This window comes from Aethalodelphis obliquidens, unplaced genomic scaffold (genome assembly GCF_003676395.1).
Source record: "Aethalodelphis obliquidens isolate GAN/ISIS:26980383/991018 unplaced genomic scaffold, ASM367639v1 scaffold30, whole genome shotgun sequence".
In the NCBI taxonomy this organism is placed as follows: domain Eukaryota; kingdom Metazoa; phylum Chordata; class Mammalia; order Artiodactyla; family Delphinidae; genus Aethalodelphis; species Aethalodelphis obliquidens.
The window spans coordinates 37,149-105,952 of NW_020837974.1; the positions used below are offsets into that span (position 1 = coordinate 37,149).

Below are 68,804 nucleotides of genomic sequence, written 5' to 3' on the forward strand. Positions count from 1 at the left end.
AGTAAGTCTTATCAGTTTTGGCTTTTGCTGTTCAGGTTAGCAGTGGACATCTATTATCCCTCAATTACTGAAAGGAAAGAGACAACTAAATTAATAACGTCTCTAATTACTGTGTCCTCATCCTGCCCAGACCCTCCCATCCTGGGGGCCATGGCCCTGGATGATTCAGGCGGTCTCAAAGCAGCACCCCAAATACTCCTGCATGCCTTTCCGTTTGGATCTGAAGGCGCCTGCGTTGTGATATTTGTGTGTTCAGAGGACAGAGTGCACTATGGTGCCAGCTGGACACCACAGCTGGGCCAATACAGCAAACAGTGCCCAGCCAGCACCCAGACCCCCAAGACCTGCACCAGGACGCCCTCACGAGGTCCATTTCTGCCCCAGGCGCTCTGGACGCTCTGCCCAGTAACTGTCCCCTTCTTCTCAATCTGCCAGACCCCCCACCCTGCGGGGCCCTCGTGGAGCTCCCCCGCCCCACCCCACCATGCTCCCTGGGCAGGGAGATCCTACACCACCAGATTCTTACCACTCCGCCTTCTCCCCTGCTTTTCCTGAGGCCAGAGATTTGCAGGACCAGGACCCACTCCTCTAGCCACGCCGCCCCGTAGCTTAGAGGCCTCTTTCTCGCCTCTTCCCTCTCCCTCAGATTTCACAGCATCTGACTCTCCCGCTGGTCTCTTCAAGGAAATGCCTTCTTGTTTTGTTTGCCGTCCCCACGGTTGTTTGTTTTCTATGGAATTTGTTTTTGGTTTCTTCTGTAGGAATCCATTCCTTCTTTATTTGGGCTTATTTTACTGTTCTTTTCCTAGTCTCTCTAACTGAAAGCTCAGTTCGCTTACTTTTAGTCATTATCATTTTTTAACAAATGCGGTTATCACTCCAAGTTTCCTCTGAGTACCCCTTTGGCGGCATCCTACAGGTTTTAATAGGTGCCGTTCTCATTTGTGTTCTTTTTTTTTTCTTTTTTTGCGGTACACGGGCCTCTCACTGTTGTGGCCTGTCTCGTTGTAGAGCAGAGGCTCAGCGGCCATGGATCACGCTTCCCGGACCGGGGCACGAACCTGCGTCCCCTGCATTGGCAGGCGGACTCTCAACCACTGCGCCACCAGGGAAGCCCTGTGTTCATTTTTAAATGGTCTAATTTGCCTTTTGGTTTCCTTCATAACCCCCAAATTATATAGAGCAGTGCTTTTATTTGTGGTATTAATTTCCAGGTAGAAATATTTTTAAAGCTTAGCTCTTTTTTATTAAACTGCACTGTGCTCAGTGAACAGACTGTAGATGATGTATGCATAAGTATCTGTATATATGCATATGGTATATATACGTACATACTCCATGAACCCACTGTAGATTATATATGCTGATGTATCCGTATGTACATGTGTCTGTGCGCATACACACAAGACACACACACATACTCAGTGAACAGACTGTAGATTTTCTTCCTTTGGAATTTCTTGACAATTTTCCTTGTAGTCAGTGGATGGTCAGTTTTTGGTGGCTATTCCATATATGATAGAAAATAACATATTATGTATTTGAGTGATACAAAATGCAAAGTAAAGTCAAGCTTTTTTATCGTTTAATTTGCTCATTTTTTTGGCATCTTGATCTGTCATTTTTAATTAGAACAAAGGGGCTCTATTTTCCAAAGACCCCTCAGGCTGTGTCTGTGAGGAAGAGGACAGGAGAATGAATGGGCCACAGCCTCAGCAGGAGGCACTCAGTGGGCTGGCTGGCGGGGCCAGTGGGGCCGGGTTCGTCCACAGGATGCTAACCCCACTGCGCCGCCCCTCAGAGTCCCCCCCAAGCCCAGCACAGATAACACTGGTCTTATTGTCCCGCTCTCCTACGGAGGCGTCCCGCCTGCTAGTGGTCAGTGTAAATCCCTCTCTCCAGGCCCATTACCCCAACGGCCCCAAGTCCCAGGCAGGCGGGGGAGGGCAAGAATCTTTCCATGTTTTCTAGTTCCCCCTGACAAGGGTTAAAACCCCAAACCCCGTGACACCTGAGCACACGGGTGGATGCCCGCCCCACCCCCACCCCCGCCCACTGCCCAGAGACAAACCTCCTCCACCAGCCCAGCTAGCCCAACCCCCAGCTCCCAGAATAGCCTGCGGCCAGGGCTGGCCTGTGGTAAACAGCCCAGGAGCCTCCCTGGTGGGTCTGGGATGAGTCATCCTTAGGAAAACACAGGGGTGGGACTGGGACCTGAGCTGGTGGGCGGGTCCCTCCAGGTCTCCTTCCTCCACTCCAGGCTGGACACAGGCCGGCCCGGTACAGAGGGGCTGCAGTGGGGAAGGCAGGCTTGGTGTCCCAGAAGGAGGAGGTATGGCAGCTTGCAGGCTATGCTGCTCCCCTTTCTACCCCCCCAACTCAGGAAGGAGGGTCCTGGGCCCTCCTGGAATGTTGCCCAGCCCTGCAGGACAACTGTCACCCTGCAGCTGTCGGCCCACAGGTCCTGGGACGGTCGTCCCCCTCCCGCCCCAACGCACGCTCGAACTTCACGGCGGAAGTCTCTTCCCAGCCTGTCCCAGGTTTCCAGGTGCCACTTCACAGGTGACACTGGATTAGGCTCCAGTGTGGTCCCGCACCCCTCCCATGACACCCACAAGCGAGTGTGTGCACTTCTCCCCTTCTGCACAAAGGCAGCCACTGCCCTGTTCTCCTGTCTCCAGTTGCCACAGGCAGCCCTTTCTGCTTGAAAAGACTAACAGAGCCCCCTGAGCCAGGCCCACTGGCGGCTCCCCACACCCTGGGGAGATTGTGGGTGGAAGGAGCCCCTGGCACGTGGGAGAACCAGGGGCCCTAGACGGGGAAGAGGCAGGTGGCGTGTCCCCTGTGTCTGTCCCCAGGGACCTCACCTCTCTCTGCCTGGAACACTCCTCACTGGGAACCCCCATTTGTCCTCTGGCCCAGTCCCAGCACCTCCTGTGAGGTGCACCCACCCCTGCAGCCCCAGTATCCTCCTCCTGTCCTTGCAGGGCAGCTGCTGAGCCTCGAGCCGGGGCCTCACGTCGGATTTCCTTGGATAAGCCCAGGTGAGGTCACACAGTGGAGAAAGTGGCTCCTGTCCAGGACCCTCAACAAACACCAGGCTCGTCATCCAGGTGACCCCACTCAGGACCAGGGCCGGTCCTGCCGAGGACTCCAGCCCCGCAGGCCTCCAAGTTGCTTGTTCCCTCCCATGCAGCTTTCTCGTCAAATGTCCTTTTCGCAGGGGCCGTCCCGTGTAAGTAGCAGTCCCCTCACCCAGAACATGCATTATTCCCTCTCTGTGGTACCAACTTTTTCTACGTAATTCCTGGCAGCACCTGACATATTTAACACTGGTTTACTGGAGCGCCAGCCTTTGGGAGGAAAAAGCTCCCACTGCTGCTACTCCTCAGCCTCGGATAAGGCCGCATCTAACCTCCTGGTGCCCTTCCGGGAGTAACCCACCTGTCCTGGCCTCTGCCCAGGGACAGTACAGCAGAGGCCTAAGGGAGCCTCGGACCCTGTGCATTTACGGGCATGTGTGTGTACCTGTGTGTGTGTCTCTGAGTGTGTGTGTGTATTTGTCTGTGGCTGTGCCTCTGTGTGTGCATGTGCATGTGTGTGTCTGTGCACGTCTGTGTGTGTGTGTGTATTTCCTTGGATGAGTCCATTAGGCCAAATCAAATTACTTCTCAGAGCAAAATACAAGGAACCGTTAGGCAGAAAGACCTGGCCAAGAGTTTTCCATACTCTGACCTCCTGTGGGGAGTGCTCTGTTTTCAAAGGCTTTTTCACGTCACCTTCGCCTGTTGACACCTGACCCCAAGTTGGATGGTGGCTTGTGGTCCCTTCTTTGACACACGCCCCACATCTGAGCAGGGCACGGGTGTGAACAAGGCACTGATCTTTGTGGAGCATGTGCATTTTAGGGGATACGAACCATAAATGAGAACAGAAGACGGTACAGTATCTTCACACGGTGATGGCGTTGCTGGGAAAATAATTAGAGTGGCGGGATGAGAGGAAGTGGGGTGAGGCTAGTGAGACAATGATTTTCCAAGGTGATAGTTGAGATAAGGCAAGAACTGTGCACTGGAGCCATCTAGGGGTGGGGTCCAAATAATATATGTCCCAAGAGAATGATGGGGGTGGGGGGAGGGGTAACCTAAGTGCACAGGGGGCCCCAGTGAAGCCCCCACTCTTAATGTCCACGGTCCATGGGATCCGCCCACCCCACGGACACTGAACATGGGAGGCCTGGGTGGGTGGGTGGGGCGCTGGAGCCTATAGAACCCCCAGGCCGAGGCAGACGCCGTGGTGACCACAGACCTAAGCTCCTTCCTGCCGGGTTCCCCCTCCCCCAGATGGGGGTTGGTGCTTCTCAACCTCCATCTCAGTTTGCACAGCATCTCCTTGGCCTCTCTGAGTAAACCTTGTCCAAAGTTACCTCTTCTGCACACAAATGGTGCTGTCAGTGTGAGAGGGAGGGAGGGAGGAGCTCCATCTCCAGGGGATGAAAATGCCCCCAAATGCTCCATTTCCAGTCAAGTCCACCTTCACTCTCTCGTCCCCACCCACCCCCAGCCCTGGCCCCAACACATCCTCCAGATCCAGTTCCAGGAGGGCCCAGCCCTTCACTTACTTCAGATGGCCTCAGAAACATCTATTTCACTGACTTGCTGGGCTGGGACTCCCCTCCTTCACCCCAAGTATCTAATGGGCGCCTTCTGAATGTCAGGCACTGGGCCAGGCACTGAGATTCAATGGTGAGTCTCAGGGAAAATGGACCCTGAATCCATGCAAGAGAAAACTGCAGTCCTGAGAAGGCAGTACAGTGAGTCAATGGGAGACTAGGGGTCCCACCCCAGGGCTCCCACCAGAGACTGGCTCCCCTCAGTCCTGCCAGAGAGGCTTCGTCCTTGGAAACTTCAGCCCCTGAAGGGCAGGGGGCAGTGAGCCTGGTGGTAGGTGTGTTTGTGACGTCTCCTTTGGCCAGGTTCACTTACCTTCCCAACTATGACTTTAGGCCGAAATGCACATTAGTATTCCCTACTGGGGGGCTTCCCTGGTGGCACAGTGGTTAAGAATCCGCCTGCCAATGCAGGGGACACGGGTTCCAGCCCTGGTCCGCGAAGACTTCACATGCCACGGAGCAACTAAGCCCGTGAGCCACAACTCCTGAAGCACGTGCGCCTAGAGCCCGAACTCGGCAACAAAAGAAGCCACCGCAATGAGAAGCCCGCGCACCACAACAAAGAGTAGCCCCCGCTCTCCGTAACTGGAGAAAGCCCGCGCGCAGCAACAAAGACCTAACGCAGTCAAAAATAAATAAATAAAATTAATTAATTAAAAAAAAAATTCCCTATTGCGGGCTGGGGGTCCAGAAGCTGTGTGGGCACAGAAGTACCACGCCCCTGGCTGTAGGTGGCCAATTCTGCGCATCTGGCGAGGCCAATTGATACACACACACACACACACACACGTCCCGCCCAAAGCGAGGGAGGTGCCGCCTCCCGCACACACCGGGCACCTCTCTGTGCCAAGCGAATTCTAACTGGGGCACCGGCACCGCCATAGTTAAGGCGCAGGCGTGGTCCCCTCGAGGTGGGATGGGGCCCCAGCGTGCAGGAGCCTCGCCCCGGTGCGGGCCTCCCCTCCGGATTTGGGCCAACACTCCGCTCTTCTCATCGTCTCCCGCGGTGGCGACCCCAACGCCCCCTCCTCCTCCCCTTCGCCGGCAGCCTGGGGCGCGGCACCCGCCCAAGGCGGGGGCGTGGGGCATAAGGTCGCCGCCCAGAGGGAGCTCATCTGGCGGCGCAGACGCCCAGCGCCTCCGGGGAGGGACTTGGCCTGCGTTCTGGTCCTCGGCTTATCGGGGAGGAGCCGAGAGGCTGCAGCTGGCGGCGGCCTGCCCCGAGTGGGCCGAGGTCCTGGGCGCGGCAGCCAGGCCGGGGAGCCCTTCTCGGCAGAACCCGCAGCGCGGGATCAGCGCCGTCTGCTTTCCTGTCTTCTCTGGGCAAACCGCGGGAAGAAAGCGCCCTCTCTTTAGCGGGCCGGGAGCTGCAGAGCATCGCGGGGCGCGGCCGAGGGGAGGAGAAAACAGAGGGAGCAGCGTAGGCCCGGGCTCGCGGGGCTGCGGCTCCGCCAATCTGCGGGCGCTGACGCGGGGGGCGGCTCCGCGGCGCTCGGATATCTGACCGCCCGGGGAGAGGCTCGGCTGTGCGGGGGCTGCGCTCCGGAGACGGCCGGTGCACCTGCCCGGGGACTTCGCCGGACGCTCCGTGCGCCACCCCCCCGCTCCCGCCCCCTCCTCGGTCCCCGCGGCCCTGCGCCCTCATTCCCCTCCAGGTCCCCGCCTGCGGGCCGCAGCGTGAGAGAACCGAGCCCTGCCCGAAGGAGCCGCCCCTTCTCCGCCCGGCCGGCTCGGCGCCTAGCGCGGCCCACGGAGCAGCGCAAGAGACTTCGCCGAGCCTCGGATCGGATTGCGCCGCGCGGTCGCCTCCACCCCCGACCCCAGGCCGCCGCGCCTTGGCCGAGATGGGCCTAAGTGTCCGGCCCCTGCGCGCCTGATGAGCGCGGCCGCGGCCCCGGAGACCCAAGCGGGCCGCTACGTGCGCGGGGCCTCCCCGAGCTGTGCCCCCAGCTTCGCGGACGAGGGCCGCTGGGCCCGGCCGGCTGAGGGCGCGGCCGCTCCGGAGAGGCGAGAGGGAGCGGCCCCGAAATGGCCCGGCGAGCGGGCGCTTTGGCGGTGGGCGCCCTACGCGTGGGACAGCCCCGGGACGAGTAGCTGGCCGACGCCAGATGGACCTTGATCCGCGCCGCGGCACCGCGTTCGTGCCAAGCCAAGACTAGAAGGGCACGGGCGGAGCGCGCTCTGGGGGCGCCCGGAGTTCCAGGCCCCGCTCGCCCGCCGGGCCATGAAGATGATCCTGGTGCGCAGATTCCGCGTGCTCATCCTGATGGCGTTCCTGGTGGCCTGCGCGCTGCACATCGTGCTGGATCTGCTGCCCAAGCTGGAGCGGAGCGGAGCGCAGCCCTCGGGGGAACCCGGCTGCTCCTGCGCGCAGCCCGCGGCCGAGGCGGCGGCACCCGGCTGGGCCCAGGCGCGCGGACGCCCGGGGGAGCCCCCGGCAGCAGCCTCCGCCGCCGGCGACGCGGGCTGGCCCAACAAGCACACACTGCGCATCCTGCAGGACTTCAGCTCCGACCCTTCCTCCAACCTCACGTCCCACTCGCTTGAGAAACTGCCACCCGCAGCCGAACCGGTCGAGGGCGCCTTGCCGGGGCAGGATCCCGGCGCCCTGCGACCCTTAGACCCCGGTCACCGGCCGCTGCTCAGAGGCCACGGGACGCGTGGACCTGTGCCGCCCCCCGGCCCGAGCGGGGACGGCTCCCTCCTGGCCAGGCTGTTCCAGCACCCACTGTACCAGGCAGCCATTCCGCCGCTAACGGAGGACGATGTCCTCTTCAACGTGAACAGCGACATCAGGTTCAACCCCAAGGCGGCGGCGGCGGCGGAGAACCCAGACTGGTGAGTGGGGCTGCAGCTGCTGAGGTGGGTGCTGGCAGGCCCGACACCCAAGGCAGCCAAGCGCCCCTTGAGAATAAAGATCCTTGCACCTCCAAGGCGCTGTGTAAAGAGGCTCAGGGTCAGAGACTCGCAGAGGGCGTGGACCCCAAGGCAGAGGCCCCAGGAAGGGGAGCTTTGTGGGGCGGGCAGCGTGCAGGCTCTGGGCACTGCCTTTGTCTCCAGAATGACTGCCTCCCTGAGAAGGGCTGCTGGGTGCTTTGGGAGCTGTTTCCTGTGGCCACTGACCTGGAAGGCAGACATGGCAGGCAGGAGCCGGGAAGAGTGAGTTCTGCATTTACAGGAAAGCAGTGCTGGCCTGCAAGGCCCTGGTCACTGGCTCACAAAGGGACTCAGGCAGTGAGTGAAGGCGCTTCCTTGGGAAGCCGCTGCCTGCAGGTGCTTTTGGCAGCACCGCTCTGCTGGACGTGTCGGGGAGGTCTGGAGAGGCCTCAGGAGCCTGGTAAACCAGTCCCTGGGAAAACATTAGCAGAGGGGCATGCTGGCGCCCATGAGGCATAACCAAGGGGTTCTCCCCCTGCCCAGGCTGCAAGGGGGTGACAGCTTCCTAAAAGGCGAGTAGCATCCCCCAGTAGCATCTCTTTAAACTGTCCTGCTTTAACCCCTCCCCCCCAGGCCCTCCTCAGCCACACAGATCAAAATAAGCAGATGCTGCTGCCCTGGGTGGTGAAATATTAACCAACAGCAAGGTCGCGATAAATAAGTACCTGCAAAGGTTACACAGGCAACAGAGGGGAAAGGCCAGGTTTCCAAAACATCTCATAAAATCCTTTCTCCTTTGCAGTTGGACCAGACCCAGTGTTTTCTGTCTAAACACACCAAGGTGTTTAGTGGCCTCTGAGCTTTGTCTGCTGGCCAGGTTCACGGAAACGCTCAGAAATTTGAGAGGCAGAGCCGTGTGCTAGGCCTGGGCCTCTTTGTAGGAGAGACAGAGCCCAGGGCCAGTGGCCAGTGATGGGGCCCTTGGGCAGCTTCTCGTAACCCATCGTGTCCATTGTGGGGCAGAACTTGGGGCTGAAAAGGCCTCACTTGCAGGTGAATTAGCGCTTAGACAAGTTCCGCTTTTCCCTCCAGCGGCAAACAGGGCCTGGCCCTTTGGCTCAAGAGACAAGGATGGGCCACGTTGGCAGCAGGTCCTCAATTTGGGCCTCGGCTGGAGTGAGTGCCACTTTCCTCTCTCCCCACCCACGGCTGCTTCCTGAAAATCAAATTTAGCCTCTTGAATCATTGCTGTCCCAAGGCAGAGCACCCAGCGAAGGCTTCCGCCAGACTGGGCTCATCTGCCCCCAGGAAGCCGGCAGCCCCTCGCACCCCAGGCTGACATCATGCTTGTCAGGTGTTTCAGTGACCCTGGGCCAGACGCGGCGGGGCTTCGCGCTGACGGTCTGGGTTTGGTCTGCTTTAGTTAGAGCTGTCTGTGGCGTCTCCCAAGGGTAAGTGAGAATTACAGGCCTTCAAATATATTATTAGCTGGTGGAACAACGGCCACAGAGAAAGTGCGGACGTCGCAGGGCCCTGTTTGAGTAGAGGCACCTCTGAGTAAATCCATGTTTGCTTGGCTCCAAAGTGAAAACCTTGGCATCGATGCCAACTCCCCCATCCATCTCAAGACCTTGCTGTTCTGTTCTTTCCCTGTTGACCTGGGTCACCTTCATTTGTGCAGGCCACACGAAGGTCCTGAGGATGAATTCCTACCCACAGGGGACACGGCCGTGGACTCCTATCCCAACTGGCTCAAATTCCACATCGGCATCAACCGCTATGAGTTGTACTCTCGACACAACCCAGCTGTGGAGGCCCTGCTGCGTGACCTCGGCGCCCAGAAGATCACCAGTGTTGGTAGGTGACCTCCCTGCCCGGCCAGCTCTCCTTGCTGGAGCCTCACCTCGCGGGCGAGTTATACTGGCAGCCTTCCCAGAGGAGGCGCCTGCAGGCCTTCGATGCTCTCAGTATTTGGGGGCAGCAGGAGGCCGTCTTCTGCTGTTGCAAGATGAGCATGGCGGGGCAATACGCCGCCCCCAGTCCTGTTGTTCTGCTGCAGGGGGTGCCCCACGGGTCCCCCCCGCGGGTTAAGAAGAGGCCCCCCTGGCAGCTGCAGGGAGACGCCTTGGAGAGCTCGGCATCTTCTGGTTGTCTGGGGAGGCTCTGCCTCAGAGCCCACCTGGTGCTCCTGGGGTTCGTGTGGGCGGGGAGTGACTAGGGCTCAGCTCTACCCAGGGCAGAGCCCCATACACGGAGTAGTTTGGAGGAGACGCCTCTGAGTTCTTTGGGATCTGCTGAATCAGAAGTTTCAGGGCATCCAGTTACTGGTTCCAGGAAGGTGTGCCGGCAGTGGTTTCTGAGCGTGGAGGTTTGACGCCATTGTTCTCGGGCCTGTAGGCAACTGTTTGTGAAGGTCCCGATGAGTCACTAATAGCTCCAAGGGCAGAGTGGGTGGGCAGAGGCCCTGGGTGGGAGGGCCAGTCCCAGGAGGCGCGAAGGGTGGAGGGAGGCCCCAGGAGCACGCGTGCTGGGGGCAGAGGGTTCCAGGCACTGTCTTACTGGCGTCTGGGCCATCCTGAGGCTGAAGGGGCTCTGCCAACCTGGGCTGATGCCGGGGAGCCGGGAGTTGCCTGTGAGGCTGGCGCCCGGGTCTCCAGAGCGCTTTAGACGCTGTGCTGGGTGCTCCGCCCGGTGCTGAGCTGCTTGGCAGCACCCTTCTCCCTGGCATATGGTTGTTCACCCTGAGAGAGAACTCGCCGGGACACGACGGTGGTCTCCCCTCCTTCTTGCTGCCCAGGAGGAATCTGAGTGCCTCCCGGCCCCCAGCCCCACCCAGCCCTCCTCCTGTGCTGGAAGGCAATCCGTGCGGACGAAGAGGACTGCAAGGGAGAGGCCACAGCCGGGGTGTCCCCTTCTCTCCTGAGTAGACGAGGTTGTTCGAGAAACATCCAATGCGATGACCATTTGTCATCTGTTCAGTGGATTCTCTTGAGCACCTCCTGCATCCCAGGGCCCCTTTCTGGGCCGTGGGAGTTGGGGGTGAATCCAGCCTCAACAAGCTTCTGCTGCGTCCTGACCTGCACATGCCGATGGACAGATAAAGTCGAGAGTGATTACGAGGTGGTGACCTCCACCTGGGAGGACCAGGTCTTGAATGGGGCGAAGGCTTCCATGATGGAAGGCGGCAGGGAGCGTGGGCCTTTCGGAAAAATGACAACAGCATTTTAAAGTTGGGGTTTAGGGAAGTGCAGCATTCATGCTTGCAGGCTGCTGTCCGCCCCAGTCTCCCATCTGTCAAGTGGGCTCGGGCACGTTGCATCTTATTTCAAGAAGATGGACAGTGCACCCAGGCTTGTACAGTATTAACTCAGGCTTTGTGCAGGGTCTTGGTTAGAGGCAGGGCTGCAAGGATCCCACATGCCAGCCAGGCTCGCCATACCCCTCAGGGGACAGACAGCCTCCCAGCTCTCACTGGACGTTGCCCTGTGCAGAGAGCAGAGCCCAGGAGCCCAGGAGCCCAGGGAGCCGCCGGAGGCCAAGGACAGCCCTCGGGGGCTCACAGGCAGCTTTGCCCGCCCTGGGCACCCTCCTCCCCCATTCTCCCAGGGGCCTGGCCTTGGGGCACCCCCACCCCCTTTGGCTTGCTCTGCGCCTGGCAGGGTGACCTGGGGTGAGTGCCTGCCCATCTGTGTCCTGTGGGCTGTTTGAGCTGATCTCACCCACTGGACTACCCTGGCCTAGGTGGTCCTAACCCAGCATGTTCCTTGGGGCCGTGGGCCGGTCAGAGCCCAGGCTGGCATTCACAGGTGCCTGACGAGTATGGCAAGGTTGACTTGGTGGGACCCCGGGTATCATCACCCACAGCGAACAGCAGGCCTGGTGTGTCCCGGCTCCCCCAGTCACGAGTCAGCGTGACTCTGGGCAGATGGGTTAACTTCTGTGGGCCTCCCCACGTCTCCTGTGGATCACAGACGTGGTCATATCCTCGACCCTGTAATCTCCAGCTTGCAAATCTGAAATCATAACCCATTTGACAGCAAAACCCGACCCAACATGAACGGACATGGAGGCAAAGCCTAAAATGAGAGACTGTTAAACCCTTGTTTTTCTCACTTGGAGTGAATGTTCCCATGGAGTGCATTTAATTCCGGGGTTCTCCCCCGACCCGCTCAGGGCTACAGGATCTGTGGGATGGATACACCACCTGCAACTCTTGTCATCTGAAATTTTCAAAACCCCTGAACACTTCTGCCCCAGAGATTTTGAAGACGAGCGTGGACCCATGAAACCTGCCTCCCAGGGCTGTTGAGAGGTGTTGGTGAGGAAGAGATGGGAGCAGAGGCTAGGCAGCGTCCCCGCTCGTTACCTGTGCGTGGGGCAGCCAGCACTGGGCAAGCTGGAGCCTGCTGAAGGCCTCCGCCGGACGCTCAGCCCCACTGTGTGCGGCTTTGTGCCTGGAGGTGCTCCCAGCAAGTTCACACTTGAGAGGAGGCCCCTCTTCCTGAGGAAGCAGGACATCTTCTCACCTGGAGCCCAGTGGAGCCCCCGGGAGCATGGCTGCAAGTGTCCAGGCCCAGGCTCCTGCTGGGCGGGGAGCAGGGGAGGGCTGGCCCGGCCAGGCTGCAGGCGTCCCCGGGGGTGTCTGCCCCCACATCCAGCTGGTCGTTTTTGTTGGACACCCAGCTGCTGAGACAGCAGCCTCTGACTGGGCCCTTAGCTTAGCAGAGCCACTGGGTGGGTCTGCAGACCGGGGTCCCTGGACAAGAGCTGTCTGCTGCTGGAGGCCCTGCCCCTGGCACTGCTGTGGCCTGGGGGGGTGCAGCCCTCGGAGGCCCCATGGGAGCCGGGAACCTGCCTTGGGAGTCAGGGTTCAACAGCGCCGTCCGTCCTTTTGAGCTTAAAGTGGAAGAAGAGCTAGAAATCCAGCCCGTCTCCTGACCCCACCCTGCAAATCGGGGGGCAGGCCTCCGGGAGGGCAGCCTTGCCCATGGTCAGCACATCTCCGCCCCCAGCTCTGGGCTGTGTCTGGACCCAGATGGTCACTTCAGTCTTGGAACGTGAGCCCAGAAGTGGTGTGGCGATGAGAACAGGTCCTGCGAGGCCCCCGATGCTTTCCCTCAGAACAGCTCCGTCAAGGCGCCCCGTTCAGAACCCCTTGATCCACTCACAAAACTCATGTGGCCAGCGGAGATTTCTTTAGAGCTGGCCTCCCGGCTGCTTAGCAATGGCTATTAGCTGCCTTTAAAGAGGCTCAGGACCCTGAAGCCAGGCCTGCAGAGGCTTTGGCTGGGCCAGTGATAGTGTTGATAATTAAATCACTGTTGTGCACAATCATGGATGCAAAGAATAAATGACACAATTAACTACTCTGTACTTGGAGTTACTTAAAAAGAAGTCACTCAGCAGAAGAGGATTCGGGCAGCCTCTGGCCTGAAGCACAGACCCCACAGTTGCTCCACCAAAGCCCTGGGTGGTGCCGAGCAGTGGAGACGCGGCTCCACGGGACAGAAGTCCTGGGCGCTCACTCACCTGCTAGGACAGCAGCCCAGGGGGCCGGAGGGCCGCCCTGCCTAATAAGCGGGCTGCTCAGGAAGGTGGCTCTGGGCCCAGAAGGGCTACAGTCCCCCTCCTTCCCCGGGGAAACCACCGCATCGTGCTCCGCGTCAGTCCCCGGAGCCTGGCTCCACTGACCCGGAGGAAGGGAACTGAAAATGCCCAGTAAGCTGGACGCCCATGCCCAGGGCCGGAGGGGCCTTCAGTCATCCTGGAGGAGGGACAAAGGCCGCCCCAGGGGACCCGGAGAAGGCGGTGAATAGCTGAGGTCCTCCTTGTGTCTCTCCGCTGTCGGGTTGAAGGTCAAAAACAAAACCTGTGCGTTGCTGGCCCAGCTGCACCCCCGGCGCTTGCCTTCTCCATTTTGGACCGTTGGCAGCCACGGCCCCGGAATCCAGTAGGCGTGTGTTCCGACTGGGTTCCGTCTAAGTCCAGGGCGGGAGCTGGTTTCTACCTGGGGCAGTGCTGTGGTTTCCCTCGCAAGTAAGCAGAACTGCCCCATAAGGGTGAGCTGGAGGGTAGCAAATCACGGCGTCAGGCGTAGTCCAGGCCGGAAGCTGTTGCTTCTCGAACATCCTGGGGCCTGTGTCATGGCCTGAAGTCTGGGCTGCACCCCCAAGTTGGGCCGAGGACCCAGGCCAGGGCACAGGCTTACGTGGGGCAGGTGCCCATGGGGCTGGCCCCTCAGTGCCTGTAAATGGACGCGCTCTCGCCTTTCTCCGTGGCGATGGGGTGGGCGGGGAGAACAGAGAACCCAGCGGCTCCTGGTGTCACATTCTCCAAACTTGAGCCGTCCTTGGGCCAGGCCTCACTTCTTCTGACCCTTAAATCAAGGCAGGGGCTGTGAAAACAGCTGGACCAGCGTCCTGACCGTGACCCCTAAGGACAGACGTTGGTCCTACTTCACAGATGAACTGGCCGAGGCCGAGGGCACAACGTCAGTGGCCCTGCTGGCGTCCCCGTGCTCACCTGAGTCCCCTGAGGCACCGACGAGTGGGTCTCAGCCCTGCCCCCAGCCCCATGGGGGAGGCTGGGTGGGTGTGGTGAGCCCCCTTCAACAGAGGGGGCCGAGGTCGGAGCAAGCGGAGACACCGTCTAGGGCGCCAGCTGGGGCCACCGCACACCCAACCCTCCAGTGTGGCAACCTCCCGCCACCTCTGCCGTAGGCCCATTTTCCCAGGCCCCGTCCACCCTCCTCAGCACGGCTCCTCCAGCCCCTGGTTGGCGCTTCCTGACCCTGAAACATCTGCCTGCCCCGGGCCTTGGTCCCGGACCCTCCCCACTCCACCGCCACGACCCTCACATTTGCACCCATACCCTGACCTAACCCCACAGCCTCAGGCCACCGCTACCCGGGGGTCCCCCCAGAGCCTGGAGCAGTGCATCATCAAGCTCACGGGCCTGCCCCAAGGCAGCAGGTGACCCTGTATTCTTTCCCTCCTGTTGCAGCCATGAAGTCGGGGGGCACACAACTCAAGCTCATCATGACCTTCCAGAACTACGGGCAAGCACTGTTCAAACCCATGAAGTAAGTGCCGGGCCGGTGGGGGTCAGGCGCGAGGGGCTGTGGTCGGGAGTGCGCAGGTCGTGTGATCTGTGTCTCAGCCTCTCAGCTCTGCTCTCCTCGCCCGAGAGCAGCCAGACTCTATGTCTGTGAATGCGCACAGCCGTGCCCGTAAAACTCTGTTTCTAAAACTAGTGGGTCAGCTGATTTGACCCCGATCCCTATTCTAGATAAGACAGAAACTGCTACCAAAATCAAAACGAACCCCTCAGTGGCCCCTGAAAACTGTGGGGCTGGTGGAGAAGGGACTACCCCGGAAATGAGCAGCTGTGGTCTGTGATGTCCACTCTGATGGTCCTGGGGCTTGCTTGTCCCGCATGGGCCCAGTTGTTTGCCATCTTTGGTTAGTTTCAAACAGGGCCTTTTTTTTTTTTTTTAACATCTTTATTGGGGTATAATTGCTTTACAATGGTGTGTTAGTTTCTGCTTTATAACAAAGTGAATCAGTTATACATATACATATGTTCCCATATCTCTTCCCTCTTGCGTCTCCCTCCCTCCCACCCTCCCTGTCCCACCCCTCCAGGCGATCACAAAGCACCGAGCTGATCTCCCTGTGCTATGCGGCTGCTTCCCACTAGCTATCTACCTTACCAAACAGGGCCTTTTTTGCACTGTTGAGACGGTTCATTGTTTTTAAAGCATGGGTTGCACCCCCAAAAGCCCATGAGGCCATTCAGGTCATGTGGGGCTGCTGGGCTGGGTGGGGACTGCGGCAAAGCTCCAGGGCATGGGCCCCCCCAGAAGGAGCAGCTATCCGTGACCAGGGCGGACGGCCAGCCTGGTTCACACAGGACAGAACCCCAATGTTCATGAGGGGTGATGTGGGCGAGGTGAGGCCTAGGCTGCATGTGGGCTCCTTGGGGAAGGTTCTGGAGGGGAGGGGGCTCCTCCTAGAACTTTCTGGCCACCGTGGGCTCCTCTGTGCCCTCTCAGATTGGAGCTTGAGTAGAGGGGCCCCTTCCAGGCCTCTAGATGTCACAACAGTGAGTATGGAACTGTGTGGGGAGGAGGGTGTGCCAGGCGGGGTCGAGCTCAGATGTTGCATTGACGGCCAGGTGACAGGTGGGCCTGGACCCCTCCCTGGCAGGAAGCCAGGACGATAGCTGAAAACCACAATGTCTTTGTCGCCCCGTCGGCCACACAGGCCCCCCCGTCTCGGTGGTGTATTGTCCACAGTCCAGTAAGTCGTCTCCAGATGCGCCCAGAGCTATGTAAGTTGAAGATTCTGAATTAATTAGGTGGTAGTACTTTTCCTCTGAGATCTTGAAGGATGTATGCTGAGAGGGTCTAGAGAGGAACAGCCCTGAGGTGGAGGTAGAGCCTGGGGGGCCCGCAAAGTGTAATTTACGTGGTTTGTGCACGACCATTTAAAGTTGTTTTTTTTTAAATTTATTTATTTTACTTATTTTTATTTTTGGCTGCGTTGGGTCTTCGTTGCTGTGCGCGGGCTCTAGGCGCGTGCGGGCTTCAGTAGTTGTGGCTCACGGGCTCTAGGGTGCGGGCTTCGGTAGTTGTGGTGCGCGGGCCTAGTTGTTCCGCGGCATGTGGGATCTTCCCGGGCCAGGGTTCGAACCTGTGTCCCCTGCATTGGCAGGCGGATTCTTAACCAGGGAAGCCCCACCATTTAAAGTTTAATGGGTATATATTTTTAATAGACATTGAAAAATATTTAAATAGGGCCTTAGCCCATGGGTTGCTGAGTATTCTGGCTTTAGTGTTGAAGTAAGATTTTTTAGCACCTTTATCAAGACGTAATTTACATATTTCATAATTCAGCCACTTAAAGTCTACAGTTCAGTAGCTTTCAGTATATTCACGGAACCGTGCATCCATCGCCACAATTTTAGAGCCTTTTCGTTGCTCCAGAAAAAGCCTGTCCGATGCTGCCCTCCCTCCAGGCCTGGACAGCCGCTGGGCTACTCTCTGCCTCCGTGGACTTGGCCAGCTTGGAGTTTCATGTAAACAGAATCACACACTATCTGATTCTTTGTGTCTGCGTCTCTCACTGAGCATCATGTGTTCAGGGTTCATCCACGTTGTGGCCGGTGTCAGAGCTTCCTTCCTTTCTGTGGCCGAACAACACTCCCCAGTGTGGATGGGCCACATTTTACTTGTACTTTCATCCGTTAATGGGCGTTGGAGTTATTTCCACTTATTGGCTGTATGAATAACGCTGTATGAACATTCATGTACAGGTTTTGGGGTGGACATGTTTTCATTTCTCCCGGCTGTATGCCTGGGAGTGGAATTGCTGGGTCACATAATAACTAAGTGTGACTGTTTGAAGAGCTGCAGACGCTTTTCCTCGGCGGCTACGTATCGTGTGGTCCCACCAGCCACCTCCACGTGCTGCTCGTCAGTACTTGTCTTTATCCGCCTTTTCGGTCCTCGCCATCTTGGTGGGTGTGTGACGTGGTGTCTCCTTGAGGTTCTGATTCATAGTTGTCTACTGACGAGTGGTGTCGAGTGTCTTTTCATGTCCTTGTTGGTCATTTAGATCTTCTTTGGAGAAATGTCTGTTCACATCTTTTGCTGTTGTTTAGTTCATTGTCTTTCCATTAGTAAATTGTAAGAATTCTTTATATATTTTGGATATAAGACCCTTATCACATACGTGGTGTCCTTTGAGGCACAAGTTTCTCATTCTGAGGATGTTGGATTTAACTATTATGTTGTTGTAGCTCGTGCTTTTGGTGTAGTATTTAAATTGTAATATCGAAAAATGTACATGCTAGGTAATAGTGGTGCAGGTGATTGTGTGTGGCTGAAGTTCAGAAGCATTGGTTTATCCACAGAGACAACAGGCCTGGCAAGGCCATTGTTGTGTGACCTCCAGTAAATTCACCCCCTTACTGGGACTCAGTTTATCCATCTGTCAACAAAGGCATTGTAGGAAGAGGTTTGAGGTCTAAACTCTGTTGGATTGGTTTAGGAGACAGGGCACCAAGTTTATAGAAGGAAGCAGGAGGAGCTGGTATTTGGCAAGATGGGGTGGGGCTGGGCAGATGCACCAGAGTGTACGGGCTTTGCAATAGGATTCAACCTGCTTCTTGGAAAGGAAGCGTCCAGGTGTGCCCGTAACACTAGCTGTGACCACCTGCTGGCAGAGGTACGCGTTCAGTCAGCCCACGAGCACTGAGCCCGGCCTGGCCTCCTGCCAGGTGCAGGGAATGCGGGCGTGACTCAGGCCCGGCACTGCTGCTGCTTAGGGTGGGATGGAGAGCGGTGTGTCTGCTCCACTGCGCAGGGCCTGGTCCTCGGTGGGTGCCACACGTACGTCTGCAGAACGAACAAGAGAACGAGCCACTGACGGCAGACGGGAGACTGAGGGCTGGTGAGCACTTGGGAGGCAGCTGGAAGTTTCTCAGAAGTGACCTCCAGCTGAGGCCTGAGCACAGGTGTGACACTCAGGAGGACAGCCTGGAGGAGGCAGCACAGTCCAGGACCGGGCGGCTTCTACAGTCTGGAGGACCAGTGCTGTTGTGCAGAGTACATCACGGGGCTGTTTATACTGAGGTTCATTTAAGTGAGATGAAGTTACAACCTAGTCTCTCGGCACACCAGCCACACCTGAGGCGTCAGGGGCTGCACATAACTGGTGGTGCCGTGTTGGACACGCCCAGCATCACAGGAAGTTCTGTGGGACGGTTCTGTGTTTGAGCACAGAACTCGAGGGGAGATGGGTCCAGGCAGCTGGAGAGGGGCAGCGGTCAGACTCTGCAGGGCATCTGGGCCTGGATGTTGGGATTTTTTCCAGGAGTGTCAGTCAGCCACGTTATACGGGGAGGGTGGGAGGGCTAATCGGGTGTCGGATGGGAGGTGCTGGCGTCTGCGCCTGAGGAGGCGTGAGGATGGGGGATGAGCGTGGCTCTTAGAGACACTTGGGAGAGGAAGACCCCCTGGGCACAGTGACGGACGTGGTCGGGGCTGAGAGAGTGAAGCCTTCCAACCTAGGTGCCAGTGGCCTGCGGGGCCGTGCGGGGTGGGGGGTGGGGGTGCAGGCAGGGAGCAGGTGCACGTGGAGGCGCCTAGAAGGTGAGGCCTAGCCGTAGAGAGTGTCCTTGCTGTGTGACCTTGCAACACTCCCTCCCCTCTCTGGGCCTTGGTTGCCTTACGCTGCACGAGGCTGGATTACAGGAGGCTTCGGGCCCCTGCCCTAGGGGACCTCTGTATCTCCAGTAAGGAAGACGGTGAACTCAGCACCGGCGGGGCTCCCGGAGCCACTGCAGTCGCCTCCCCGAGTCAGCCCTTGCTCTTGATTGGCTGGTGAGCTGGAGTTTGCAGTTGTGACTTGCAGACATTCGAGGGATGATGACTATTTGGTGCGCTTGAGCAGTGGCTATTTAGGGCACAGCAGCTGAATGCAGGCTGGAAGCGGAGCTGCAGCCGCGCTTCTGCTCAGGTCACTTGCCAGCAGGCGACCCGTCGCTCCCCGCGGCCTGGCGAGGCTGCTTTAACGGTCCGTTTTCACCAAAACAGCCGGGCCGCCTCCTGAGCGTTTGGAATCCGGAGCTACAGCGCCCTCTGTGCCGTGTGTGTTTTGGGATCCAAAGCGTGTTCAGACGCAGGGAGGGAAGGAAAGCACACCTGCCCCCGAGGTAGCTTTGAGGGGAAAATAGCTCCAACAGCAAGACGACACCTCCAGTACAGACGAGCCGGTCGCTGGTGTTCCACAGACCCGGCATCACTTGCAAAGCAGAAGAAGAGAAAAACCCCACGGGCCAGGCTCAGTGAGTCTGAAATGGGTCGAGTCTGGCTCACTGAGCACTTGTTAGGCAGGGCTGAGGAGCTGGGGCGACAGTGGAAGGCGCCCCCAAAGAAGGCACCACCCCCACAGCCTGGAGGCAGATGGGACCGAGGTCGTGGGTGCAGGAAAGGGCGCCATGCCAGACACAGTGCCTCACGGACCCAGAGAGGGAGGCCACTGTTACCCCACAGACCTTGTGGACAAGGAGACTGAGGCTCAGAGTGCCCGAGGGCACCCAAGGGCACTGGCCAGCAGTAGATGTGGCTGGAGTGACCACTGCACTGTCCCTACTCAGATCTCAGCGCAGTGGTCATCATCGTCTTTGATGTCGTTAACGTGTGGGTTCGTTTCTGGTTCCTTAATTTATAACAACAGCTGAGCTCTAACCCTGTGCGTCCACACCGTGTGAGTGTCCCAGGCTGCCGTCGGGAAGCATCACTACCCGGGCAGCTTAGAGAGTCAGGAAGCTCTTCTTCCTCAGTCCCGGAGGCCAGAGGCAGAAACCACAGTGTCGCAGGACCGCCTCCCCGAAGGCTTCTGGAGGGTCCTTCCTGCCTCTTCCTGCTTCTGGGCGTGGCTGTCGATCCTTGGCGTTCTGTGGCTTGTGGCCAGGTCACTCACTCCCTTTTCTGCCTCTGTTGTCGCATGGTCTCTCCTGCGGGTCTGTGTCCAAATTCCCTCTTCTTATAAGGACACCAGTCACTGGACTCAGGGCCAGCCTCATCCACTATGACCTTTTCTTAATGAACCCCACCTGCCAAGTCCCTATTTCCACATAAGGCCACAGTCACAGGTCCCCAGGGTTAGGACTTAAACATCCCATTTTGGGGAACACAATTCAACCCTTTCCAACATCCAGGTAAGACTATATTCCGTGTATACCCGCACCTCTTCCCAGTGCCTGGGTGACGAAAGGTAGGAAAGAGTTTTCATCTTCACGGCTGATGGATTCACCCGCCGCCCCGCCTGCCTGGATCTCCTCTGTGTGTTGTATGAGGGGGGTCGGTTAGATCAAGGGCAAATATTATCAGTGCTGGTAAAATCCAATACAATTTTAGCTTTACCGACACTTGTAATTCCCCACTTTCCCGCCTTCTTAAAATGCACGTTTCTGTTGAGTTGGAACGTTCATATGGAAATGCGCACAGATGGTAAGCGGGTGTTTACAACACGCGCCAGTAACCAGGTGACCAGGTAACCAGCAAACCAGCACCAGGTCAGGACCAACTGACAGCGCCCAGACCCCTGTGGCCGCTGCAGTTTCCTCCTCCCAGGGTGGCTCCTGCCCCCCCACCCCGTTCCCAGCGAGTGAATCCCCGCCCCCCTGCCCCCACCCATGCTGCCCACGCGTCTGAGAGATGCCTCTCCCGTGGCTCGTTCTCGTGGCCAAGTCACGTTCCATTGTGTGAAAACCTCCGGTTTCTTCATCCCTCTCCTGTTGACGGACTTGTGGGCGGTTTCAGTTAAAGAATGTTGTTAGTGGAGCTGCCCTGACCGCTCTAGTACTTCTGAGGGCTCGTCTGGGGGCAGGGCTGTGCCGGGAGCGCAGTGCTGGGTGGCAGGGTCGGGCTCTGTTCAGCTTGGCTTCAGTAGAGCCGCTGTCCAGGGCAGCCATCCTGTGGTCTACACTCCAGCAGCTCATTCCAGGGCAGGGTGTGGCACCCAGGCTTGATGCCAGTGTCTGTGATGGCCGTACACGGAGCCTGGACAGGTCGCAGGCCGTGAATGCCCTGTGCCTCTGGACCAGGCCAGGCCTAACCCCACTTCTGGCCCCTGGGGCCTCACTCCCTTTGTTTGCGGGCAGCAGCTCCCCTCTGTCCTGCTCTGGGAGCCTTGGTCTGGAGGGACAGCCGCGTGTGTGGCTTTGCGGGCGGAGGGGCCTGTGTCTGCACGTCCGTCCGGGGGCTGCTGCCCGCCCTGCAGGGACACATGGCCGCCTGTGCCCACCACGCGCTCCTTGTTCGTGCCACGGCTGGTCTCCCTGAGGCTACCATGCTCGGCCACGCTGTCCACGCCAGTGAGACCCGTTCCCTCACCTTCTCAGGTCTGTTAGGGTTTGACAGCCTCCACTCTGGCCGGCGAAGCCAGTGCCCCTGTAGCTGACACGTCATGTTTTAATTTTACCACCAGCCCTCCTTCAAGGAGGAGGAAATTGAGGCTCAGGGGGTTTAAACGTGAATCGGGCGTGGGAGGCCGGCCAGGGCTTGGTTCCAGTGTCTCGGACGTCAGGTCCCAGGCCTCTCAGGCACCATCAGGCCGAGACTCGGCCGTCCGGGGACCCTGGACCCGGGGTCTCTACTGGGGAGGCGCCCATGCTGCCCACTCCTCCCAGAGGCATCGCATGTGAAGAGGCTCTAAGTACCTGCATTACTTTTGCAAAGAACAGGGGTGTGTGTGTGTGTGTGTGTGTGTGTGTGTGTGTGTGTGTGTGTGCGTGCGCCTGCGCGCATCTCCCAGAGAAACCATCCCTGAGCAGCTCTTTGAGGCCCAGGAGCTCCTTGTAGCCGAGGTGCACACACAGAGGCAGCTGCAGAAACCCCTTCTGGCCAGCCAGCCCTTCTCACCGCAGAAACGCGAGCCGCCCCCCACCCCCAGCCTGGCCTGCCGGGGGCAGCGCGGGCCTGAGAACAGGAAGTGCTGGAGGGCAGGGCCTCCCCTGGTGACTTGCACCTCAGCCTGCTGAGCCCTGCTCAGGCCCGCGCTGGGGCCCAGGGGCGCGAGCGGGCAGCCTCACTGAACCGCCTGCCCTCCAGGCCCCGCCAGGGCCTCCCGATGACCAGTGCGTCCAGCGGGGTGTGGCGCTCAGACGGGCGCCCTCTCGGCTGTCTTCCCAGTGCTTGCACTGCCTCTGGGTTAGTGACACGGTGGTCCAGACCCACCGCCTGGCCCTGAGCAGGCCCTGCCCCTCGCTGGGGCGCCTCCTCACTAGGACCGCATCCAGCTGTCGTGAGCACAGGCCCGGGGGAGCCCACTTGCTACAACCTCGTGGGGCGAGCTTCTCTGGGGCAACACAGGGCAGGAGTCGCAAGGGGCTTGACTCTGTGAGGTTATCTGTCCCTGGAACAGTTATGTGGGAGACGACTGGAGGGGCTGGCTCTCCCCGACACCTCCTCCCTCCCCCCTCCCTCCAGGGCTGGCAGGCAGAGGGTCTACGGTGGCGTTCTCCGTGGTCCCCACGTGGCCACCGCGTCCGTGGACCTGGGGCTCGGTGCCTCGTTATCAAAGCATGAAACAATTGCACGCTATTTGCACTCATCACTTTTACGAGGAGAGGATTTAAAGAGGCTCCTGGCTGCCAGGGCGGGAGCCATGGCCACGTTGTTACTGCAGCACAGGTGCCGCTACGGCCTTGCATGCTGAGCGGCTATCCCAGATTAACGTGTAAAATGCAGTTTTGTTGTCCATGACCCTGTACTGCGTGTTGGTCTCCAGGACCGATTTATATATGAGTCAGACAGCGCCTCTCCTATATTTAATCTCTTGATGCTCCCGTCAGACATGCCGTATGGATCCTGTACAGCGGGGGCTGGGCTGTGAGCCACAGAGCTGCCTCCTTTGCTGAGAGAGGCAGGTGCCACCTCCTGTGGGCCCTGAGCTCCCCTGGGCCTCGGCGTCCTTGCCGGTGACAGGGGCCACACTAGGAACACAGCAGGGCAGCCGGGCTGGCCGTTCCCTCTCTGAGCCACTGTGGGATTTAAGTACAGATGGGGTCGCCGGGTCGTTCTGGAGCTCTGCACCCCGCTGGCCTGGTCTCATCACCTCAGCTGGTTGCTGGCGCCCAGAGTCCCCTTCCTGCACTTACCTTGGGGGAGGGCCCCACCTGCGCTCCATATCCGGGGCTGCCCAGTGCCCTGCAGTTTGTCCACAACCTCAGTTGACTCCCACTGAGCCCTGGGTGTGACCATCTATGTCTCCAATACACACAGGGCCTAGTGGACTCAGGGGAGCTTCGGGCGCCAAACTCCTGCAGTTAACGTGTACAGCCCGGCAGGGACGCTGTGCGGGGCTCCCGCGGGCTCAGAGCAGCACCTGGTGTCCCCACGTGGCCCCTGCAGGAAGGAGCGGGACCTCTGAGGGCCATCCTGGCCTCTGCGGGTGGTGCAAACAGAAAAGTCCAGAGCTGCAGAGCCCAGTGCACCAGGCCCAGGGGGGCCTCCTCGGCCAGCACAGGCCCTGTGACGGGGGTGGGTGGACGGGTCCTGCGGTTGGCCTGTGAGGGTCTGAGCGTGCAGGGGGCTCTCCAGCAGCTATTCCAGGTCCAGTCCTTGGTCTTTGGTGCGTCTCCACGGTGCCCTCCCCGTGCCACTGGGAGTGATGAACAGACACCATGTCTCACGTGGTTGATCGCCTTACAGGCCCCCAGTTGTAGGACACTTAGGTTGTCTCCAATTTCATGGGTTATTTTTATAGTCAGAAAGCCGTGGACTTTATTAATTGAAAAACGAGTAACAACCCATGACAGGCTTTTGAGAGACTCTCCCAAGCTTGTCAGCAGCAGAGCAGAGCTGTTGGCCCAGTGGAGGCTCGGGGCAGAGCAGCCAGGACCCCAGCTGAGCCTGCACGGCCACCCTGGGCTCTCTGCCCGACAGCACATTGGGGAGTCAGCTGTCCACCTTCGAGATCCACCATCACTGAGAGTGAGTGTCTTGAGGAAACGAGAGGGCAGGAGAAGACTCTGGGGGACAGAGGGGCTCACCTGAGACGTGGGGGGTTGTTGCCTGAGGAGCATGGTGCCGGGCCTCGGGGAAGGGTCTCTGGAGAAGGGGCTTCTCCCGCTCCAATCTTTGCTTCGCTTCCAGGGTCCACTGCAAGCCTTCTCCCCGGGGTCCAAGCGTCCCCGTGTCCCCATGTGGAGGACATGGTTGCCCCGACCAGCTGAGCTCCTAGGCCCCCAGGAAGGGCTGGCCTGATGCTGCCCAGTCAGAGGCTCCCAAGGGTCCGAGGCAGCGCAGCACCACCGCCTCCCACGTGCCCTGGGCGCTGGCATGCTTGAGCGCCGGGAGGATTCATTGAGTTGGTCCCCACTGCAGCCCCGGGGGCTCGTCATCCTAGCCCGTTCAGACAGGACCCAGAGGCCCAGGGAGGGAATGGCTGCCCGCAGAGCTGCGAGGCCAGCGTCGTGGCCAAGGGGACCGCCCGCCCCAGGTTCCCGGGTGGCTCCCTGTGGCTGGCCTGGCCGTTATGCTGGGCCGCCACTGTGCGTGGGCTCGAGTGGCCAGGGCCCGGCCACTGAGGCTCCCCAAACACCCTGCTGTTTCACCAGCGGCCACAGCTCCCTGACTCGGGCGACCACGGCTGTTCCTGCAGCTGGGATTCCTTTGCTTGACGAAAGAAAAGAAAAAGGAAACTACTGGAGGCAGGCAGGGAAGTGGGTAAAGGTAAGAAGTTAGTACAACCTGCAGAGGGCACAGTTCTGGCCGCTGTCGAGCAGGTGGGGGGCTGTGCCATCTCCCGGTCCCCCCAGCCTCGTCAGGACGCCCGCCCCAGCTGACCATGACAAATGTTTCCTTGGAAGCTTCTGGAAAAGATTATCCCCTTTGCTCAAATCAATGCAAGCAAGTCATTTTTTCCGAAAACATCCTCCTGAGCGGCAGCGTGGAGATTCTCCCTGGTGTTAGGGTCTCTGGGGGCCGTCACTGGGCTATCGTGAAAGGGGCAGAAGGTGAGAAGAAGGAAAGAAACTCTGGTCTTCATTCCCACATGCCAGAGAAGAAACCGAGTCGGGCATCTCAAGAGCAGTTTGGTCAGCTGGTTGTTTTTTACACCGTAAAAGGAAATTTTGCAGACCTGACATCTCCTTAAAAAGCCTCGAAAATAAGCTGGAATCGACCCTACGCTCGGGATTGACTTTGTTTTTCCTTCAGCAGGAAAAACAACATCACAGCAGTAGCCTTGGTGCTAAATATTTAATACACGGTTTAGTAGATTTGAGCACCTTTTTTTACCTTGAATAAAAAGATGAGCAACGGAGGCTTAAGTACGGAAAGAAGAACTAGGGGCCTGTGTTCATGGTTGCCAGGGACAGAGCATTCATTTGCACTCTAATGTCATTCCTTAGTCACGTCCCCAAATTCCAGATGAGCAGACAGAAAAGTATTTAAAACACAATAGATCTTAAACTTTCAAGCAAATCTCCCCCCGCCACCCCCCACCCCGCCCCGACCCTTTGCTTTGGAACGCAAGTCTGAGTCACTGCAATTATTTTTAAATGGAAACGACTTCAGACTTTCTTTGCAGTTACAGATCTTTGAATTGTTTTTTAATTGGTTTTCATGAAATTGACCATAAGAGGTTTGAGTCTCTTCTGAGTTAATTTTTCCACCCAACCATAAATGAGCAACTTGTCCCCTGTGTCCTACTTTGAAGAGCTGTCGCCATGTCTCTTGGAGACCCAAGGGGAGGGGGTCAGCGGGTGTGAAGGCCCCTCGTGATCACCTGATGGCGGCAAATCGCTGATTGGTCCTGATGCTCTGGCTGTGGCTCACGGCGTGGCCGGTCGAGGCATGGGCAGGTCTGTGGGCGAGTAACAAGATGCTGGGGGAACCCGTCCCTGGGTGTGGTCATTATGAGGCCCATAGCCTTCAGGGAAATCCTGCCCCCAAAGAAAATAGGTTGGTAGGAGTGGACAACAGGTGCTGGAGGTTCTCAATAGGAAGAGCGTGTTTTTACCAAACAGATCCCCACCCCCGCAGGGGCCAGGACAAGCGTTGCCACAACTGGCAGGAGATACTGACGGAAAGGTCTCGCCGAGGTAACTGCCAGGGAGCGGCCTCCTCTCCCTTCCAGAATGTCTACCAGCCGAAAACCTGATACTAAACAGCTTAGTATATCTCCTTAATGACAAGGTGCTCGCTTGCTGTCGTGTGAGTGATGGGAAGATTGTCCGAGAAAGAAAGGCTGATTTCTGCCTCCTCGCCTGCGCCGGGTGAGTCCGGATCCACTGCGCATTTTGGAGGAACGAGCAAGCGTCTGTCTCGTTGGGTGTTTTGCCCCTGAGGTTGGCCCGGGGACGGGAGCCAGAGCCTCGTCCCTGCGGTGGCCTCTGCCCCCAGGACATCAGGCCACCTGGTTAGGACAAGGGTCTTTGCAGAAGTGATGGAGTCAGGATCTTGGGGCGAGGTGGTCGCCTTGGGCCCCTGGATGGGCCCGAAATGCAGTCACGTGTGTCCTTGCTTTGGACGCAGAGAAACCAGAGGAGGGATATGGTGATGGAGGCAGAGCTGGGGCCGAGGAAGCTGGAAGAGGCTGGAGGGACCCGCCACCCCCGGAGCCCCTGGGGGAGTGTGACCCGCCCACGCCCTGATTTTGGACCCCGGTCCTCAGAACCGTGAGGGGTGAACTCCTGTTGTGTGAAGCACGTCTGTGGGCATCTGTTACAGCAGCTGCAGGACACCCATCCACGCGCCTCCTGGGCCCCCAGCTCCTGGAACTAGGAGGAGGCGGTGGGGATACAGACGCCGCCAGGATCTCCGGTCCACGTGCCTCGCCCGGCTTTGCCGCTTCCCAGCACGTGACCCGGCTACAGTGCCTCACCTGTGAGGTGGGTCTAGTCACACTGCCTGCCTCCCAGAGTCCTGACCTGCGTGCGTCAGTGTGAGTGGAGCGTTGACAGCAGAGCCAGGTGCTAGAAAGTTCTACAGGAGGGTTTGCTGTCATCAGTAGCTTACTGAATAATGGATAGAAGAGGGTCAGAGGAGGCTGGGTGCACGGGGACCCAGGGGAGGACCCCCGGGAGCACCGCCGTCCGTCTGTGAGCATCTCCGGGGCCGAGCGGGTACCTGCAGACACCTGAAGGGGTGCCTTTCGCGATTCTCACATGGCCTTGGAGACGCTCTCGTTCGTTCTGCCTCTCTTGCTGGGCCTGGGATGCCGGTCCTTCTGCACGACACACAAGAGGTGTATGTGTGGCCCACCTCTCTCTGGGCCTGTTTCCCATCTGGGCTCAGGGATCTCGGGGGCCCTTAGCTCTGACAAGGACACGGAAAAGCCTTGTGACAGCTGTGTGTGCCCTGGGCAAATTGCACCGTTGCCCTTTTTCCAAAGTTTCACCCAACGGTTTGCCGTTCTCTCTCCTGGCTCCCGCATCCCCGTTCAACTGGCCTTGGCTCGCCGTGTGCATCTCGGCACGGGTTGGTGGGGCAGCCAGCAGCAGGGGCACGGCGGGGCTCTGCTCCCCCTGGCGGCGTCACCCCTGAGCCGTCTTACCTGCCCCACTTCACAGAGGCACCAAGGGCGCACCTGCTCCGTCAGCCTGGAGAGGGTGGCAGCCCGGGCAGGCCTGTGTGAGCAGACCCTTCCCCACCAGTTGTCCTCCCCAGGTGTCCAGTGAAGAGAATATGGTCCAGCCCACTCCCCAGCCCAGTCCCCCCATCTCAATCCGGGGGTCCCCTTGGACTAACGCAGGGCATTGGACCTCAGCGCTGGGCCCTGTATCGGGACCTCTCTGTTGGTGAGCTGAAACCTCTCACTGGCTGTGTCCTTGTCTGTAGGACGGGGACACTTCACAGGGGTCGTGAGGACGCAGAGAGTGAACGCGCGGAAAGCACTTAGCAGGGCGCTCAGCTCAGAGTAAGAGCTGGATAAATGTTGGCTTTTATCCCTTCGTGGGTTTGGTCATAAGCTGCCAACTTACTCTGCTTTCAATCAGAGCAAAAGTTTTCTGTTTTCCCACAAGTGAAAGAATGCTGAGATGTTGGCAGTAGCAGTGAGGTCAGCAGGGGGGCTGTTGGTCTGTGGGAGGGACAAGGGGTCTGACAGCTGTTAAGAGGGGTGCAGCAGTGCAGACCTGCTGGGAGCTGGGCCAAGCGTCTGGCAGGAACTGGACGCACTGGTGGGCCCTTCCTCCCACCAGGAACCAGGACCTTTCTTGGGGACATGGGGACGGTTCTTGCAGCCGAACCTCTGGGGCTGCAGCCCCTTGTCCCCTGTGAGCCTAGGCACCTGACCTGGCGGCTGGCAGCCAGCGTCTTCCGGCCTCGCTGTGCCCAGAGGCGGTTCTGATCCCAGAGGAAACGCAGGCTTTCGAGACCCACACCCGGAGCCATGTCTGACTTTGGGGCCTAAAGAAAGAGCCTAGGACTGGGTCAGACACCCGGGTCCTGACCCAGGGCCGGCCATTTCCAGCCATGTGACTCTGCAGACGTCACTCGCCCTTTCCCAACCTCAGACGTCTGTGTCATTAAAACAGGGGCAAAGATCAGAGCCTTGAGGGGCGCCCCAAGCACAAATCGTGCAGCCCAGGGAGGGCCCACGATGCGCGTCGGATTCTGCCCCCTCAGCTTATGTGAAAACAGAGGTGCTTCTCTCAAAACGTTCTGCGTCACTTCTTAAAAGTGTAATGCATTTCAGCGTGACCAGATCTGGAGGAAACAAACGGAATTTCACAACCTCTCCAAGGTTGCTAAATCACTGTGTCCTTTGTGCTGCTTTCGTGTTGCCAAAGATTCCATACGCCTTCCCTGTTCCTGTGGTAAAAAATTACCACAAATTTAGTGGCTTAAAGCAACACAAGCTTGGTCTCTTACGGTCCTGGAGGTCCGAAATCTAAAATGGATCTGTGGGCTGTGGGCTTCTGGAGGCTCTGGAGTTGGCTTTCTGCCGAGGAATGCAGGCGCCTCTAGAAGCTAGAGAAGGAAACAGATTCCCCCCCCGCCCCAAGCCTCCATCTTCAGGGCCGCCAGTGTAGCCTCTTCTGGCTTCAGATCTCCCTGTGCTTCCCTCTAATAAGGACCCTTTTGATGACATAGGGCCCATGCAGATAATCCAGGATCATCTCCTCATCTCAAGATCCTTAACTAAATCACACCTGCAAAGTTCCTCTTGCCATTTAAGGCAGCCTATTCACAGATTCTGGGGATTTAGATCACAGACTTCCTGGGAGAGGTCAACATAGCAGTCATTCTCACTTTAGTATGAATAACCACTATCACGTAGTATTGTGCTTCCTTCCGAGCTAAGGGAAGTCCCTCTAAAGGAAGGGGGTTTGGGTGTGGTCAGCTCTGGAGAGGAAGGGGAGAGGGACATGCAGGAGGCCCCAAGAACTGGTCCCAAGCAGCCTCTCACTAGGGTTTAGCGGGTCTGGGCTTTGAGGGTATCAGGGACCGCCCTCCAGGGCCTGCTTTCTGGTGGCCTTGGGGCTCCATCTGACTGTCTGAGCCAGGTGGAGTGTGAAGTTCCAGGGCCTTCCTGACAGGAGGAGCGGACCCGAACCTTCCTCGGACCCTGGCCCTTCCCACTTCCACCAGTTTCTACCTTTCTTCCCTTTTCAACCCCAGTCGCCGTTGCCAAGGCCATCTTTCACTTCAACAGACACTAAATCCGTGGTTTGCCTCGTTCCTCAGCTGCTGTTTGACCAGGAAGTCATCAGCCTTAACACCTTTTCATTTCCCTGCCTTGCAGTCCCGAGGCCAGGGTGGGGGAGGGCCGTGACTCCTGGGCTGCAGGTGCCCTTCCAGGAAATGCTGGTCCCTGGCCCCTGGGCTCTCCGCCCCTCGTCAGGGCAAGCCCTGGGTGCTCAGCCAGCTCCAGAGGGTCCGATTGCGTCTCCTTTTCACATCTCCATGCCCCCCTCCCAGGAAGAAGCCTGGGGCGGGCCGCACCCCACACCTGCCCTCCTGCACCTGAGCACACCTTCCGCTGGGACACCTGGAGGAAGGAGAGGCTGCCAGGTGACCCGGCTCAGCCAAGTCCAGTCTCCTGCCTGGTGCTTTGGGTTCAGTAGTTTTCCAAAGTACCTGCTGTTTCCCAGTGCAGCCCAGGAAGTGGCAGGAAGGTGGCCGGCCCCCCATGGAGGGGACCATGGTCCACCTGCTCCCTACTCAGTGCAAGGAAAGAAATCCCAGTCTCTACAGTGGGACCGGTGCCGCTGGCCCCTGGCATCCCACAGACGCTCCCAGGTTATCCCTTGCTCAGCACCTGCGCCCTGAGATGGGCCAGCATCCTCCCCACAGCAGATAAATGGAAACTCCAAGACTCCCTGAGTTCTCCCAGCCGTGAACTGGCTGGTAAGGACGCCAGGAGGTGAGCAGAGCTGCCTTCCTGTGAATGGCCCGGGGACAGAGGTCACCGGAAAACCCCAAGGCGGGAGATGGGAAGGTACCAGGAACTGTTCCGGAGCCTGGTCACAGTGCCTTCAGGAAGTGGCTGGGCTTTTCCCAGAGCAGCAGGGCTCAGAGCCACCTGCATTCCACGTGTGTGACCTGCTCAGTGGGGTGGGTCAGGGTGAGGGAGAGGGAACAAAGCCTGAAGCACTGGTGATGGTGATGATGGCCTGGCCGAGAAAGTGGAAGAAGGAAGGTCCACTGGGGGGGCAGACAGAGAGCCCTGTTGGGTCAGGGGAGCCATGAGCTGAGTGGAGAGGCAGAGCCTGGGAGACAGAGGGCAGAGGAGGACCCAGTCGTGAGGGTATACGGGCAGAGGGACAGTCGGAGGGAGCAGAGAGGACTCAGAAAGGCCGTCCTCTAGATCTGCACTGTCCAGGACAGTAGCCACCAGCCACATGTGCCTGTTTATGTGTAAGTTAATTAAAATAAAATGTGAAAGTCGGGTCCTGTGTCCAACATCTGGGTGTGCCTGTGAGGTGTAGAGCATGTCCATCACCGAGGAGAGTCCTGCTGGGCTGGGGAGGGCAGTGCAGGCCACGCTGAGAAGCAGAGTCGGTGACCCGGAGCCCCTGGGTGGGGCGAGAATGGCCGATCCTCCGGCAGCACAGGCGAGAGCTGTGCTGCCAGCCCCGGGCATGGCCCCGGGGACTCTGAGGGCCCACAGCTTCATACACTTTTGTAGGGCTCTCTTTGAGGGACTCTGCCCCAGGAGCTGGTGGTGAGTTCTGATGTATTTTACAACGAAAATAATTCTTAATTCCACGACAGACTGAAAAAATAAAAGGCCGGGGATGTATCGGGTGGGGTTTGCAGGCTGTGCAATTGGGAGACGCTGCCTTGCGGGGAGGGCTGTTCTGGGGTCTGCAGGGAAGAAATCTGACTTAAATCTGCACCAGCTCTTTTCCAGTTTAAACGTCAAAGTCCGTAGAACCAGTGTTGTGTAGACAGTGCTAGGCTCAGCCCGGGATTCTCAGTTAAGTCAGCCACCACCTTCAGTCTCAGAAATGCCCAGTCCCCCAGCCGCTGCAGACCAGGGCGTGGGTGGCTTCCAGTGAGGGAGGCGCACATATTTAATTCGACCCACAGTGTTTTTTAAAAAAGGAAATTTACTTGCCAGCATTTAAAAGTCAGGAGATCCCACCAGGAAGCCTGAACTTGGTTTCCTTATGTCTCAGGAGCCCTGGCCAGCGTGGCCTTCCCTTCTCCCAGGTGCCGAGCAGTCCCCGCCCTGGTGCCAGCCCCCTGCAGGGTCTGTGACTGGGAAATGCACGCCAGCCACCTCCAGCTCCGCCGGGTGACTAGGTGGCCTGTGCCTTGGTCACCAGCAGCCGTCTGCAGGGTATCCCTAAGTGGCTCACAGAGGGACCGGTGCAAGGCCAGGGTGGTCCCCAGTCAGAGTCCTGCCCAGGCCAGAGTTACACCAGCTGGAATCGTGAGCACTGGTCTGTTCCCAGAGTCACAGGCTGGTTCTGGAAAGGCTGATTCAGGTGACATTTGGGGAAGCACGGGGAAAGGGGCGAGTCCCGTCAGGAGCTCTGAGAGCACAGGGGGCGAGGGAACCTCCAGTGGATGTGCAGCCCACTGGACTGAGGCCTGGGTCTGGTCCTCCCTGCATGGCCTCAGTTTCCTGAGGGTGGCTCTCCAGTACTCAATACCTGTGCGTGTGCCTGTGTGCTTAGCAGTGATGTCGGCTGGCGGTTGGGTCCAGATGCTCGGGGTCAGGCGGTCTCTGGCCAACTCGAGCTGCATTTTGGGGAGTGAGGACTCAGGGAAGCCAGGCTGGGAGAGTTACCTGGGGAAATGTGGTGAGTCTCCTGTCGCTGGCGCATTCACGCCTGTACTGGACAGCCTCCGCCTTGAGTGGGCGGTGTGGGCCAGACCATGGGAGGCCCTTGACTCTCACCCGACCTGTTTCCCAGCTCAGAGAAGATCGCTGGCATTTGGTAAATTCTTATTAGGCTGAAGGTTGGGTTTCCTCCCTGGGTGCCGCCAGGTGGCCTCCTGGGGAAATTGTCCCCAGCGGTGGAGGCAGGGCACGGAACGGACCTGGATCTCATGCAGGGAGTGTGTTTGCTCCCACATGACTTTGGACAGTGGGCAAACGCCCCAAAATGTGAGGTCAAAGCCTGGCCCTCACCGTGTTTGCCCCCAGCCGCCTGCTAAGCACTGATGTCTGCAGGGTGACGTCCACCCTTCAGCAGAGTCCTGCACGTGGCCTCCTGCACACCCCCGGGGAGCCCTCTGTGCAGGCAGCGGCCGGGCAGCGACAGCAGGCTGGGGTCAGTTTGTACAACCTGACCCGGGCCCCGGCTCACACCCGGGGAAGTCGCTTGCTCAGGACGGGTCCTCTGCTGCCTGGCCATCCTCACCAGCAGCCTCTCACGAGAATCTGCATATGGTGGGCGGTGGTGGGGGGTGTTGCTCATCATTTAATAACCAGCCCCTGTGGTTATTAAAGCCTGATGGGCAGAGTCTGCCGATTTCCGCAGTGCAGACACTTCCAGGCTGCAGGCTCCCAGCACGAGGTCGCAGAGGTGGGCTGGGAACAGGTGTCCCAGCACGGGTTTCCACCTGCAGACAAGAGGAGCAGCCTCAGCTCAGGAAATAGCTGGGACATCGTGAGATCTAAGTGGTTGTTTTATTTATTTATTTTTTTGCGGTAAGCGGGCCTCTCACTGCTGCGGCCTCTCCCGTTGCGGAGCACAGGCTCCGGACGCGCAGGCTCAGCGGCCATGGTTCACGGGCCCAGCTGCTCCGCGGCACGTGGGATCTTCCCAGACCGGGGCACGAACCTGCGTCCCCTGCATCGGCAGGCGGACTCTCAACCACTGCGCCACCAGGGAAGCCCTAAGTGGTTATTCTTAAATGCAACTTATTTAGCTGTAGGTTTATATCATTTTATTTATTTATTTATTTATTTTGGCCGTGCCACACACCTTGTGGGATCTTACTTCCCCAGCCAGAGATTGAACCCGCACCCTCGGCAGTGAAAGCTTGGAGTCCTAACCATTGGACCACCGGGGAATTCCCTATATAATTTAATTTTTAACAATGACTACATTTAACGACTTGTTCCCAGAATCCTTGGGAATTCGACAGTCAGCTCCCCGGAGTTGGTACGAGCCACACGCCCCCTTCCACTGGGACGACTTCTCTTTGATAAACTTCTGTTTTGTTCCATTTTCTCCAGGCAAATGAGGGAGCAGGAGACGCCCCCTGACTTCTTCTATTTCTCCGATTACGAGAGGCACAATGCAGAGATCGCTGCCTTCCACCTGGACAGGTGAGCCCTCCCGCCGGCACCCTCGTGGCATTGTCACCCCACGGCCGTGCCCTGCTGTGTGCCTGGCTGACAGGAGTTGCCCAGGTGACCCAGGGTAGAGAGCCGGCCGTCGGGAATAAAGGGGAGAAAAGAGGACACTCACAGGGCATCAGCCTCTCTGGCAAGACCAAAGGTCATGAGTCTCGCAAAACTGGGCCCCTTCCCTCCGTGACCACCTGTTTCAGGGCAGCTCTGCCAGCAGAATGCAAATTCTTTGTGGCCTCACAGGCCCCTCTCTGCTGGGGAGGAGGGTGGGCAGCCGACGTGAGGGGTCTGGGCCTAACGGAGGAGAGTGAGGTGTCCACTCAGCTCCGGTGGGAGCGGCTGGAGGGTACGGAGGTGAGGACTCCTTTCCCTGTCCTTCTGCCAGGATCCTGGACTTCCGCCGGGTCCCTCCCGTGGCTGGTAGGATGGTCAACATGACCAAGGAGATCCGGGACGTCACGCGGGACAAGAAGCTGTGGAGAACCTTCTTCATTTCCCCAGGTAACCTCATTCCCCAGGTAACCTGCCCCTGCACCGCGTGCCACACACCCTAAGTCTAAAAGTCTTGATCGTTCCTGACTCCGCCCCCCGGGCTGCCATAGATGTTGTTTCTACCAAAGGCAAAAGGAAATTCGTCACCTCTTCGGGGTTCTCCTCCAGGTGGTCCGGCCAGAGGGGAACTCCGTCCTTTGGACTCCCCCAGATTTAAAACACCCCAGCAAGACCCTCCCGTAGTGGCAGGGGCCATGCTGCGCCCCCCTCCTCCACCAAGTGCCGGCGGGGAGCAGCGACTTCACCTGGTCCCCTGGAGGGTTGACCCTGGTTCCCCTTGCACTCGGGTACCCTGCACGCTCCATGTACCAGGAGGTGCTGACATTTATGAAAACCTTCAAGACTTCATATTATAAACCTTAAGTGCACACATAAACGTAAGTCACGCTCTGCTGAGTTACCTGCCCCAGCCTGTTTCAGTTGTGGTACTTGGGCCTCCACGATCCGCCCATCCCTTTCCCAAGCACTTCCTTTGCGCCAGGCCCTGCGCTGAGCTGTTCCAGGCGCCCACGCTCACTAGGCTTGAGCCATGGAGAACTCTCTTGTATTTCATCTTGGAACATTTTGAGTTGTCCCAGTGATGCTGGCAAAGCAGAGTGGAGTGACCCAGCTGGGACACCGAGATCCACAGAGAGTGGACCTCGCCCCCAGCTCCCCTGCAGGAATGCCTCCGCCATGCCTGGCACCCACCCCAGTTAGTTCATGCCAACAGAAGCCACATAAGCCCTGGATTGTCTGTGTCTGAAGACCTGCTGGCGAATAAAAGCCCAGCCTAGAAACTCCTTTCTTGCAGACTGACGTTCAGATTGACATACTCGGCACGCTTCTCAGCTGCATTCACAAATTCATCAGAACTGAGGCCACACGTCCTTAATTTCATGAAGCTCCATGTTTGTCATCCGTTGCTCACCGAGAGCCTCGTCTGGCTCCTCCTCTCAGAGCCCGTAAAGAGAGGAAAGTAGGGCAGAAACCCACCCACCCGCCCGAGGCAGGAGGCTTCTCATTCCCTTTTGTGTCAGTGTCTCACCCATGTGACCAGAAACCAAAGGGCAAAGTGAGAGCCTGTGCGTCGGGAGGGGTCTTTGGGGGCTTTCCGGGGTCGCCTTGCCTGTGCCCGAGCCGCGTGGGTGGGTGGGACAGGCCCGTCCGGGGGCGTGTGCCCCTGCCTCTGTCGTGGCACAGGTGGGAAGGTTCAGGTGGCGCAGCCACAGCGGCAGGCGCCCCAGCCTCGCCGAGCGCCCGCGTGGGATCCCTCGCTCGGGCCCTGGGTGGCCCATCGTTTCCACATCCCCATTTTTCAATGGTTTAACTGACGTTTGGAGTCTGAACTATCCCCACGGTCAAGATGGTGACCGTGTCCGTCCCCCAGAGTCCCCTCCCGCCCCTGCGTCCCCCCAGACGGCCTGGGGCCACCTTCCATCTGTGCCTTGGGTTGCTTCTGACAGTGGAGGCTGGGCGGCCTTGGGCCTGTTCTTTGTCTTTCCCTCGACGTGGTTATTTTGAGAGTCACCCACACTGTTGCCTGTCCCCGCATTTTCTCTTTCATTTCTGAGCTCTGCCCCGACAGTTGAGGGCCCTGAGCGGAAGGGATGATGTAACCTGCCACAAGGAAAGGGAGGGATTGAAGTTTGAAATCTTGAGAAAGGGACACAAATCAAGGGGTTTCTGCGCTGGATTCCACTTCCTCTGGGGCAGAGGGGCCTCCGAGTTGATGCCCGCTCCGTGTTCTCCTGGGGAAAGGCAGCCTTAGCCTGGGCTTTGAGTGGGGAGTCCTTTCTACAACCAGAAGGTGGAGTCAGCTGTTAGCCTAAGCAGATGAGCTGAGATGCTGGCGTCCCACCCTGTCCTCCACACGAATCATGACTGTCGGTCTCCCTGGTTGTCCCCAAGTACACAGCCTCATGCCGACACCCGTCCTCACCCTGAGCAGAGCCGTCACTCTGACTGGTCGGTTCCGACAGCTGGACCCACTCGGGTTCCCAGCTGCCAGCTGCTCTCCCAGGCCCCGCGGGTTTCTCCGAGAATCCTGCTTGGCGCCCGAGCTCCCCACCTGGGTCGCACTCCTGAACGCTGTCCTCGGAGCAGCTGGCCGCAGGCTCAGCTTGGTCTGCCGCTCCTGACACCCACCTCTCTGACCAGACTGTCTGTGTCCCCACCGCCCTGCTCTGCCAGCCAGACCTCTTCCTGAAAGCCCTGGGGGAGGTTTGCTTTTCTCTTAAGCAGCCAGCTTTGACCTCGTCTTGGAAAACGAAATCTGTCGGGATTCATTTGGACCACTCTGGCTCTGCTTGCACTTCTGCACCCATCGGAGGCCAAACTCACCATAGATGCCGAGCTTCCCTGTAGACTTTAATCCACGCCAGCTCCCTTCCGCCTCCAGGGGCCTGAGTGGGGGCAGGGAGCCCGCGGGGTGAGAGGTGGAGGCGGCCCTCCTGCCGGCAGGCCCGGGGCAGCAGTGTGCGGCCGGAGGTGCAGGGCTACGTTGGACTGTGGGACAGCCGAGTGCCTGCCACCGTGGGGCTGCGCGGAGGCCAGCGGCTGGAGCCCACGTCTTCTACAGAACACGTTCCTCGTGCTTTCCTGGCAGATTCCTATGGACGTGCCTCATATCCTGAGATCAGCCCGCGTCCTCCTGCGCAAATTCTGTGGGCTTCTACAGGGACCCCGTGTGAACCCCCCAGGAGCCTCTCCTGCCCCCTCCCAGCCACTCAGCCCCACTTTTAAATCGGCTCTTTTCCTGCCATGCCAGCTGCGGTCTGGCTGGGTGGTCACTGGGCCTCTGTCCACACACTGTGGTCAGTGCCCACTCAGAGTCCCACTGAGGGCCAGAGGGGTTCCCAGAACTGCACCCGGGCATCCTCAGCGCCCCCCCGCAGAAGCCCTGCCCCACGTGACATCTTGGCAGCCTCCAGCCGGCAAACCCCTGAAACATTCAGAGAACGGCGCACCTGGACCGTCCGGGACCCTCAGGCTGGCAGGTGTTGGTCCTCTGATCGACACTGATCCTCGCAGAGACGAGGCTCCCTGCACAGGCAGTGCATCTCATCCGAGTCCTCTGGGGCTGGAGCAGGCAGGCCCTCCTGGCTATCTGGCCCCGGCCACCCCCAGCTGTCTGGAGTGTCATTGTAAGATGAGCCAGGACTGCCTCCTCCAGCGCCCTCCTCTCCACACGCAGGGCACTGCCATGACCGGCCCCTCACTCCTCCCTCGGGTCACAAGTTTAACACTCAGCCTCAAAACTGCTGCAGCCCCCGTTCAGGGGAGACCGAGGCACAGAGAGGTGAAGGGCCTCCCCCGAGGCTGCACAGCTGAGAAGCTACAGGCTACGGGCTATCGGAGCCCCACGCTGGACGTCCCTTTAGAGACTGGATTTGGGTCTCTGATGAAGAAGAGGCCGTGGGCCCAAGGGACTGCCTGTCTTTTCACATGAGTCCATCTAAAGCCAGTCTAGGCTGTTAGAGGGACCGATTCCAGGGCTCAGAAAAGTATTTTCCTCCTGACAGTGGGCTGAGATTGAACTGTGTCTCCACAGACGAGATCTCAGGCTGATCTTTCTTTGATCGCCTGACAGTCATGACTCAGCAGCAGCTGCGAGATCCTGAGGGGGGGGAAGCAGGGGGTGTGAGGGAGCTGTCTCCCATCCCCGTGTCCCGACCTGCCTGGGACTCTGCGTGTTCAGAGGAGCCGCCGAGCCTGCGCTTCCATTCCAGGGGCTGTGACTGCTGTCTGTAGCCAGAGAAGGTCACAAGTGTCACTCGGGCAGGCTGTGCAGCAGAAGGGGGGACCCCTGGCCCTGGAGGGAAGGGGGCCGGCAGTGGTGCCTGGGGCCCTGGCCCTGTATTTCTGCACACCCCAGGCTCGGGGTTTGTTTCCCCAGCAAAGGAAGGAAGTGGTTGACCCTGAGGACATGGTTCGGTTGGTAACTGCACGGACAGACCCACCGCGCCCAGCACTGAGGAGTGGCTGCAGCCTGCTCCCCGCCCAATGCTTCTCAAATCACTCTTCTCTGTGGGGGTATAATCCACACGTCGTCAAGCCAACATTTGAAGTGTGCCGCTCAGTGGTTTTTAGTACATTCTCAGTGCTGTGCAAGTCACTACTATCTGATTCCAGGACATTTGCTCACCCCGCAGAAACCCCGTCCCTATTCAAAGTCACCCCCGCTCTGCCCGACAGCTGCCATTGTCTCCCCGTGGGTTTGCCTGTTCCCGGCGTTTCACGTGAGCGGTGTCTGGCTTCATCCACTGGGCGTAATGCTCACGGTTCATCCACGTGGTAGCAGGTGTTACACTTCATTCCTTCTGTGGTTTAATACTGTTCCACTTCATGAATGAACCGCACTGTGTTTATCCGCCCATCCCTTGACGAGCACGTGGGTTGGTTCCGCTCTGACTGCCGGAGTGGCCTGCTGTGAACGTCTGTGTGCAAGTGTGTGTGTGGATGTGTCTTCATTCCTCTCGGGCGTGTGCCTGGGAGTGGGATGGCCGGGTCATGCGGTAGTTCTGGGTCCAACTTTCTGACTGTTTTTCGCAGCAGCTGCACCATTTGACATTCCCACCAGCACTGTGTTAGGGACCCAACTTCTCCACACCCTCAACACACTAGTTATTATCTGTTCTTTTGATCAAAACTATCCTCCTGGTTGAGAAACTGTGGACTTGGTTTGCATTTCCCTGGTGACTAACGCTGTCGAGCATCTTTCCGTGTCCTTGTTGGCCATTTCTATATTTTCTTTGGAGAAATATCCTTCGAACTCCTTTGCCCATTTATTGATGGGGCTGTTCATCTTCTCATTACTGAGACGTAAGAACTCTTCTGTGTGCAAATACTGGATGCTTACTAGCTTACGGTTTGCAGGCCTCTCCCCGCCGGCTGAGTCTCACTTTTTTTTCTTGGTATGAGGGCCTTTTTCAAGCCACTGGACAGAATCCCCACAGACTCCAGACTTAGTTTCGAGGGTAACAAGGAAGAGCTCGGGTTCAGGTCCGAGCTCTGAGTCCCGAGCTGTGTGGCCCCAGGGTCTGTGATGCGGGGTTGGAGCAAGCGGCTGAGGTCAGGCGTGAGAGTGTGGGTGAGCCCTGCCCAGGGGAGGGACGAGTCGGATGTGGCGCAGACACGCTGGCCCAGGGTGGGGCGGATGTCCGGGAGGGGCCGGCATGGGGACGCTGCCCGAGTGGCCCCACTGCCTGCGTGTCCCCCACCCACAGCCAACAACATCTGCTTCTACGGGGAGTGCTCTTACTACTGCTCCACGGAGCACGCCCTGTGCGGGCGGCCAGACCAGATCGAGGGCTCGCTGGCCGCCTTTCTGCCTGACCTGGCCCTGGCCAAGAGGAAGACCTGGCGGAACCCCTGGCGACGCTCATACCACAAGCGCAAGAAGGCAGAGTGAGTTGGGCGCACGTTGGGCGGGGACTCCAGGATCCTGACTCCCCGGGGTCTCCAGAGGGCTGGCTTCTGCCCGACCTGCAGCAGGGAACAAGCTCGGTGTGAGGAATGGCAGGGCCAAGTGTGTGGGAGCAGATGATCAGAAAGGGCCCCTCACTTGGGAACTGGGTGCTCACTGGCCTCTGGGATCTGTCCGTGTTAAGACGAGGCTTCAGACCTCTGCTCTTCTTGCAAGAGAGACACGGTCCCTACAGCCACGGAGACGTCCTTGCAAGTGTGCTGTCCAGGCCCCCCCAATACGTGGCATCCGCGTGCTATAGCTCCATCACCTCCCAGCCCCATGCTCCTGTTAATGCAGCCTTAGCCCGCCGCTGGTCGGTATCATCTGCCCACACTCTGTTCTGCGGTGACACCTTTTCTCACCCGGTGCCTGTTGCTGCCCCGTGAAGCCAGTGTACTGAGCTGGGCAGCCCCAGAGGTTGGTTGGGTCCTCCTGTCTACAGGGGAGCCCGCCCTTCTCATGCCGGCTCCCCTGCAGGTGGGAAGTAGACCCTGACTACTGCGAGGAGGTGAAGCAGACGCCCCCCTACGACAGCAGCCACCGCATCCTGGACGTCATGGACATGACCATCTTCGACTTCCTCATGGGTATGTCCGGGGCCACCGGCCTGCCCTGGGAACGCCTGACACAGATCCAGCCACCGTGGTCCTGCTTGTACTCGGTTCTGCCAGCTTGGAGGCCAGACGGGGGAGGGAGGGGACGCCTCTGAGCTGCACACAGGCTCCCAGCAGGCTTGTCCCTACAGGAAACATGGACCGCCATCACTACGAGACCTTCGAGAAGTTTGGGAACAAAACGTTTATCATCCACTTGGACAATGGGAGAGGGTGAGTCCTTCCAGACGCAGCGAAGGGCTGGCCGTGTCCCCACCCAGACCTGGGGGAGCAGGCGCTCTGTGGGGAGGGACGGCCCAGCCCCCAAAGGCCCCCCTATGTGACACAGGGTTCTGGCCAGGACTCCTGTGAGCCTGTGAGCTGGGGAGACTGAGGCCTGCAGTGGGTGTGTGTGCAGGGGACAGACCACTCCAGCGGTCAGAGCTGCAAGTTCTCAGACGCCTCAGGGAATCAGCTCTGGGCACCTGGGCAGTTACGTCTGTGGGTCACGCGTTCCCAGCTGTAGAAGACGCCCCTGCAGCTAGACTCCCGGCTGACCCGCCCTCGAGCCTTCTCCGCTCATTCTGCCCGGACTCACCCCTTCGAACCTCTGCTCAGTCCAGTGGCCAGAAGGTCAGGCCGCTTTCAGGCACCTGCCTCGTCCCAGGCCCTGCACCCGGGGCTGGACAGCAGGGGCCAGGCCCCCGCAACACCAGGCAGGGCCCACGCGGGCACCGCCTGCTCTGATGCTCCCGTCCCAGTGCCTGGGCTCTGCGCACGGTGTCCCCCTGCGAGTGGCCTCTCCACAGCTCTGTTCTTCTTCCCGCAGGTTTGGAAAATACTCCCACGACGAGCTTTCCATCCTGGTGCCTTTACAGCAGTGCTGCAGGTGCGGCTCTGCCCCTCCCCGAGGGCCCCACCCCTGGGCTGGCCCTGTCACTGCACAGGAGGCCGGATGCTGCCGCAGCCGCGGCCGCAGATCAGGCCGAGCCTTCCTGTCCCCACCCCGGCAGTTCCCAGAGCTCCTCCCGGGACCCAGCTCCGTGTCACCGTAATAGCCCACCTTGCAGCGGAAGACACCGAAGCCCCGGGCTCCCACTCTGCCACCTTTCTCGGGGCTCCCAGCCCGGCCCCTCCTTTAGCAGATGGGGAAACAGGCTGTGGGGCTAAACACCTGCTCGGCCCCGGGGCAGCTCTGTGTCGCCTGGCCCAGACAACGAGCAGGCCAAGCCGGGGCTGCCTCCCTCCCCGCTACTGTCTGCCGGGAGTAACGGGGCCCGTTGGACACCGCTGGGCCCACCCGGGCCCCTCCTGGAGGCAGGACCCTCACCACGTGCTTCTGAGAGGCCGGGGCTGGAGTGGGCCAGGGGCTGGGCCGGCACCGCGCTCGGGGCGGCTGCAGCGACGGCCAGGCTCTTCCTCCCGGTGCCGGCCTGACGTCATTCTCCCCGCAGGATCAGGAGGTCCACGTACCTGCGGCTGCAGCTCCTGGCTAAGGAGGAGTACAAGCTGAGTCTGCTGATGGCCGAGTCCCTGCGTAGGGACCGCGTGGCCCCCGTCCTGTACCGGCCGCACCTGGAGGCTCTGGACCGGCGGCTGCGCGTCGTGCTGCAGGCGGTCAGGGACTGCGTGGAGAAGAACGGGCTGCCCGGTGTCGTGGAGGACGACCTCAGCCCCGAGCACAGAGCCTCTGCTGGGAGGTAGTGACCGCAAGCCGTGGCCAGGCCAGCTGCCGGGGCACACGGGCCAACGCAGGAGCGGACGGGCTGCCCGGGGACGCGTGTCCTCACTTTCCAGACCAGGGCGGGCCGGCGGGAGCGCACTCCGCCCCCGTGGACAGAGGCGGCCTGGCGGCGGCCCACCACCCTTTTGTATGGAAAGGAAGCCTTTACTTACTATTTTGTATTTATACCTGGTGTAAATGTACATAAATAGAGACATCTATGCAGACCCCGACCACCCAGCAAGTCACACGGAGGGCCACCCGGCAGGGCCAAGTGCCCCTGCGAAGGGCTCCCCCTCTGGACCGAACGTACAGTAAAAACTCTCCTCCCTGCCTGGGGCTGAGGTGTCTGGGGCTGCAGGAGGCTCCTGAGGCTGTCATGGACTCCCGTCGACAGATGAACACCGTGTAGCTTTCGGGCGACGTGAAGGACCAATCGTTACCTGGCTGCCCAGGCTGCCTCGGGGCACCTTCTGACTTGCTTCGGAAGCCTGTGCACGTGTGTGACTCAGTCATGTGGCCGGGCAGCTGGTTACTTTCACGGCATCTTCGTGGAAGAGTTTGCAATGTGGTAAAGGTGCAATAAAGATTCAGCAAGTGTGTGCTGGGGCCTCGCTGGGGTCTGGGTCCCTCACTCCGTGGTGCTTAGCTGCTTGCCCACCCGCCCTCCAAAAGAGTGAGTCCCAGAACCAGGCGTGGCCCGGCGTCCGGGCTGGAAGGAGGGGCTTGACGCAAGGTCTGAGGTGGGCCTTGGTGTGGCCTGTCCCGCTGTTGCTGCAGCTGCTCCCGGGGAGCTGAGTGGAGATCCCTGAAGGTGCGCCCCAGAGTCTCTACAGGCCTGGCATCACGTGGGCACCGTGTTTACCCAGCAGGAGCCAGGACAGTGGTGGCTGGACTGGCCACGGGGACGGCGAGGGAGGGGCTGAGCCAGGGGTGGCCTGGGAGAGCCAGCCCCCCAACGCCCTGCTGGAGGGAGGGGACACTGGTCTCCTGGCCCGGAGGCTGGGGCTTGTGGGCGGGGCCCAACCCTGGAGGACTCACGTGAGGACTCGCGTGAACCCCGGTTCATGAAGCAGAGAAATCACAGCCCCTGTGCCTTTTGCTGGGGGTTCCCTCAGCTGTCACCCCACAGATCTCCCTGTGCGCACAGGAGGGGAGACCACGTGCGGATGCAGGGAGGACATGGCCGTCTGCAAGCCGGGAGAGAGGCCTCACCAGATACAACCCCAGAACAGAGAGAAGAGTCTGTGTTTCAGCTGCGCCGTCTGTGGCGTCCTGGTGCGGCACCCAGGGCACGATCAGAAACACACATGTGGTCTTTGCCCCGCGTTGCTGACACAGAGCTTCTCAGTCCCTCAGAATTCCCTGAGCTAAAGACAAAAGAAGAAGGATGTGGGGGAAGCCAGTTATGGGGGTGACGAAGAAGAGCAGAAAGCGGGGTGTGGTGGTTACGTGGATTTCAATCTGGGCTTCTCCCCAGTAAGAGTCTCTCCTGATCCAGAGCCACCCCCATTCAGGTACAGAGAGAGAGACACGTACAGGGGGAGATTTCCTTAACAGTGCGAACGTCCCTCCCAAAAGGGCAATTTCTGCTCTATTTTTTCTCAAAATAATCGTTACGCCAAAGAGGCACACGTTAGGTGACATCGGCTTCCCCTCAAAGGCCAAGCAGTGTCACAAAGGAGGTTCCGAGCTCTGCAGAGCTGCCCAAGAGGCCCAGAGCTGGACAGCAGTTAAAGCCATGGAGACAGGTTCGTTCAGCACCGTTGCAATGGGGACAAAAAAAGGCCTCAGTACAGAACTGGCCGAATTCCCAATGCAGCCTGGAAGGTAGGGATTGACAGCCAAGGAGCAGGTGAGGTGGGGGATGGGAAATCACTGCATCGGGGTTCTGGCTAAACCAGGGTTCTCGGTGATGGCGGGCCAGGGGTCTCTCGTCCAACTGAGCTAACAGGATTCTTGCTAAAGTTGGGTGATGCAAAGCCAGACACGGGAGTCGAGGCCTCGCTGGGAGGGGCTTCGGAGGAGCCTGACTGACACCTCTCGGGTAGCACAGGGTCTCGTCCCCCTAGCACACAGCAAGCAGTGCTCTCAGAGGCTCCAGAGCTGGGGCAGCGGCTGAGACACCAGTGGGAAGCCGGGAGGTGAGCCTGGGAGAGACAGACAGACATGAAGCAAACAGACTGTGCACGCACACCTCGAGGCCCCAAGGACGCTGCCGCGGGGTGTGGGACCAGGAATGAGTCCAGAAAAGGGAAAACGGGAGGCGGGGTGGGACCCCTGGCGTGATGATGAAAGTTGCCAAACGGCGCGGAGTACAGAGTCCCCAGGAAAACGGAAGCCAAGAGGAGCCGGTCCTTCTGTGGGGAAGGCCGTGGCCTCGTCAGGGTGAGGACAGGCCTAGAGCGGCAGCTGTGAGACAGGCCACCTCCGGGAGACAGTCACACAAGGAAGGAAGCGCAGTCCAGCACAGTCTGGCTCGGCCGGGATGAGGTTCACAGACATGGCCGTCAGCAGTCAGCATGTTTCCCCAAAGGAAAATGTGATGCAGCTGAATTGGGAGGGGCTGGTCCTCTCTCAGGTAGGAAGTTGGCAGGGATTTTGTAAAACTGAAAAAGCCTGTCGTTTAGAAACACGGAGGTGATGCGCAAACAAGACAAGAGACAGCACAGCCAGGGAGACTTACAGAAGTGATTTCTCTGGGTCTTTGCTTCGGGAGCAGGGGTGAGGTGGGCAGGGGTCTGCTCTTGTCCATGATCTGACCTGTTGTTTGACTTTTAAAACTGTGTTTATCTATTACTTTGATACAAATTCAAACAGCAGGTAAAGGGGCTGGATGGGAGGAGAGATGGGGGCAGGGCCTGAGCTGTGAGCCCCACGAGACCGCATGCCACCAGCCCAGGGCCCTCCTGCCTTGTCCCGTGTGCTACTCACGACAGCTGTGCCGTAAAATCCGAATTCCATTGTGCCCGTTTTCACCATCTAAACCGAGGCCCAGACAGGTAAAGGGACTTTCCTGAATGAACGCAGGAGCGTGTGGTGTTCGGGACCCAGATCTGCAGAGGGAGGGGCTCAGGGGGCGAGGATGGTGGAGGAAGCCTGGAACAGGACGAAAGAACAGGTTTTCGGTTAAATTCCTCCAGGTGAAAGGCTACTTCCCCACAAGAGTTAGGCAGCCTGCTTGGTCCACGGTAGGACAGCACCTGCCACAGGGCTGAGGAGAAAGGGTTAAGAATTCAAACATGATTAAAAAGACAAACTGGGGGGAAATCAAAACAAAAATCCTCCTTCAGTCGGCCTGGGGCCTGGTTGTGGAGAATCAAGAGGCAGGAGGCAACCCCTCTGAGGGCAGAGACCACTTCCTGAATTCAAACAAGTAAATGAACAAATAAATCACTATATAGATGGGGGCGCGTGCACGACTCCTGCCCTGTGGGCCCGAGGGACGGAGTGTGTCAGTGGGGCTCTGGGGATTCAGGTGGTGGGCTCACCCTCACTCCGGGCCCCACCCACAAGCCTGAGACGGATGAAGGGCAGGGAGGCCCGAGGAGGGGGCTGGCAGAGGGCCCTGGCCCTCCCCGCCGCCTCCCCACCTGGGAGCAAATCAAATGTGCACATTCCTGGGGCCAGTCCCCCAGACGCCATGCCCAGAGGTGCAGGCTCCCTAGGAGGCCGGACGCAGCGGCCCCCAGGCCACCCTCCGAGGTCCTGCTCAGCCCTCACAGGAAACTCTCCCTCAAGTCAATGTCCTCCCCACCCAGAGGGACCATGACAAAAGCAGGTGAGCAGAGACGCCTCAGGAGCCTTGGCCTGGGGGACCGGAGGGGGCTTGAAGGAACCTCACCTTCATCAGGAGAGCAGAGTTCCAAAGCCCCTGTGGGAGGGGTCCCCACCCGCACAGAGGGGTCTTTCTTACTCTTCTCGGAGCTGGCTTTCGGGAACCGGGGTGTGGGCTGGCCGGGGCCTGGGAACAGTGTCCATCCCGTCCCCAAGGGGAGGGGCAGCTCCTGGCCTCTCGGCTTTGATGGGATAAGCGGGGAGAGGACACCGGCTGGGGGGGCCTCGGGGCCGGCTGCAGTGCAGCGTCTGTGGGGTGCACACCAGGCCCAGGGCAGCCCCGCTAGGCTGCTGTGGCGGCTCCAGGCAGCCAGCCCTGCCCAAGGCCTGTGCTCGGTCCCGTCCCTGCTGTAGGTCGCAGCACCCCAGCTACACTCAGCTGCATGTATTCCTGTGGTCACTGCCATCCTGGGGGCCCCTGGGAGGCCTGCGCTGGGGACACAGCCCATGTCTGGTCCCCTTGCACCATCTAGAGGAGAACCTGAGAAAAGCAAGACCAGCCTCCCCAGGGCAGAGATGACCAGAGTCTGGCCTCAGAAGCCCCCTAGGTCCTCAGGATCGGAGTCCAACACCTCAGAAGCAGAGGGGGTACGAAGACCCTCAGCTGCCTGGCAGATGGGTCCCTCAGCCAGCGAGAGCAGCAGCAAGGCCTGCCAGTGGCTACCCGGGCCCCAACCAGGCCAGCCTGTCCTTTCAGGGTCCAGGGGCTCAGGGTGGCCCCACCAGCCCCCCAGGCCAGGCTCGGAGCCCAGGTGAGGGGACTGTCGACCTTGGTCCCCTGTTTTCCAGGACCTAGCACAGTGCCTGGGCCCCAAAATACCTATAGAGTCAGTGGGTCGTTCTTCAGTGAGTGCTGAATACAAGTTCTGTACACTGATACATACTTCCAACACCAGAGAAGAAGAAGAATATGGAATTCATGTGGAGGGTTGAAGTGCTCTGGCCTTCCGGAAGCTTCTAGAAGCACCATCTCCATGGTGTCCCTGGGTCTTGGCGCAGCCTTCCACCCTGGAGCTGTCTGCCCCCCCGCTCCACCCTTATTTCATTCATTCTTATTCCAAGTGCTGCAGAAACATCTCATCCTGGAAGGTTTCCTAGCCTTTAGCCTGGGTGACTGAAGTGCATTCTCCCATGGACGCCCCCCCCCCATGTCAGATCATGTGTTTCTGAGGTCATCTGGCCAGTGTCCACTTCTCACTAGACTGGGAGCCACGTGAGGACAAAAAGGAGCACAGCTCCAGCACGTACGGGCCGGCAGCTCTGCCTGGTTCGGCCCCCTCCGCCCTGGCCTGCTCCCCTGACACGGAAACGGTCAGCTTCCACAGAGGCACAGCCCTCCCGGCCCTGCATCCAGGCTGGCCCGGTCCATCGTTCCAGCCTTTCTGAACCTCTGCAGACCCCACGCAGTCCCGCCGTTGGGGTCGAGGGTTCCCAATTCCCCGTGTGTGGTAGCAGCCCCCAGGCAGGCCCCCAAGGGTCCACACCTCCTGCTATTCACGTCGGGTGAGCCCCCGCCGCCTGGTGCCCAAATTCTCTTTGAGGCCAATAGGATACGTGAGTGGTAGCCGGTCACGGCCAAACCTGGTCTACAGGACACCCTGGGCTCCTGCCCCTCTCTCTGGACCTATTATGAAGGGGGAGAGCTGCCACGTGTGAGGATTTTTATTTTTTCACCTTTCTCTACTTTATAAACTTTCTGTAACAAACACAGCTTTTAACTACAAAACACAAAAGCGTGTGAGTTGGGAGGGAGGGAGACGCAAGAGGCAAGAGACATGGGGACATATGTATATGTCTAACTGATTCACTTTGCTATAAAGCAGAAACTAACACACCATTGTAAAGCAATTATACACCAATAAAGATGTAACAAAAAAAAAGCGTATGAGTAACTTATAAGACACTATAGCGATCACGTGAGTCCCGTCTTCCCCCACACCCTCCTCTTGTACCGTTTGTGATGTTTCTGCATCAGACATGCTGGGTGAGGGCTGCTGGGGTCCAGGACTGTCCCCAAAGAGGCTGCAGCCCCCTCTGGCTGGTCTCCCACGTTTGCGTATAGGCCTCCCAGTGGACAGGCGTGCAAGCTCCCGCAGGCCACCTCCCGAGCCCTGGAACTGCCGTCACATCCTTTCCTGAAGGGCCTGGGTTCAAATCCTGCTCTACCCCACACGAGTGCTGTGATTTCGGGTGAGCTGTTTGCCCTCTCCGTCCGGGTAAAGGGGACTAAACAAAAGGCCTGACTCACAGGATGGCCCTGAGAAGTGAGTGAGCATAAAAAGCGAAAAGAACCTTAGAACACTGCTGGCCTATGACTGCAGCTGGTGCCGCCAGTATTAGTGGTATTGGGAGGGAATTTTTGGCTTAAAGACCAGAGAAACCTTCCTTCTCACTGCCGGGCCCCAAATTAATGTTATTTTCAGAAGTAAGTCAAGCAGGCTTCAGAAGCCTGAGAAACCAAAACACGTTCGGAAGGTTTTCTAACCCACCAGACTTCATTTTCTATTCAATTAAACCAGTGAACAAATGGAGCTGTTTCCTCCACCATCCGCTCTTCAATGCTTCAGAGGCCCCTCCCTGTCTCAGGACCTGCAGCACCTCTGGGACAGGGCGACAGCTGGCTGCCACCTTCCCTGGGCAGACTCTGTTTTGTTCTGGGAGGGAGCTGTGCGATTCCACACCCCCAGGCCTGGCCCGCAGGAGACCTTTCCAGGCGGTCCCCTGCTCTCTCTCTTCCTCCCGTGCATCCAGTGAGATCCGCGAGAGAGCCGGTCCACGAGAGAGCAGAACGTGCTTCCACCTGTCCTGTCCAGGGCTCTGGGCTCTCCCGCCAGCACTCGCATGGCTTCAGCAACTCACCATCCTGTCCCCCCACCTGCTGCAGGTAAGTGGGCGTTCAGACCCGCTCTCCTCTGCCGGGCCTGTTCCCCTGGGCTTGAGCCGGTTGCCCTGAAACCTTAGTTCTCTGACAGATTCAAGTAGAGTCATGACTGTGCAGAGCTCTGGTTTTACTGCTGTGAGGGTAGGAGTCCTGCTACTTTCACTGTGCAGACCTGCCTCTGTCAGAGCTTCACCCAGGTCTCAGCTATATCAGCCGCTGGTCCCTCTGTGCTGCTGGTGGTGTTCGTGATGTGGCTGGACCGCAGCTTGTCCAATGCTTCCCTGTTGAAGGACATCTGGGCTGATTCCAGTTTGGGGAAAAGAGGAATAAAGCCACTATGAACACGTGTCACAAGTGCTTGTGTGAAGTTGAGTCTTCACTTGGGATAAGCGCCCAAGAGTGCAACTGCTGGGTCACATGGTAGTTGCAAGTTTAGTTTTTAAAGAAACAACCAAAATGTTTTCCCAAAGGCTGTACCGGTTTACGTTCCCACGTTCCAGCATTTTAAATTTTGACACCTGGCAGAGAGGAAGCTGGAGCCAATGAATGCATCTGAGCCCGAGTGCACCTCAGATCCCACCCGGACAGGAGCCAGAGCAGGAAGGGCGCTGGTGTAGCTGCCCCGGTGGCCCCAGGTCCTGGACACGCCCCACCCCAGCAGGCGACCACTCTTCTTCAGCAAGGTGGGCAGCAGCAGGCCCTCCTGGGCCAATGGGCTGGACTGAGCACAGGTCATTTCAGAGCTACAGGTGCAGCTTTGAAGGCGAAGTCTTCTGGAAGACGATCCAGGTGTCCTGGCCTTGGGCAGACTCACAGTCTGGAGTCTCATGGCTGGAATTTTGCAGATTATTCACGGAAATGCCTTTGGGTGGACATCCAACTTGAAACAAAGGGGCCCCCTTAAGATCCCACCTCACTTCTTCCTAAAGCGTCCTCCCCGTCTTCTCTCCCACGTGCGCCCACCAGCGGCCCACTCCCCCCAGAAGGGGCCGGTGACGCAGCGGCTTGGCTGATGAGAAGAGCAAGCTCTTCACCCCAGGCCGCAGGTGCCGGGTACAGGGCAGGTGGTCACTGGGCTCAGAGCCCCGCACCGGGCCCCTGGAGGAGGGGACAGTGAGAGACAGTGCGTCAGGGACACAGGGCGCTGGAGGATGTGTTGGACCCTGTGTCTCTGGCCTGGCTCTGATCCAGTGTCCAGGCAGGACACACCCTGGACCACTGCTGCTCTGGGGCTGCAGGCCGGAGGTGCAGAGCCTGGTGGGGAGGGGCGATAGCCCCCGCCCTCTCTGTGGCCTGGCTCCTGGCAGCGCAGGAGCCCACTATGGGGATCCAGGAGCCAGGGAAGAACCTACATGTCTCGGGGTGCGCCCAGGCTTGGGGGACCCAGCGAGCTCTGCCCTGAAGTCTGGGGCCGGCGCGGGAAGCGCGAGGTGCATCAGGCCAGAGTGGTGACGGTGGGCGCCCCGCCCGTCGGTCCACCCAGCGCGCGGCTCCCTCCTCCTGCCGCCGGTCAGAGGCCCACCGCGAGCCCGCTCCGCTCCCCTCGGACGCTCTACCGGTGACTGGGGCCTCCCCCGCTCCGGGATTGGATGCGAGAGGACGGGGTGGGGGCGGGCGGGGGGACCCCAGAAACCCGGGTTCCCAGCTCAGGAGGAGAGCAGCCGGCAGTTCAGACGCTGCTGCGCCGCGCCAGCGAGAACCTCCGCGCAGACCTGGAGCGCCGGCGGGCGGCGCGGAGGAGGCGGCAGCAGCGGCGGCCCCGCAGGCGTCCGGCGCACCACGATGTTTGACAGCTCTCAGTATCCCTACAATTGCTTCAATTACGACGCCGACGACTACCCCGCGGGCAGCTCGGACGAGGAGAAGCGGCTCACGAGGCCGGCGTACAGGTGACCGCGGAGCCGGGGCGGGGCCGCAGGGGACATCGGCCTTCCTCCGCGAGGGGGCCAAGACGCGCCTGGGATGAGGGAGGGGTCTCTTCTCGTCCGCACGTCTGGAGGTAGCCGAGAAGGTTCTCCACCCTCCCCGGGGAACCCCCAGGTGTGAGGCAGAGCTTCTGGGGTCTGCGCAGAGCGGCGCTGGGAGTTCTCAGCGCGCTGGGGGAAGGCAGAGCAGAGCGGGTCCGGCCGGGAAGGGCAGGCGGGGGAGGCTCCAGACTCGCTCCGGGGTCCCCCCTCCGGCGCCCGCCTGGCCTGAGCGCCCCTGTTTGCAGCTACATCGCGCTGATCGCCATGGCCATTCAGCAGAGCCCGACAGGCAAGGTGACCCTGTCGGGCATCTACGACTTCATCATGCACAAGTTCCCCTATTACCGCGCCAACCAGCGCGCCTGGCAGAACTCCATCCGCCACAACCTGTCCCGCAACAGCTGCTTCGTCAAGGTGAGCCCCTTCCCTCCCCCGCCCCCGAGCGGCCCCTGAGGGTCCCAGGTCTTGCGACACCTGGACCACGTCATCCCTGATTGGCGGGGGGAGCGGGGGTGTACCGGCTCACCGGGCGACACCCCCAAGCCCCAGGTCCGGGCGCGTCGTTCCAGGGCTGCCCAGGGCTCACCCTAAGCGGCCCTAAGTGAGCGCTCGCGGCGGGCGGGTCGCACCTGGGAGCCAGCCGGGCGCTGAGCCCCTCGCTCGCACAGGTGCCGCGGACCCACGGCCACGAGAAAGGCAAAGGCAACTACTGGACCTTCGCCGGCGGCTGCGAGTCGCTACTGGACCTTTTCGAGAACGGCAACTACAGGCGGAGGCGGCGGCGGCGCGGCCCCAAACTCGAGGAGGCGAGGGGGACGCGCGCGGCAGAAGCGGAAGCGCCCCGGGGTCCCCCTGAGCCGGCCACTGCGAGGGGGAACCCCGTCCCCCGCCGCGAGGCCCCAATCCCAGCCAGCCCCGCCGCCCTGGGGAGGGAGGCACACAGGGACATCAAGTTCAGCATCGACTACATCCTCTCCACCCCCGACCCCTTTCCCGGGCTCAGGTCGCCCTACGCGCAGGAGGGCAGATACCCCCGGCTGGAGGCCCAGCAAATGAATCTTCACCTTTGGACGATGTGAGAGGGGCTGAGGCTCCTCCGCCTTCCGGGGCTGGCAGCCAATCAGTCTGGGGTCTTCTGAGTGGTTTTGGCCCACCTCAAGTGGAGAAGTGAGGTTCTGCCACATCCCACAAACTTCCACAGACTCAGGCTCAACGCTGAAACCAGCCTAGGCTGGAGGGAAAGAAGGCGATCTGATGAAAGGCACTCATTTCCATATTGTGGCTTTATCCCTTCAGATGAAACCCATCGGGTTCCCGTTTGTCGACTTAAGGGTTTGCTCTAGACTCACCGGGTGATCCTGCTTGAGGACGAAGAACGTGGGTTCAGGGTCACATTCACTTAGAGTCAAGGTCACGCTGGAGCGTTTGCTTCATAGACGGATGCGCACGAAGCTGCCGATGAGCTAAGTGTCCAGTCAGTGAAGCTGGTGGGCATCTTCCTTTAGAGCTGAAAGCAATAATAATACAGTGCAGATGGTCGAGTGAGCTATTAATCAATCCCGTGAATGTTGCCCAAGGTTTTTGACTGTGTCCCTGTTATGGGTAATGTGATTGGAAGTGACAAATGCATCTCGTGTTGTGGGCAGAATATTTGATGATTGTTTTAAAACTTCTGTGTACTTTTTTTATAAACGAAAGAAGGAAGGAAGGAAGGGTGGGAGGGCGAAGGGAGGGAGGTCCAAATCTGGGACAGCATGGGGGCAAAGCGCACTTTTCTTGATTCTTCTGAGCACGGAGTAAGCCCTGTTCTGGCATGTTCCATCCAGCTGGTTTCCCGAGAAAGCAGACATTCCGAGGCAGGCGGCTGGTAAATTCCTGCTACACTGTGAGGTGTATGGTTAGGGACTGCACAATTACAAGCAATGGAGGTGGGTGCACCCATCTGAAATGGAAATGATTTAATTACCGTGTAGAGATGGGCATTTAAAAAACACAATTATGCGCAGTGAAACTATTTGACCAACCTTATCATTTTTCACCAGTCCTTTTTTGCAGAGTTAATTGCTTTCCATGACTTAATTTGAACATTAGTATGGATTACACCTAATCTGATCCACTAGGTGACAATGATTGGCTAATTTTGTAAACGGCAAAAACACACCCAAGGAGGCCGGCTGTCTCGACTGGGAACTATAGTCTTGCTCTATTGGACTCGGAGAAACTGGGGCTGGGGGTAGATGAAGGTAGGCAGCAGCTAGACAGGCCGAATCACGCAAAATACACGCTGATTCAGAGAAGGCTGGGCATTTCATTAAATCACAGAATTCCTTCCTTCACTGGCCCTGTGAATAGAAACCCCACGTGTTCCTTCTGGGTGGTTTTGAGAAGAGGGGGGTTACTCGTGTGAGGTGCCGAGCCCTGACTCCAGAGATGGGCACTGGCGGTGATGTGCTCCCTCGCTCCGCCAGCGTCCTCTCGGCCTGGCCAGGCCGCCAAAGGCAGCCTCTGTCAGTGGGAGAGGATCAGGGTCTGTAACGTGGAGATCACTGCGCCTTCGCAAACACCCACGGCCAGAACTCTTTGCTGGGGAAGCAGCCAGTGTCTGTGGGCTCTCAGGGCTGGCCAGGCACAGTGCTGAGCCCCCAGTGCCAACTGTCCACTGGCCAGCACCCCAGCCCTGTTCCCCTCATCCCATTTACAAATCGGGGACCTGCGGCACAGCAGGCCCAGGTCCAGGACGCAGGCGTGTGACTCCGGGGTCAGGCTGCTAACATACGGCTTCCTCCATGCCGTGGTCACATGCATGTGTGCATGCATGTGCCTCGTGGGCATGTGTTATGTCTGTCTCATTCCTCTTACTTATACCCCCTTGTCAGTTGTGCCGAAAGCATCATTTTAAATTATACCAGGTGTAATTCAGATGGTGACAGGATACAGGTGGTTCTATACACAAGTATACGGCATATAGAGTATCTGAAGATATATTTTTCTGCTACCAACTGAGCAAATAACCTTTCACTTTATCTTTCGAGTTCTCTTCCTGAGTTTCGTTCCGGTGATCAAGCCTCACGGAGATGGAAAGACCCTTTGCCCTGAGCAGGACGCACCAGCCTTGGAGAGAAAGGAGGCCTTGGGTCGGCCTCCCTGCACACGTTCCTGGGCAAAGGCCCACGGCGGCCGCAGCCACGGGGCGGCAGCGGGCCGCGAGACCTGTGTACTGTGAGGTGTAGCATTTGTTTTGCAAAGGATATCAATCACGTTTTTAGAAGCAAAGGGACATTTTCAATTTGCCAGCGTGTGACACCTTGCGACTTCAGAAAGCCTCCCAGCCCTCAGAGTGAATGGCATTTAATCCCCAACAACACAGCGGGGCGAGGGCTGGCCTGACCTATTCAAATGTCGCCTCCACCAGCATAATTAAACACTTTATGCCTCTCTTGCAAATCCGCTGATTGACCACCGATACGTACATCACCAGCACATTACCCCAAGCAGATGTCTGCCACACGCGTCATGGATCACCAGGTTTCCATTAGCGAAGTCAGGGGCCCGCGTGTGGGCGACGCGTGCGAACTGCCACTGTGCAGAGTAGGTTCCCGGGCTGTGCGGCCTCCCGCCCACGGACCGTGGGGTGTCCCTGTTCAGAGCAGCCGGCCGAGCGAGCGGCCTCCACCCAAGCTGGGTGCTGCAGGGGTGAGGGGAGGACAGGGTAATGACAACCAAGGGGAGGGTGGATGCCCCCTCTGGCGGCATCCCCTCATCCCCACAGGGCCACCCCACAGGGGTGGCTCTCCTCTCCAGGGCCCTCGACTGCCAAGCCTACATGTAAACACGAGTGGCCTTGTCCTGCCAGCTCCAGCAGCCCTGTGAGCAGGGACAGGCAGACCCACAGCTCTATTTCACAGATGGGGAAACTGAGGTTCAGGGGGGCAGGTCCTGGGCCCCCCCTCCCCACTCCAAGTGCCCAGGATGCCTGGCTGAGGAGGAGGTAACGCCCTCTGGCCAGGAGGTTAGAGGTAACCACACTCCGGGCCCCTCCAGCCACTCACTGCGTCCACTAGCGTTCGAGCCCTGAGCAAGTGCCAGGGACCCGAATCTGGGACTTCGAGGGCGTGGCCCCGAGCAGACCAACCTTCCGTCCCCCGCCAGGGGGCGCCAGCACTACCCGCCCCGAGCAAACCAACTTTCCGCCCCCCGCCAGGGGGCGCCAGCACTGCCCTCGCCCCCATCACGGGGCCAGCCTGGTGTGAGGCCCCCAGGCGTGGCTTCAGGAGGAACCCAGGAAGGACAAATTAACAGTCCATAAACATTTGCAAAACTGCTGTTTTCATCCCATTAAAAATACCAAGCGCATCTTATGTAAATGGGCCTTGCCTTTCTGGAGAAGCCGGTTCCCCAGAACCGAAGACACAGCTCGTCAGGCTGCCGCTGAGGACAAATTAACTGTCCTCACGTGCGGCTGTGCAATTACGTTTCCCCAGCTTTAGGTGACTTCAGGCCCAGAGTCCAAACGAGACGTGAGTTCACTCAGCTGAAACTCACAGTATTAGATTTATAATAAACTGAGAGAGGTTGCGCGGCTGTGCCGTTTTCAAAAAGCGGAAATGGGGTGGGAACTTTGGAGCTCCCCGTCCGACTTTGCTTGGCTCTGTGCGGGATGCGAGTGGGGAGGTGGGAGGACGGGCGCTCCCTTCCCGGGCTCCTGCCCGGCCCTCACCCTGTTGCCCATCAGGTGGTGGTTTTCCGTCCACACTTCTCACCCAGGAGCCCGCCGTCCACTGGGGCAGCCGATGTGTGCCCCCCGCCCTGCCAAGCCCAGGGCCCCACGATCCAAGAGACCACACTGTTCGTCCCTGAACTGGGGGCAAGAAGAGAGAGTTCAGACCAGCTGTCTCTTCAGACGCCCACGAAAAGCACTGGGCTCCAGAGGGTGAGGGGATCCGTAACCACTCCTGCCATTAATTGCTTCATACCCGTCTCCATCTCTTCAAATGTAGATGGGGAGCCACAGACCGCAAGTCCCGGGGCCTCTCGGTGCGGGAGACGTGGCGGGCACAGCAAAGCCCGAGGCGCGAGAGGCCAGGCTCCTGAGGGTGACACCGCCTGCCCCCGCCCCACCCACTACGGGCATCCTGGATTACAGAGCCTCACTCAGGTGACGGGGACAGGAGGGTCTGCTCCCCGCGAGAAGCCTGAGGAGGCCATGCCACTGGTTCTGGGGCACTGGAGCCTGGACTCCATCCACACGCAGGGAGCCTGGCATTTCAGCCGGAGGAGGGACACGGGAGGAAGGCCTGGTGCAATTTGCGGGGGCAGGTCAGGGGCTCAGCACGTCGCCTCCCTCAGATAATGGTCCAGGCCAAGGGCACCGTCAGTGGGATCGCTGCGTCCACCAGGTGTGATGGGAAGTCCTGTCTGCCCTGGGCCCTGGCCACTGGGAGCAGAGAGGGTTCCCCACCTGGGGTGCTCTGTGTGTATCTGAACGCTGGGCGTGCACGGGCCATGTGTGTGTGTTTCCCAGCTGTGCTTCTGTGAGCCCTGGTGAGTGTGCACGTGTGGGTGTGAATGAGTGTACATTGTGTGTGCACATGGTTGAGCAGAGCATACACCTGCGAGTGTGCTCAGATGGGTGTGCACACAAAAGTGTGTGCACATACCGGTGTACACTCGTGCGTGTGTGTCACATCAACATCCTTTCCGGTCCTTTTTGTGCCGAGAAACGTGTATGCAAAGCAAAGGTGCCTGGGAGCTCCCCAGGTCTTGCAGGACCAGCTCCTCTGTGGGGTGGCTGGTGGGGGTCCCACTGGGGTCTCCGTGGTGAGCCCCATTTGCTGGAGCCGCTCAGCGGGACGAGGTGAGACGTGCTCTCAGAGGAGGGGCAGCCACAGCTGCTGAACATGATCAGAGCTGATGGTTGTAAAGGTTAGTGCACAAATCAAAAGGAAACGCCAGATGCCTTGGAACCCTGGTGGGGGCGTAACTTGGAGCAGGACCAAGCGCTGGGCGCTTGCTCACGGAACCTCAGAAGAATCACGTCCGCAACATCCCCAGACTGATGGCCCCTCACTCCAGACGCAAGTCTCTGCTGCCTCCCAGGCGGGAGCGTGTGCCCAGCGCTCAGGCGCGGGTCTGCTGGTGCTGAGGACATCCAGGACGCGTCACAAACACGGGGTCAGGCCACGAGAACTTTCCAAATGGCCCGAGAGCACGTGCATCCTGGGATCGTCCCTGAGGAGCCTGACAGAAAGCTCAGCAGACGCCTTCCTCCGCAAGACCTCCCCACGCAGCCTGTTTCCTGCCCCGCTCGGTCGAGGCCCCAGTGCCTTCTGTCTGCCTGTGGCTGCCAGCCTCACGCAGGACGCTCCAAATGGGGCCAAGACCCTCCCCAGGGCCTCCAGGCAGCCTCTGACAGGCAGGATCGAGCACAGGGCCTGAGCCGTGGCGGGATGTCGGGGCTCCAGGCCTTACATCTGCAAAGGGCTGCAGGTACACTTTCTATATCATCTCCAAATGAGATGATGCTTTGCAGTCGGTATTTAACATTGTTAAATGTAAGCATTAAAACTACTCTTAAAACTCACAGCCCTGTTTGGCCAGTTACTCCATTTAAAAAAAATAATTCTTCATTTTTTAGCATTTCTACAACTGCAGTAAACAAAAGAGGCCCCTTCCCCTCTCTCTGCCTCGAGACCATGACCGCGTCCTGCCCGCCCACCCAGAGCCGAGGGCCAGCTTCCGAGCTGAGTGCGCCTGGCTGCCCGGCTCTCCGCTCCCCGTGAAGGGCCAAACGTCAGGCCCTCCCCTTGGGCGCCTTTGCTCTCAGCCTTGCTAACTCATGCTTGTGCCCAGGCTGCCTCATCCAGGAACCTTCCCCACTGCCCATCCTGTAACCCCAGGTTATAAACGTCTTATATTACACTTTGGTCTGGAAGCTCACAGTATTATACTTTACACATAGTTATACGCTCCTTCTTGAATAAAGCTTTGGGTATGGCATCAGGAATGCGTTAAAGTTTATTTTCCCCATAGGGTCATTTCAGCACCATTAATTCCCTCTCCCTGTGGGATTATTTTGATGTCTCTGTTGGAAGTCAGCTGTCCGTGTATGGGTCTCTTTCTAAACTCTCGTTCTGTTCCATTGATCTGCTCGTCTATGTCTATTCGGCACAAATACCACACTGTATCTATGGCTATAGCTTTAAAATACGTATGGAAGGTGTGGAGTGTTAGTCTCACAACTTTGCTTTTCTTTTTCAAAGTTGGTTGGGCTATTCTAGAGCCTTTGAAATGCCAAATAAATTTTAGAATCAGTTTGTGAATTGCTACGAGAAACCTGCTGGGAGGGATTAGTATAGTGTTGAAGCCATAGATCAATTGCGGGAAAATCGACATCTTAAGTAGTTCATATTTTTGATACTACTGTGAATTGTATTTTTAAAGGTCTGGTTGCTTGTCGGCAGGAGCACAATTAATTCCTGTACATTGATCTTGAATTCCAAAACCTTGCTAAACTCACTCGCTAGCTTTTTGTAGTTTCCATGAGATTTTCCGCGTGGATGGCCATGTCTTTGGTGAATAAATTATGAGTTTTGTCTCGTGGCTTGCAATCTGGATGCGCCTTATTTCCTTGCTCTTTTGCACAGGGTAGAACCTCCAGTGCAACATTGAATGGAAGTGGCACGAGTGGGTATCCTTGAGGGGAAAGAATTCCACCTTCCACTGTGATGTGTGAACCCAGCTGTAAATTTATTTACATTTATTTTGTAAATAGATGTTGTTTATCAGGTTGAGGAAGTTCCTTTTTTTCCCTAGTTTGCTGAAAGGTCTTACTGGGAATGGATATTGGATTTCGTCAAATTTATGTTGTTAATATGGTTGATTGCATTGACTGCAAATGTTAAATCTTCCCTGCATTCCTGGGATGAACTCCACTGGTCATTATATATTTTTCTTTTTATATGTATTGGATTCAATTTGATTTTTTTGTTTAGACTTTTAATCTCTATGTTCATAAGAGAAATTGGGCTGCACTTTTCCTCTAAGGACATGGTCTGGCTTTGGTTTCAAGGTAATGCTGATCTGATCTTGTAGGATGAGTTTGAAAATATTCCCACCTCCTCAATTTCATGGAGAATTGGTGTAGAATTGAAATTTTAGTCCAATTCACCAGTGAAGCCACATGAGTTTTCTGTGAGGGAAGGGTTTTAGCTACTAACTTGATTTACTTAACAGAGGTAGGGCTATTCAGGTTATCTATTCTTTAATAAGCTGTGGTGGTTTCCGATTTTTAAGGGATTTGTCCACTTCATATATGTTGTCTAATTTATAAAAATGGTTCCTAATATTCCTTTTTGTATCCTCTTAGTAATCATAGACTCTGCAAGACTCTCATTCCTGACATTGTGCCTTTTTTCCTGGCCAGTCTACTTAGAGGTAGCAGAGAAGCACCAACGCCCCCAGCCGACCTTGGACTCCAGGTGTGACTTCTCACCTGGAGGCGCATCCTTCTCTCAGCATCGAGGAGAAACCCAAAGGAACCCCAGTAACTTCCCACATATAACTAATTAAAGCCAAGGACTATTTGCCAAAACAGATCCACCAGTTGGGAAAACCCTGAACCCCCCGTCCAGACCCATCACTTCTAAAGCAGCGCCTCAGGCGTCCTACCCAGTGACCAAGCCGCGGTGGCCGGGCTCAGCTGGGGCTGCTGCCAGGAAGGACGGGAGGTGCCCTGAGCAGCTCACAGACTAGTGAGCTAGGGGCATGGGGGCCTGCTGGGTGTAACCCCACCCCCCACCCCCCTGGGCGTCTCTATATGACTCCTCTTTTCATTGTAAACTATAACATATTTGCTTAAACTACTTTGATGTAAAGTAAAAAGTGAGCCCCTGCTTACTCTCCCCTTGTATCCGTCAGCTCCTGCCCTAATAAAGCTGAGAGAGCCACGCCGACACTCAGTAGCCGAGCAGTCACGCGGAGCGGAGCTGGACGTGCCAGCGGCTTCGCTCCACAGCTGAACTGCGCGCGTGTCGCCCCACCCCCGGGCAGGCTGGGCTCAGGCTGCCATCTGCATTTTTTCTGGGGTTCAGACCGCCTGGAGGAAGCTCGTTCCGTGATGTGGTGGCAGCAGAGGTGCGAGAGGGCAGCCCAGCTGCAAGTCCTCTGCAGCACCAGGTCCGCAGACATCCCGTGTCCAAAGCACGTCGCGTGGCCAGACGCCAGCCCAGGGCCGGGAAGGCCCCTCGCACGGAAGAGGGGGCGTGTCTCTGGGTAATTCATCCACCTCACGCACTTGGCCACAGTCCCAAACCCCAGAGGCAGCCGCCCTGAACACTTCATGTGCCGCGCCACACGCTGCTTTCTCTGCGGACACAGACCTGTAATTGTACCCCACGTCTGCTGCACAAGTCGGGTCCTGCTCTGTGCACCCCAGGGAGCCATCGGCAGTATCGGCCGGGCTCCGCGAGATCGTGGCAGAGTCAGACACGCAGCCTTAGACCTCGCGTTCGCCTGTTTGTTTGTGTGGCCTGGCGTCCTCCAAAGAGGACTTGAGAACTTCGTGATGCAGGACCATCCGTACTGAGTTCTCACTGTGTCCCAGTCCTGTCACTTGCCTGATCTCAGGGGCGCCTCACGCCAGCCTGGGCGTCAGCCCCCTGCTCCCTGCCCCAGGTGAGGGCTCAAGGTCATGGGGCGGATGAGAGGCTGTGCAGCTGCAGGGCCCTTGTCCCCAGCCTCTCCCGTGCGTGTCACGTGGCGGGGGGCTGACGCCCTCCCTGATTCCAGGACATCTGAGGAGGGAGAGGAGTAGCTGTGAGCAGGGAAGCTCTGCGGGGAGAAGGCCGAGGCCTCAGAGGCCCCAGTTACAAAGGTCGGGGGAACCCAGCCAGCAGCTCACGTCACAGGTCCTGGGGGAGGGGACGATGGTGGGGCAGGATTGGGGGCCAGGGCCTGTGCTAAGGGTGCAGGAGTCAAAAGGGAAGGAGTGGGGGCTGTCAGCCACTGGCTCCCCCTTGTCCCCCTCACCTGGCCCTGAGGTGCCACCAGCTGCCACACTGCAGCCCAGACCACTCCACTCTGCTGGAGACCACCGTGTGCCGAGCAACCTGTAATTTTATGCAAGCCCAGCTAATTTCAACCAGGACGTAGAGGCAGTGGGATTTAAAACCTGATCTAGGATTCAACGATAAAAAGACAAATAATTCAATTCAAAAACAGGCCAAGGATCTGGACAGATATTTCTCCCAAGAAGATGTACAAATGGCCAAGAAGCTCATGAAAAGATGCTCAGTTCCTAGGAATACACCCACAGTATGGAAAACAGGGACTCAGACAGATACCTGTACACAAATGTTCATGGCAGCTTGACTCACACGAGCCCAAAAGTGGAAATCACCCACATGTCCACCAGTGGATGAACTGGATGAACAAAATGTGCTCTATCCATACAATGGAATATTATTCAGCCATGTAAAGTGATGCTACAACATGAGTGAGCCTGGAACACATGCCAAGTTAAAGAAGCTGTCACAACAGGCTGTGTGTTGTGTGATTCCAGAACAGGCAGGTCCATGGACGCAGAGAGTGAATCGGTGGTTGCCATGAAGGAGGGAGGGGGGATGTGGGGGCCATGGCTGGGGATGCGGCGTTTCTTTTCGAGGTGATGAAAATGTTCTGGAATTAGATAGTGGTGATGGTTGTCCAACATTGTGAATGTGCTAAAAACCACTGAACTGTACACTTTAAAAACAGTGAATTTTGGGGCTTCCCTGGTGGCACAGTGGTTGAGAGTCCGCCTGCCGATGCAGGGGATGTGGGTTCGTGCCCCGGTCCGGGAGGATCCCACATGCCGCGGAGCGGCTGGGCCCGTGAGCCATGGCCGCTGAGCCTGCACGTCCCGAGCCTGTGCTCCGCAATGGGAGAGGCCACAACAGTGAGAGGCCTGAGTACAGAAAAAAAAAAAACCAGTGAATTTTGTGTTATGTGGATTATATCTTAATTTTAGAATTGCACACACACAACCTAAGATGGGTGAGAGCCCTGCTCAGCACCTCTGGTCACAGAAACTGCACGTGTGTCGCTGTCTGAGCGTTAGTTTCCTTGTGCCAAGATTGGGGCCATAGTCCTGACTCACAGGGTTGTCGTGCCAACCAAGAGCGATAAGGCACAGAACGCCCGGTTATTGCACCAACTGGATGAGATAGTGCACGAGATGTGACACGAGGCTCACAAACTGGGGCCATGCACAGTACGTCACCTGGCCCTGTGCCCATCACACCTGTGGGTGATCGAGCCTGACACCTGGGAGGTGGCCTTGACCCTACCTGCCTCCGCCCACAGCAGCACCTTCAGCCTTTGAGCAGAACGCGGCTCCTCTGTACAGCCTTCTCCCCACGCCCCTCACCTCGCCCCACCTCGCTTACTTGAGGCAGCAAGTGTCCTACCTGCTGCCGGCCCCCTCCAGCCATCCTCCAACCTGCCGCCAGAGTGGGCCCGCTGGAAACACGCCAGGCCCACCCCTTTCCCTGCCGCCCCCCTTGCCCCAGCCAGGCTCTCTTGCCCCCAGAGCAAAGCTCGGCTCCAGCCCTCACCCCCACCAGGCAAGGGCCGCTCAGCTCATCCCCCGCCCCTGCCTCGCCCACTGGGCTCCAGCCACGCGGCGCCCTTGGAGAGCTGTCCCCAGGCCTGGAATGATCCCCAGTCCTCGTCCTCACTCAGTCTCCACTCAGTGCCGCGGCCAGTCCAGTGGCCTTCCTGCCCGCGACCAAGCCAGCAACCACGCAGCGCTGTCTTCTCCCTCCGCTTGGTTTTTAACGGCACTCCCAGCATGCTTTATGATGTTGTGTTGTATTCACGATATTAACATATTTTGGCGTTCACCCGTATCCCCCACTAGAATACAGGCTCCGCCCACAGACCAGCCCTTCCCCCGTGGCTGTCCCCAGACGCCAGGACGGCTACGGGCCCGTAGCAGCAGCCCGTGGGAGGCGCTACGGTGGCCTCCCGAGCTCGTTTCCCCAGCTGTAAAACGAGGGGAGCGGGTGGTGGTGCACAGCCCTCCTCAGCTCTCCAGGTGCAGCGCAGGTGGCTCCACACCGCAGGGAGCGAGGCCCTTGGCAAGGACCCCTCCGGGCACGAAAGCTGAGCCAGGCTGGCCTTTGTGGAGCGGGCCGCTTCCGCTTCACCCCCACCCTCTCCCCACCTGCGATCCTGCGAATCGGCCTCAGGGTGCCTGAAAGCTCGGCATCCGCATCTCTCACAGGCGAGGCCCAGAGGGTGCACGCCCGCGCCTGGCCACCAGGTGACAGCAGAGAGCCAGCGATGGGCCGGTCCACAGAGGCGGCAGCCTGGGGTGAGGGTGTTGGGTGGGAGGGTAGCGATCTGGGCCCCGCCCTCCCCAGATCCAAGCCCCGCCCCGTGGCCCAGGCCCCGCTGAAAGGTGCCCAGGTTTGGGGTCCACGGTCTTCCAGGACCACCTCCTGAAAAGAAATTGGTGCGGTGGATGATGCGGGAGGCAGGTGCGGGAGGCAGGGTGGGGGCAGGTGGGCTCTACCAGTCAAGCGAGCTTATCAACGGCCAGGCCTCTCTAAGCACCTGACACTCCTGTTCTCCTGACATCTTTATGGAGAAGACCCCGTTTACACCAACACTTAGAGAAACATCTCACTGGGACACCTGGGGCACAGGCAGAGAAACCGAGGGGAGGGTGGGCTGTGATCCAGGCCCACGTGGGCTCTCCCCTGAGCCAAGCTCCTCCCCGTCCCTCCCAGCCCCCCTCACTGTGATCTGATGGGGGTCCTATAGGACAGCTGCCCATGAGATGCACAGGAGACCGACCCTGAGAAGCAGGCACGGATTCAGATCCAGGTGTCCAGCTCCTGTTTGCCCTCCTGTCCCCCTGCTCCCAGCTGTCCCCAAATACCTTTTCAGGGTCTCTGAGTGAACTTGAGGCCCAGTTCCTCCCATCCTGTCTGGGGAGGGGTCTTGCTCAGACCTCAGGTCAGGGCTCTTAGCCGACGCGAGGAGGGACCCCTGCACTGCTGCCTTGAGGGAGACCTTGGAAGGTGGTACCCAGGTGCCCCTTTGAGGGAGCCATGGAGTTTGGAAATCAGACTGACTCTAACCTGTCCCCCTAGTTTTTTGTACTAAAACAAACACAGATGCCCTCTGGAATAGAATGCAGCATTTCCATGAAATCCTAGTTAACAAAACAGGAATGTTGGAGAAATTTTGAAAATGGGTGGGGCTGTTTGGGGGTGTGCTCCCAGATCCTGGTCAGGGGCACACTTTTAGTGTCCTCTGGTTTTTTGTTTTTGTTTTTTGCGGTACGCGGGCCTCTCACTGTTGCGGCCTCTCCCATTGCGGAGCACAGGCTCCGGATGCGCAGGCTCAGCGGCCATGGCTCACGGGCCCAGCCGCTCCGCGGCATGTGGGATCTTCCCAGACCAGGGCACGAACCCGCGTCCCCTGCATCGGCAGGCGGACTCTCAACCACTGCGCCACCAGGGAAGCCCCTCAAAGGATCATTTTTAAATGGTGAAATCATGACTATCATACAAATGTAAAAATGCATCAAAGATTTTATTCAGCTCATTAATTAATGAGGAAAGCAGTAACATGTTAGAACCAGCTCTCAGGAGAATTCAAAACACCACATTTATGGGAAATAAGGAATACTGAGGGAATTCACAAATGATGCAAAGCAGGTCCACCCACAGGGCTGTCAGCAATTACATTCGGCCAGACAAAATAAACTTGATTTCTATGGACAGAAGTCACTTGCATAATTGTCAGTTTTCTGTAGAATAGCTCACACAGAAGGCAGAGATAACCCAGACAGGACCCATTTCCGTCTTTCAGGAAGGCTCCCGTGTGGGCCAGGCCACTGGTTTGCTCCCACTGCCTCAAAAGCGAAGGCCCTGGAAGCCAAGCTGGTCCACTCCCTGGTCCAGGGCCTCTCTCCCAGCCCTCCGTCCTCCATGTGTAACCTCAGTCTGGTCTTCAACCCTCCTCCCTGGGAGAAGCTGCCTGCCTGTACTGAGTGGCAGGTTGGGAAGAGCCTGGCAGATTTGGGTTCGAATCCTGAGCGCAATTTAGTAGCTGTGCGATCTCGAAAACCACCCATTCCACGGCTGGGTCTCCACGTCTGCTAAATGGGAATGGCAGATTCGTCCACCCTGCCAAGCGACTGTGAGGACAAAACGTGTAGAGAAGGTGCACCAGAGCTGGCTGGGTGTCTGGTTAGTAGTAGGAATGCCAGCCCCCCCCACCCACCCAGCCCTCTTCCTGTGCCCCCCACCTCCTCCCACACACACCAAGCCCGGCCTCTGGGGCCTCGTGGCTCAGCTCTGGCAGGAGCCCCTCCTTGCCAGGTGAGCACGGGGACGCTGGCCTGCATGGGCCTCCCTCCCTCCCCCAAGGCACTTCTAGCTCTCAGGTTTCTTGGAAATGAAACCTAAATGCCGGGACTTTGCTGGTGGTCCAGTGGTAAAGAATCCGCCTTCCAATGCAGGGGACGCAGGTTTGATCCCTGGTCAGGGAACTAAGATCCCACATGGCACGGGGCAAATAAGCCTACGCACTGCAACTACTGAGCTCGCGCGCCTCACCTAGAGAGACTGAGTGCCGCAAAGTACAGAGCCCACGTGCCCTGGAGCCAGCGTGCCACAACTAGAGAAGAGAAAACCCGCACGCCACAACTAGAGAGAAACCTGTGCGCCGCAATGAAAGGTCGAGCAGGCCTCAATGAATCCCGCATGCCGCAACTAAGACCCAACACAGCCAAAAATAAATAAATAAAATAAATAATAAATAAATCTTAAAAAATTTTTCAGGAAACCCAAATGCCTTGCCCTGGCATGCAGGCTGCCCTCGTCTGGCCCTGCGATGGTGTAGAGCCAGCTCCACCTGTGCTGTCTTGAGCGTTCGAGGTTGCCCACCCAGCATCCATCCTCCCTCCGCACCCCCAGTGCCCATAGCCCACTTGCTTGGGACCAAGCTGCCCACACCCCCTCTTCCGAAGGGGCCATGGTTCATTTGTATCCATCACACATTCCTGCCACGTGCGCCTGTTGAAGGATGGACATGTAACCTAAGGGGTCCAGTCAGGGTGATTCCCTGTGTGGACTGCTGCCACAGACACATTTTCTCTCCTTCTGGGCAGGGTGGTGTTTGGATGTGAAGTCTGGAACTGGAGCAGCTATTTTGTGCTCATGAGGCAGAACTGGATTTGGAATGAGGCTGACTATGCAGAAGACAGAGATGGAAAGAAATTGGGGCCCTGACAGCATTGTTGAGCCACAGGATCAGACCAGCCCTGAAAGCTGACCTGCTCAGGGACCTCTAGTACCGTGAGCCAGTCGACCCTCTTAGTTAAGGCAGTCCCAGCTGGCTTTTCTGTTACTTAAGCCCCATGCATCCTAACTGACGTACCTCCCCTTGGCTGCAGCTGCAGCTGGCTTCCGTCTTTTTACTTGCTCTCCTGGGTGCTCCAGGCATTGGGAGACTATCTGTCCGGTGTGCTTTCTACCACCAGTCTGGCCAGCCCTCTGCTCTGCCTACAAGCTAGCAGGCACATACGACCAAGCCTCCAAAGGCCCCTGGAAGTGGCCACTGCCCACAAACCAGGCTTGCTCCAGGCGCAGTTCAGACAGAGGCTCGCGCTTGTTCCTGTGTGAGACCGGGGCAGGCAGGAACTGCTGTCACAGCCCCTGGGCCCAGCACCCAGTCTAGCTGCCTGGCTGTCATCACAGCCTCTTTGTAAGGATGGAGCAGAATGGCGCAGACGGCAGGAGCACGCGGGTGTCCCCTGGCTTTAGAGCCTCTGGAATTTTCTCTGTTTTGTCTTCCCCTTTTCAATCCTCTAGAATATACAGGCTAAAACCTCCACCTCTTGGTGGGAGGCAAAGAAGTATCTGGGCTGGAGACTGATGCAGCAGACAGAGGCCCTAATGGATCTCTAATCCCACGTTGTTAGTTCACAGGAGCCCCAGGTTTCCCTTCCACAGCCGTCTCGTCACCAGCCCAGGAGTGCTGGGCAGGCCGGCCGTGCCCTGTGTATTTTAAAATACCCTGAAATGCACTTCATGATTCTGGAAGCTTCGGTTGGTCTGCAGTCACAAGCGGTGCTTGTTAAAAATCCGTGCAGCCTCCCACATCAAACAAAATTAATCAGTAACAAGCGAGATGCTATTAAGTCATTTCCCAACACGGTAACTCAGGGGCAGCCCTATCTCATTGGCCAGCCTGGGCAGCCTCCGGAATTCTCCCCGTTTGTCTGTGTGAGGTGAGCTGGACACGAGGTGTTTGTCTGTGGTTGAGTCATGTGCGGGTCTCGTTCTGTTGGACGTGCCCCCATTGACCCGGCAGGTGTGCTGTGGGCCCCAGACCCCCCCACCCCGCAACCAGCGGTTCCTTTGCGGCGTCCTCTTCTCGCTTCGATGTTGCCTTCCTGAAGGTGACATCTCTTGGTCCAGCAGGCCTAACCTCCCCCATATCCGTGCCTGCACAGGTGAGGTGGCTTCTGTACAGTTATTCACTGCACCATTATTTACAATGACCAAAAGCCCATTCATAGGGAATTGCTCAATAAATCATAATAAGCCCATAAAATGAAAGACAGTTTTTAAAAAGAATGAAGAGTCTGGGTTTGGCTTTAATCAACCAGAAGCATCACAGCTGCCTTCGTGGCCGGGACAAGCGTGGCAGAGAAGGGGGGCGTGGGGGCCCGTCTCAGCAGAGCTCTCCTCTGGGCTCCAGGGTCCCCCTGCAGCCAGGCCCTCACCGCAGGACCTCCAGGAGACTCGCTCTGGGCAGGAGTGTCGGCCTGTGGTGTTGGGGGTAAAGACTGGAGAAGGCGCCCCTGGTGCACACCCACTGGACCCCAAGACATCTCCCCAACCCGGATTCATTGCTCCAGGAGACAACGTGGTCTCCAGGATGTCAGGACACACCTGGGACAGAACCCCAGCTCACACCGGCCCGGCCTCTCACCCACAGTTAGTGCAGCTCCGTCCTCCGCAGGCAAGGCCGGGCCTCCGTGGCCAGCCTTCACCTTCCGAAAGCGCCCGGGTTGGACCACCGCTCCCTGCTGGCCGCTCGGCTGGACCTTCTCCTGCCTCTGCATTAGGACAATGGTCTCTGACGCCCCTCGGCCTCGGCCTCCCCCAGAGACGCAGCTAAAGCAGGAGACACAGACCCAGCTGCCCGAGACACTGGCAGGGCCCCATATGGCAGCCCCCTCCCAACTTTTCTTTAAATAAACCTTTTATTTTGGCATATTTTTGGATTTACAGAAAAATTGTGAAGACGGTACAGAGTTCCTGAACACCTGGAGGTCTCCCTGTTACTAGCGTCGCAAGAGTGTCTCTGCACAAATAACGAACTGACGCTGACATGCTGTCATTGACGGGCCCACACTTGTTGGATTTCATTCATTTTCCTGCTGGGCTCCTTGCTACTGCCAAACCTGCCTGGAGTTTGGGACCATGTTACTGTACTACCTGTTAATTCAATTATTTAATTTCTTTTTTAGGTGTGTCCCGACCCCACTCTGACCCAGGAGTGGACCCGGGCCCATGACTGTTAGGTCCAAGACTAGGTCAGGCAGCCACAGGTGTGAGTTCTGGGATCAGGGCTGCCATCTGGGGCAAGGGGAGGGCGGCGGGGACACTCTGCTTCGACGCTTGTCCGAGCCCCGGCTCCGCGAGGCCCTCAGCTGGCCTGGCTTCAGTTCTGCCAGCAGATGCGGTGTGGACAGGTTCAGGCCAAAGCCCCAGGAACAGCCAGATGTTTTCTCTCGACTGCCCGAGAGCCCCTCACGGGGCGAGTGGCTACAGCATTTGCTTCTTGGCCTCTGGGCACAGGCCTGCTGCAGCTCGTGGGGCTGCTCTCCAGGGGAAACGCCATCTTAAGTGTGAAATCTGGGTTAGGCGGGGAGGGGGCCCCAGGCTCACCCCAGCCCTGACCTGGAATGATC

The 68,804-nt window shown here is 58.4% G+C and overlaps 2 protein-coding genes across 2 annotated transcripts; both read left to right on the forward strand.

The window, feature by feature from the left end:
* The first annotated feature begins 6,662 nt into the window (after positions 1 to 6,662).
* FAM20C (FAM20C golgi associated secretory pathway kinase) lies at positions 6,663 to 42,776 on the forward strand. The gene is made up of 10 exons (XM_027125523.1): positions 6,663 to 7,510; positions 9,231 to 9,406; positions 14,552 to 14,630; positions 33,709 to 33,801; positions 34,211 to 34,326; positions 39,585 to 39,765; positions 40,304 to 40,413; positions 40,572 to 40,653; positions 41,249 to 41,308; positions 41,874 to 42,776. The coding sequence occupies exons 1-10, from the start codon at positions 6,897 to 6,899 to the stop codon at positions 42,121 to 42,123; spliced, it is 1,761 nt and encodes a 586-aa protein (XP_026981324.1). The 5' UTR covers positions 6,663 to 6,896; the 3' UTR covers positions 42,124 to 42,776.
* A 7,866-nt stretch (positions 42,777 to 50,642) lies between these two features.
* FOXL3 (forkhead box L3) lies at positions 50,643 to 51,906 on the forward strand. The gene is made up of 3 exons (XM_027125496.1): positions 50,643 to 50,749; positions 51,073 to 51,241; positions 51,496 to 51,906. Exons 1-3 carry the CDS (start codon positions 50,643 to 50,645, stop codon positions 51,904 to 51,906), a joined length of 687 nt encoding a protein of 228 aa, XP_026981297.1.
* Positions 51,907 to 68,804: the final 16,898 nt, after the last annotated feature.

What these genes read in the sequence shown, in the direction of transcription:
- FAM20C (XM_027125523.1), top strand. Translation starts at nt 6,897, where the DNA reads ATGAAGATGATCCTGGTGCGCAGATTCCGCGTGCTCATCCTGATGGCG. An exon ending in CCAGAAGATCACCAGTGTTG is followed by an intron (nt 9,407 to 14,551) that starts GTAGGTGACCTC and finishes CTCCTGTTGCAG; the next exon opens with CCATGAAGTCGGGGGGCACA. An exon ending in CACAAGCGCAAGAAGGCAGA is followed by an intron (nt 39,766 to 40,303) that starts GTGAGTTGGGCG and finishes GCTCCCCTGCAG; the next exon opens with GTGGGAAGTAGACCCTGACT.
- FOXL3 (XM_027125496.1), top strand. Translation starts at nt 50,643, where the DNA reads ATGTTTGACAGCTCTCAGTATCCCTACAATTGCTTCAATTACGACGCC. An exon ending in CTCACGAGGCCGGCGTACAG is followed by an intron (nt 50,750 to 51,072) that starts GTGACCGCGGAG and finishes CCCTGTTTGCAG; the next exon opens with CTACATCGCGCTGATCGCCA. An exon ending in GCAACAGCTGCTTCGTCAAG is followed by an intron (nt 51,242 to 51,495) that starts GTGAGCCCCTTC and finishes TCGCTCGCACAG; the next exon opens with GTGCCGCGGACCCACGGCCA.